We start from the raw sequence: 60,948 nt of genomic DNA, 5'->3' as shown, positions 1-60,948 counted from the left end.
GGGTTTAAAGTAACCGGCGGCTGTGGATTATGCCTGCCATGAACCCCAGTTTTCCGTTTGGGCAGTTTCCTCGGTTACACTTCTGATATCAGTCTAACAAGCCATTTCAAGCCACCCCAGAGGCTCTATCCGAGGACGCCCACTTTCCCACCGCTCCTTCTTCCCGCCTCCGCTTTGGCCGAGATCCTCCGGCAGCCCCTCCCACACACCGCCCTGCCCGGTCGTCTGTCCGTGGTCTGTCTGTCCCGCGGCCATAACCCGGCTGAGATCCGCGCGCACCGGGCGGAGGGCGCAGGCGGCGCTGGGTGGGGATCCCGGACCCCCCATTCGGCTCTCCCCATAACAAGAACGGCGCCAGCAGCCCAGGCCCCTCCGCCCCTGACCCTGAACGCCCGCCCTCGGCCCCGCAGACCCCGCCTCAGGCGCCGCCGCTCTGATCCGGAAGACGCAGAGTCTGCACCTCCCGGTCCAGCCGGGCGCAGCGCAGAGAGTTCCCGAGGACTTAAAAACGGAAAGAGAAAAAAGTCTCGAGCGAGAAAATCCGTCAGCGCCGGCCCGCCCATCCTGGCTTCGCGGTCCAGTCACGGCCGAGGCGGAGGGAGGGACGGCGGGCGGCCGCGGCGGCCAGCCCAGGGACGCGGACTCCAAGCAGGCGCACGCCCGGCGGCCCGCTACTCACCGAGAGGCGGGAGGTGGGGACTCGGACCCGATCTGGCCTCGACGTCGACGCCGACGCCGCCCCGCGGTGGGAAGTTCCTTATAAAGCGGCGACGCGGCGCCGCCGGGATAGAGGGCCCGCTCGCCCGGCGCGCGGACTGAGGGTAGCGTACGCGGCCAGAACAAGCCTGTGCCCGGGCCCCGACCCCGGCCCCGCGCCGCGCGCTCGCCCACCGGGCGCGGCTCTGGGGCGCCCCCGCGCGGCCGGGCATGTGCGCGCCCCGCGGGCATGGCCTCGGCGGTGTTTGAGGGCACGTCGCTGGTGAACATGTTTGTGCGCGGCTGCTGGGTGAACGGCATCCGCAGGCTCATCATCAACCGGCGCGGCGACGAGGAGGAGTTCTTCGAGATCCGCACGGAGTGGTCGGACCGCAACGTGCTCTACCTGCACCGCAGCTACGCCGACCTGGGCCGCCTGCTGCGGCGCCTCGGCGACTCCTTCCCCGAGGACCGGCCGGCGCTGGCGCGCTCCCCGCTGCTGCCAGGTGCGCGGAGGGCGGGCGGCCGGCGGGCAGGAGGGCGGTTGTGAGGGAGTTCTAGAATAGAGTCAGGGGCAGGGGCGAGCTACTGAAGCCTGAAACTGCGTCGGTCACCTCTTCCCTGGTCCCCGGCACAAGGCAGGGGCGCTCAGGCTCTCCGCCCCCAGCGAATGCGCCCACTAGGCACGGTCGGGAGGATCCCAGTGTTCTGTGGCCCGGCGGGTGAGCGAGGAGGGGTGGGGTGGGAGAGGGACTTGGCAGGCGCGGCCCGCCCGGGCGGAGTGGCCAGGGCTGTCCGTGAGGGCTAGCCTGTTTCTTCGGAGGGAGACCGGGGTTGGTGAGGCGCTGCCGGTGCAAGTGACGTGGCCGGTGTGGGTCAGCCCCGCGGTCGCTTTCCCCAACCCGCTCGGGGTCGCGGCAGCAGCCCCCTCCTCCGGAAGAGGGGCTGCGCGCGCGGCCCGGCGCGCCCGGGCGGCTCCAGGGAGCGGCTTCCTCTGAGTTTGAGAACAGTTAACCACAGTGCGTGTCCAAGTTGTAGAGTCGAGTCTCTCCGGAGCGCTCTCCCGGGAGTGGAGCTCCTCCTCTCCTATCCGGTGACAAATGCTCCCTGAGCAATGAAGGGTGCCACGCAGCGCTTCCGTCATTGCTGGGCGGAGGGGCCAGGGTCCCACCCCGGGATGGGGCAGAGCATTTGGATTTGATTAACCCGGCCACCTCCTCCCAGCCTTGTGACTGAGCCTGGCTGCAGGCGCTTGGTGTTGGAGCGCCGCTGTGCCTTCTCTTCCTACCGTGTGGCTGGTCCCTTGCCCCAGGAGGGCCTGGAAGAGGGAAGGAAGCAGAGAGGGAGACTCAGTTGAGACGGAAAGAATGGGGGGGGGGAGCGTCGGGGGGTGGGGGGAGAAGGGACAGGGAAGCCTCGAGGCGGCGAGGACTTCGGAGCACGGTCCTGAGTGCTGAGTGTGTGGCTCCCCGCGGCTCAGAGGGTCAGAGGCATGTCGTCTAGAAGCCTGCCTTTTTGCAGACCTCCTCTAAGCAGACCTGGTGGAGTCTCGGGCGAGTTCACTGAAGCCCAGGGTGGCTTAAAGGACACCAGGATTCTGGAAAAGACATCGTGCCCCCTGCCTGTATGTGGAGGTCTGGAGATAGTCCGCCGCCAATGTGAGAATTATGTCGATAATGAGCGAGTTCTGGGAGACATGAACCTCATGACACCTCCTTTGGCGTCGAAGCAAGCCAGCAAATGAGAAGGCCGTGAGCCAGCAGACTGCAGGTATTCTCATATTCACAGCAGGCTGGAGATAGTTCAGGACTATTTCAAGTTTTCCCTAGATTTGGTATTTGGCTGTTTGTGTCATATTTTTAATTTAGCGGTGAATGCCCAAGTTAGGAAAGCATAGATGAAGGAACAGCTGGTTGTTCAATGACTTCGCGCCTTTCTGGAGCCCTGGCGGCACAATGGTTAAGAGCTTGGCTGCTAACCAAAAGGTTGGCAGTTCCAATCCGCCAGCCACTCCTTGGTAACCCTGTGGTGCAGTTCTACTCTGTCCGGTAGGGGCGCTATGAGTTGGAATCTACTGTCCTTTGTGGAATAAGGCATAATGTGCACTTTTGAGCCCCTGAGGGCAGGCGGAGAGCCCTCCGCTGCGATCCTGAGCTAAGTGGTTGTAAATCGTAACTTCCCGTTTGGTTCCTCGCTTGTAGCATTATACCTGTCGCCTGCGTTTTGTCGTGAGGATTAAAGTGGGTGGTAGAGTGCCTAGAATACAGTAAGCCCCTCATTTTAAACGCAAGTCGTTGCAGTCTTCCTCTAAGTAGAGGAAGTCCTGGCAGGTGACCAAGGAGGGCAGGAGGAGAGGGAGGGGGTGGGAGTGGGCCTGGGAAATGACCTAGCCTTAGCTGCTAGGTTGTGTGTAGAGATGGGAGGAGGGGTGTGGGATGTAGTCCTGGAAACGCCTCACCTGGAGCAGAAGGGCAGTGCAGGTAAGGAACTCCAGCTTGCCCTGTGAACGCGCTGCGTACTCTCCCTGTGCACACACAGACTGTCGGGGTCAGGCTAGTTCGAGAGGTGGATAGACACATGGCTAAAAAAGTGCCCCTGAAGGGTGGAGACCATCAGTGAAGGAAGGTTTCGGAAGTGGGTGATTGCCTTGGAGAAGATGATAGTCAAAAAAGAGCGTGATAGCTTCTTTCAAGTATCTAAAGGGGGAAAAAAAATCAGAAATAGGGATTAGGCATGGCGTGTGGGGGAGGGGCAGTGGGGAAGAAGACCAGTGGTTAGTGTAAAGGACTTCCTGACAGCCCAAGACAGGATTGATGCCTGGCTGGTAACCAGTACCTGTCCTGTGGGGGCTCCCTGCCGGGGCTAGCCCATCATCCTGGATGGAGCTGTAGACGGTGGCCTGGGCCCTGAGGAGGGTGGCCTGTAAGCCCTTTTCTCCTTTCTAGTCTATGATTCTCTGCACAGAGGCAAGCATGTCCCTCCCCAGCAACACCTGAGCTTTGTTGTACAATCCCAGGGGAAGTCCTTTTCCTGTTTTTTGATCCTTTTAAATCCAGGTAAATTGTTTGCTAAGTAAAATACAACACCATAACATAAGGTTCCACCTATTTCCACGCAGATTTACTATTTGCATAAAACGTTTGGTTATACAGACTATAAACACAAAAGATAGCCAGATGTGTGCATGGTATTGGAAATGCCGGCTCTTCTCAGTGTAATTCCCCCTCAGATTCCCCTGGTTTAAATTTATTGAAATGTTTCTGGGCTGGGTTAGATTTGCACTCTCTGGTTTCATTAAAAAGCTTTGTGAGAAAATAGGGTTTTGGGATCCTATGCTGACAGCAGGCCACTGCTTCTTGTAAATGTAGGCAGGAATAGCCTCAGAGGGTGTGAAATTCTGGCCCCTACTGGCATTGTGGAAACCCTGGTGGCGTAGTGGTTAAGTGCTACAGCTGCTAACCAAGAGGTCAGCAGTTCAAATCTGCCAGGTGCTCCTTGGAAACTCTATGGGGCAGTTCTACTCTGTTCTATGGGGTCGCTGTGAGTCGGACCCGACTCCACAGCAGTGGGTTTGGTTTTTGGTTTAGTACTGGCATTGTTGAATCTGCCTGCAGTTATAGGACGCTGAGACCTTTTTCTTGGTCCCTCCAGTATTGCAGTTGGGAGAATGTTTGCATGGGAGAATGTGCTCTTCTGTACAAACACTGTGGTGTTATGTTTGGCTGTCATCCACGGGCCTCGTGTGTATCTCGGTGACATCTACAGGAATTTTTTGTTATCGTGGAAAAACGTTTATAACAAGGAATTTGCCATTTTAGCCATTTTTAGGTGTAATTCAGTAGCATTAATTACTGTAAAAATGGTGTGGGAGCAGAGTCTGACCTCTTCTCTCTTCACAAGGGGGAAGGAGAATCAAGATCAACAACCCAAGGCTGATTCCAATGAGGCAGAGTTCAGACATGGCCTCCTCTCTCTACCACCTTTACCAATTCTGACGTCAACTGTCTCTCCCATGGCATTCTCCACTTCTCTGCTGGGTTCCATAGTTTGTTACAGTGGCCACACAGAACTCACAGATAATACTTATGATTATGGGGTTTGTTAGGGAAGTAACAGGTTATAGCTTAGGCTCAGGAACACTCAGGATACAGTTCTCTTCCATCAGAACAGCCTCTTTTCAGCTGTGCTCGAAGGCACACCATCCCCACCTCTGGCCCTAAGCCTCTGCCCTGCTCGGGCAAGCATTACAAAGCCCTTTTAGCCGCTGCCATTAAGTCCCCAGAGGCACCCCAGGCACTCCGTTTGCTTGCTCAGTGGGACAGGAAGCCCACAGCTCGGTCTCCTGCTGGTCTCTCCTGCTACCACTTCTCACTGTCATCAGGGTTACAGTATCTCTCTCTCTTTCCCTCTTGGTGTCCTGGTTCCAGGAGCTTCTCAGCACAGGGATCCTGGGTCCAAACGACGAACTCTCTGCTCCGGGCTGTTCTTCCTTGGTGGTGGTGGGATCCTCTCCTTCTCACCTCTGGGGTGGCTCATTTCAAGCCCAGCGGCATGGCAAAGCTGACCAATCCCCTTGGTGGGCCGCAATCACAACTACCTATCACACAGTCCCACCCAGTCACTTGGGTGGGAGTTAAAAGACTGGCTGGAAAGGCCACATAAAAGTGATCTACCGCACCGCAGTTACATTCATCATGTTGTGCAACCACCACCACTGACCATTTCCAAAGGTATTTCATCACCCCAAACAGAACTCAGTGGCCTCCCCAAGGATGTCTGAGCAGGGGCATGGGGTGTAAGCATGGTGCTGTCTACCTCCCTTCACCTGGGTTAGTTCCGGGTCCTCCCTGAGCCTTCTGTTTGGGGAGGTGGGACGGCATTGACCTCAGGACTTGTCTTGCTTCCATCCTCTACCTCTTTTCTTTGGAGTCTTGATTTCTCACTTTACCCTCCTCTTGATTTGGGTCTGATACACCCTGCCTCTTCCTTTCTTGCCCCCCCAGCCCAAGAGGAGGGAGGTAGCTGCTTCTTGCTGATATTATCTCTGGGCTACCAAGGTGTTCCCTTTTTGCCTTTTCCATACCCTAATACTAGTGTGGCCAAGTCTCTGATTTAAATCCCCTCTATGCAATACCAAGGAGCCCTGGTGGTGCAGTGGTTAAAGTGTTTGGCTGCTACCTGAAAGGACTGTGGTTTGAACTCACCAGGCATTCCACAGGAGAAAGATGTGACAGTCTGCTTCCATAAAGTTTACAGCCTTGGAAACCCTATGGGGCAGTTCTGCTCTGTCCTATAGGGTCCCTATGGGTCAGAATCAACTCAGAGGCAGTGGGTTTGGTTTGGGTTTACACAATACCTAATGTGGTTCAGATTTTCCTGCTCAGGCCCTGACCAAGGGCGTTTGCCTTATTTATGCCTCACACATCCAGGAAGGTTTACACTTTATGACGCACATGCAAAATTTCTCCGTGGACTGTTTTGGGCTTTTGCACTATTTGATCCTTTTTTTATGGCCTTGTGAAGCCTGAGCTCTCCTCTTCACCACTGCAGCGACAGGTTGTGTTTCCAGAGTAGCTACGTGATCTTTGGTTCTCCATCAGGGAATATCAGCATTTGGGTTTTGCATTCATTTGCTCAACAAATGTTTGCCGAATGCCTGCCAGGTGCCAGGCAGTGTTCTAGGTGCTTGGGGACACAACACTGAACAAAACTCACGCAAAAATCCCTGCCCTTATGATTCTTGTATTCTAGTTAGGAGAAATCTATAATAAACAAGATAAACAAGTGAAAAGTACATGTCATTAGAAAGGGGTATATGTTCAAGATTAAAAAAAGGAATCAAGGAAAGGGGCTATGACATGTAAGGGCACGTTGTTGTTAGGCCCTGTCAAGTTGGTTCTAACTCATAGGGACCCTACGCACACACAATAGAACGAAACACTGCCTGGTCCTGCACTATCCTCACAGTCGTTGCTATGTTTGAGCCCATTGTTGGAGCCACTGTCAGTCTACCTCATTGAGGGTCTTGCCTTTTTTTGCTGACCCTTCACTTTTTTTTTTTTTTTTTTCACTTTACCAAGCATGATGTCCTTCTTCAGGGACTGGTCCCTTTTGATAATACGTCCACAGTACGTAAGATGCAGTTTCGCCGTCCTTGCTTCTAAGAATCATTCTGGCTGTACTTCCTCCAAGACAGATTTGTTCGTCCTTTTGGCAGTCCATGGTATATTCAGTATTCTTCCCCAACACCACAACTCAAAGGCATCAATTCTTTGGTCTTCCTTATTCATTGTCCAGTTTTCACATGCATGTAAGGCAATTGAAAATACCATGGCTTGGTTCAGGTGCACCTTAGTCCTCAGAGCAAACATGTTTGCTTTTTAACATTTTAAAGAGGACTTTTGCAGCAGATTGGCCCAATGCAATACGTTGTTTGATTTCTTGATGGTCTTTTCCACAGTCGGCCCTTAGCTTTGTTCTGATGGTATGGAGCGTCTCTGTCATCTCTTCCCACAGGTGTAGTTGATTTGATTCCTGTGTATTCTATCTGGTGAAATCTGCGTGTATGGCTGCTGTTTATATTGTTGAAAAAAGTATTTGCAATGAATAAGTTGTTGGTTTTGCAAGATTCTATCATGATCAAGGCCATATTTTCCAAGTACCGATTCTTCTTTGTTTCCAACTTTGGCATTCTGGTCACCAGTAATTATCAATGCATCCTGATTGCATGTTTGATCAATTTCAGACTGCAGAAGTTGGTGAAAATCTTCAATTTCTTCATCTTTGGCATTAGTGGTTGGTGCATAATAGTCATATTAATTTGTCTTCCTTGCAGGCATATGGATATTATCCTATCACTGTCAGCGTTGTACTTCAGGATAGATACTGAAATGTTCTTTTTGACAATGAATACAACACCATTCCTCTTCAGTTTGTCATTCCCAGCATAGTGGACCATGATTGTCCAATTCAGAATGGCCAACACTAGTCCATTTCAGCTCACTGCCTAGGATATTGATTTTTATGTGTTCCATATCATTTTTGACAACTTCCAATTTTCCTAGCTTCATACTTCGTACATCTCATGTTCAGATTATTATTGATGTTTGCAGCTGTTTCTTCTCATTTTGAGTTGTGCCGCATCAGCAAATGAAAGTACTGAAAACTTGACTCCTTCCACGTCATTAAGATCGACTCTACTTTGAGGAGGCAGCTTTTCCCCAGTCGTATTCTGAGTGCCTTCCAACCTGAGGGGCTGATCTTCTGGCACTATATCAGACAACGCTCCGCTGCTCTTCATAAGGTTTTCACTGGCCAGTTTTTTTTTTTTTTAAGAAGTAGATTGCCACATCTTTCTTCCTAGTGTGTCTTAGGCTGAAAGTTCAGCTGCAACCTGTCCACCATGGGTGGCCCTGCTGGTATTTGAAATACCAGTGGCATAGCTCCTAGCCTCAAAGCAACATGAAAGCTCCCACAGTACAGCAAACAGATGAGTGGTGGAAGTGGGGGCATAGGAGGGTTTAAATATAGGTAGGGTGGCCAGGGACAGTCTTACTAAGAAATGATGATTGAGCAGAGACCTGAAGCAGGGGCGGGGAGGGGGGGGAGCCAGCCATGTGGTTCCCTGGGAAGGCGCATTCCAGGCAGAGGGAAGGGCAAGTGCAGAGGCCCTGAGGCCAGCATGTGCCTGGAGGGTTGAGTAAGGAGGAGGCCACTGTGGCTGGAGTCCAGAGGAGGAGGTGGGGAGTAGTAGGAAAAAACGATCCCATCAGGCCTTGTGGGAGTAGGACAAATCCCATCAGGCCTTGTGATCACGGTTCAGTTCTGGAGAGGTTTGAGCAGGGAGATGACGTGTTCTGACATGCACTCTGCTCCTGTGCTGAGAGAGACTGGAAGGGGCAGGGGGGAGCAGGGAGACCAGGGGAGAGGGGCTGGATGCTTGGTTTAGGTATGGCAGAGCAGGTGTAAGAGGTGATCGGAAACTGATGTGTCTTAAGGATTTGTTGAGAGACAGGATTTACAGCAAAACCAGATGTGGTCGTAAGGGACTCAGGAACGACACCAGTGTTTTTGGGCTGAGAAGCAGAATTGTTGTTGCTGTGATGGGGAAGCTTGCAGGAGGTGGTTAGGAGCCACCTAGGGGAGGAGGTGGTTAGGAGCCCAGCTGTGAACGTGGTGTTCTAGAGGTTTCTTCATTAGAGCCCATCATTTAGAGCCAGCGTGCGATTCCAGAGTCCACCTGTGAGTTCTCCTTTATCCATGAGGGCACAACTCTACCTGCGTGCTCGTAGGCTGTTCTTAGCCTGGAGGAGAATGAAGGCTCCAGGGTATTATCAGGAAGCGCTGGACACAGGAACCACCTGACTCCCACACCCACACTCTGGCGAGAAGTGTGCTTAGCCCCCGAGGCCTGCGCCTGCCTGCACTCACTCTTAATTGGACAAATGGGAGAAGCTCAGTGCTACCCCAAAACAGGAGGGGAGCAGGCCACTTGATGAGAGGTCTGACTGCGGACCCACTGAGTTTACCCTTATAGCGAGAGTGCCTGGGAAAGAGCCGGGCTGTTGTGATCTCAGCACAGGCGGGCTCTGGAGGTCTGGTTCAGCAGTGGGGGCGGGCATGCCCTTTGCCTCTGACCCCTCCCCTCCCCACCCCAGGGCCATTTGGGCAGTCTTTCTGATTCACAGAAATACTCTTCCAAATACACCTGCCCCTTAGTTATTGACATGGTTAGGTTGCAAAGATCAGGTCTTTATGTGAAAATTGACATTACACAAAATACTTGTGATTCCCTATCCCCGCCTCCTGGGCCCCAGCCCTTCCAATGGGACAGCAATGGCCACTCTATACCTGCGGTGGTCACAGCAGCACCAGACATGGGGTCCCCCTTGCTCTGCTTGCCAGAATGCGAATTCATGCTGGCTGGGCATTTTCAGCCACCTGGCATCACAGCTTGGGCTCTTCAGTGCAGGAAGCAGGCGGCGTGGGCTGGATGGTACACAGAGGTGAGTGCTGCCCGTGCCCCCTCCTGGCACCTGCTGGCTGGTACCTACACACAAGCCAAGCATAGGGTGGAGGGTGGGGTGCACCAGGAGAGGTGGGGGGAGCGTAAGCTGGAACGTCAGTGCCCCTGCAGGCTCCAGACTGGGATTAAGTACCCTGGGGCGGTGCCGTTCCTCCCTCTGGGCACCCTGGACAAGTTGTGCACACAGACCTGTGTGGATGAGGGTGTGCAGGTCGTCAGGTCGTTAATGTGCAAAACAGTTGGGTAGTGGGTTCTTTACTATTGTCGTACATGGGAAATGTCAGGTAACAAGGGTGAGTGAGGAGTAGGTGTGTAGGGCTCCTGGCCTGGGCCACGGGATTTTCCAGGCCCCAGGGCAGCATGTTCTGCTGTCCCAGCCCTGTGCTGGGGACACCTGCTGGCCGGATAGGTCAGCCTCCCATCGTGGGCAGTTTCTGAGGGACCCGTGCACCTCCAGGTAGCCTGCTTGTCCCCTCTCTTCCTTCTGCTCTGTTTTTCTTTCCCAGTCCTACACCTGCCACCCACCCCGGGCTTTGCTCTGATTTTCTTATTCCCCTTTTCCTGGCGTCTTTTTTCTCTGTAAATGGTCAGTTTGCTGAGTTGGGTTTGTGAGCCCAAATTTCATCCCATTAGATCTCAAACTTGTGCTCATGGGCCCCACATGACCTGAATTAACTTTGAGCCAGAGACAAGCCAGTGAGAAGCTCACAGACATGGTTTTGGAGCTTGTTTCTAGGGTGTGGTTACTTTCCACCGAGTGTCCAAAGAGAAAGCTTGTGCTCTGCTCCTTGGATCAGGCATCCTGCTGCCTTCCAGGCTGTCCCCCAGGGACGCAGGCATCCCTTCCCTCTTTAAAACAACTCTGGGCCTGATATTTCCCTGCTATCTATTTTCACGAACACTTTTCCCAAAGGAGAAAGATGTTTCTGCTTTGTGAAAAGTAAAAAAGAAAGCAGATTTGAAGGGCCAGTGGAAGCTATAACCAAGGCTTTGAACCAGTTCAAATGGTTCAGTAATTGCCATCTTAAACAAGGGCCGTATACACGTTGCATAGCAACCAAATCTGTTGCCCCTGTGATTTTGACCCAAGTAGGAAACAAACAGCTTCCCCGCGCTCAAAGATGGCAGCTGACCGCACCGTTTTGAATGTGTCACTCTCCACGCCCCTGCCAATAATGTCACTCTCTGAAAGTCCTGCCACAGCCCTTCTTCCTGAAAGTTTCAGGAGCCTGATGCGGGAGATTGGATTAGGGCTTTGAACCGGTTCAGAATTGTTCAGAGCCCTGCAACAGAGCCCGCACCCTGTGGTTGTGCAGGGCTGGCCCAGAGGCCTCTGGTTAATGCTGCACAGGTGAGCTGCATGCCGAGTCTGGCAGCACCCCATCGGCCTCTCCTCAGGCCTCTCCAAGCCCACCCTATAAGCATTATTTGTCAGCAAGAGATGATTAATCAAGGAGTGACAAACTGATTCAATCTCTAATGTCGTATTAATTTGACATGTGTTATAGCTGGGGCTTTAAGCCAGTTCACAACAGTTCAGTAATTGCCGTCCTAAGTAGAAAGGGAAGAGGGAAGGCAGGAACATGTAATTAAACTGACGGCATGCTACTCGCTTCTGTATGTCCCTTAATCCCACCAGCAACTGTCCCTTTGTCCCATGTGGGAGGGTCAAGGCCCTGAGAGGTTAGGTGACCTCCCCTCCATGCCAGGGTACAGAGCACGTTCCTGGTAGGAGGCAGGCTCAGTGGTTCAAAGCACTTCTTTGGGATCGGACAGGTAAGGCCTCATATTCTGGCTGTGCCGCCCAACTGCAGGCAAGTTGGCTGGTTCCTCAGGTCTCGGGTATATTATTAATAAAACAGCAGTCGTAATATCTGCATTACAGGGTAGTTGTGAGTGCTGAGAACAGGACTGTCACAAGGCACCAGGCACAGTGCTGGCCATGTAAGGTGCTAGCTTTGCACCAGCCTGTCTGACTCCACAGCTCCTGCCCTTGGCACTGGCCAGGCCACACCCTAGCTGAGTCATCAAGGTCAGGGGATGGGGTGCTGGCTTGCTATGAGTAACAGCACCCTGCTCTCCAGAATGGATGGCACAGGTGAGCTGCTGGATGCCAATCCTGACAGCACCCTCTGCAGGTGTGGCCCACTCGGCCGCTGGTGAGGCTCCCGGTGAGGCAGGGACCGTGATAGCTCCAGCTCCGGCTGTACAGAGATAAGGTATGGGGGTCACCTCAGTGGAACCCCTACAGACCAAGGCCTGTGGCTCTGCTGGCCCAGAAACCTAATTTGGTACTTGGGGCTTGGTGTGGATCTGGCTCAGGGGGACTGTGCTCCATGAGCAGATTCTTGGGGATTGGACAACTGTGGAATTGTCAGGGCTGGAGTATTTATTTACTATAAAAAAGAATGCTAGATGGGCCCAAGTTCCCATGGCTAGAACCCACATGGTTAGCCCCAGGTCCCCTTCGCACTTCATGATCCAATCCTCGCTGTTCTGGTTACCCTTTGGGCCATCCCACTTCCTGATCCCACTGTCCCTTCCTCCTCCCTCCCTGCTCGCCTGTATACACTCACTGTGCAGGTCTCAGCAAAGTGCCACTTCACTGCACATCGACCTGGTTGGAATGAAAGCTCTGTGAAGGCAGGGCCCTGTCTGCCTTGTTTGCCACTGTGTCCGCAGCACCTGAGACAGTGCCTAGCTCCTGGTAGAAGCTCCATCAGCATTTGGAATAAGTGAGTGAACAAGTGACTAGAAACCTCAGGTGGTGCTTCCTGCCTCAAGAGCCCCAATGGTACAGTATGCCTGGATCCCTTTGATGTTTTAAGGCAGGCTGGCTCTTTACAAATGTTGTCAGCTTAGTAAGGGGACTTGGCTTTTAGTGGGAGAGTCAAGAAGAGGCCCAGAGAGGGCAGGGTTACAGGAAAACACTGTAAAGATCAGTAAGTTTAAACCTTTTCTTGGCCAGTGCGATATACAGTTGCCCACCCATCTTTTCTACCTCTCGAGTTTACCGGGAAGCCCTTTTCCCACTGACAGTGCATGCTGCTGCAAACCAGGGGCCTTTATGACTGTTTGAAACTGAAAAAAACAGCGTCGGCCACAAATTACTGTTTCTACAGGGTCCACTGCTCTCTAAGGGTAGGCTTGTGGGAGGGGGGCAAGAAATCCCTACTACCTACCAAAAATTCAGACACACTCAATAGTTCAGCATGCTTCTGTTAATAAAAACACATGGTATCAACAAAAAATCCAAAGCAGAAAATAATTGGTTCTTAAAGAGGTTAAACCCAAACCAAAACAAACCTACTGCCCTCGCCTCGATTCCGACTCATAGCGACCCTACAGAACAGAGTAGAGCTGCCCCATAGGATTTCCAAGGCTGTAAATCATTATGGAGGCAGACTGCCACGTCTTTCTTCTGTGGAGTGGCCGGTGGCTTCAGACAGCTGACTTTTTGGTTGACACCTGAGCACTTTAACCGCTGTGCCACCAGAGCTCCCTAGTTTAAGCCAAACTCAGTTTTTCACTCTGATAAAAATTTCAGTCACTTAAGGCGCACCTCACAGGTGGGAAGCACCTTCCTGTGATTTCATCACCACTACCGCTGTCTCTTCCTCTACATCCTGTGCCCTGCTTTCTTGGAAGGATGTAAGGTTACTGTTGACCACCATTCCGCAGCTCTGATAGCTGGGGTGAGCATCGCTGTCTGACTAGATACTGCTGCCTGCAGCAGGGTGCAGAGAGGGCAGTGACGCACTGCAGTTCCTCTTGCTGTGCGGGTACACTGTTTGACACCCACAGGGGAGAGAGTAGCTGAGGTTTTCCAGGTAGTAAGAACGTCCATTGGGATGCTTAATTACGCAAAGAATAGCAAATTCAGTTAGGCTCTCAAGCTAACCGTTTTTTACTCCCTCCTTAAAACTCAGCATATATGAAGCATATTTAGCAAACAGGTACTTAAGAAGTAAACACTGAAAATTTTCTTAGAAAACTTAAGATGTTTTCTTTCCAAAATTTGTGTTACACTCAACATTTAAAGAATATCTCTTATGCAAACAAGTTGACCCTTGCATAACCCAAGCGACATGCTTTTTAGTTATTTGTGTACATGGTGGTGATGGACACACTTGTTAAGTGGAAAAGAAACTAAATGTGATTTATTATTTGACTCAATTTGAAAGTTCACTTTACAGAGAATGTCTCTAGGCTGCCTATTGTGTGTGAGTCAGAAAGCTTTCTTTCCAGAAGCCTGTTCTGTGGGTAATAAGTGTTCCTTAATGCATTTCGAAAAGAATTGTCTTCTTTCAGGATTGAACACAGAGCATCTTGCCTTTATTTCCAGGGTAGCAGCAGAAAGTACTCAAGTTAGATTCTGAGCTCCAAAGTCCACAGAGGTGGAGGCCAGGGATGGTGAGCAGCAATGTTTAGCCCAGAGCCTCTCTTACTGCCTGTGGGACTTTGGACCTGCTCTTGTGAGATTAGGACTCTAGGCTTGTTTCTGTCTGTTCACTCTGATAACATGTTCAGTTTGGGTTCCAAGAATAAATCAGATGTTTGTGTTTGCATAAGGAAGCGAATTCTGAAACTAACAGACACATTTTGTGTTCTCAGTTTTCCAGGCTGAGCTGGCTTAGGAAGGAAGGGTGTCTTCTCTGCTCAAGGCTGATTTTTCACCCACAATTGTGTGTAAAATTGGCTCACTGAAATTTATACTTAATGGTGTTGCCAATTTTTTGCTTTCGAATTCTGAAGTGTTTGGGCCAAATCTGGGGAAAATCATCACATCACAAATTGTGTACAGTGAAATTTAAAAAGTTGAAGTCATACTCGTGATTATAAATACTTTATCAGAAATAAGAAAAATTTCTGGGGGCTGTGAAGTGTCTGGAGTCAGCTTCCTGAGAGAAGAACTTCATGTGGTTGGCAGACCATTGTCACAAGTAGTTCAGACTTACCCAGTGGCTCTATGGGGAAAGACTTGGAGATTTGCTTCCATAATGATTACAGCCAAGAAAACCCTATGGGGCAATTCTACTTCGTCACATGGGGTCACTACAAGTTGAAATCAACTCCACATTTCTCTCTGGTGCCATCCTCAGTGAACTAAGTCTTGCGGCTTTCACGGAGTGCTCGCTCCCCCTGCTGGCCAGTGTGTGGAATCACAGCCTCAAAGGAGGTCTTTGATCTGGTTTACTGTTCCTGTAACTATGCAAATTCACAACCATTTTACCCACCTGCAATTTTTATCACTACGCTTATGGGTAGTTAAACTAAGTGAAACAAAAACCTTGTGCATGTAACAATATTTGGAATATAAAAGCCAAAAGATTTAATATCCGAAAGACTTGAAAGCAGAGACTCAACAGAGACTTGTACACCAATCTTCACTGCAGCACTATTCACAACAGCCAAAGGTGGAAACAACGTAAGTGCTCATCAACAGATAGTTGAATAACATGTGACATATACAATGGAATACTATTCAGCCAGTAGGAGAAATGCAGCCTTGGTACACACTACAGTATGGATGGAGCTGTAAGACATTGTGCTAAGTGAAATAAGTCAGTCACAAAAGAGCAAATATTGTATGACCCCACTTATATACAAAAACAAGAAAAGGCAAATGTATAGAGACCAAAGTTTATTGGTGGTTACCAGGGGTGTGAGGGAGGGGGAGGGGGGCTTTACAGTGATGAAAATATTGCATTGATTAAGGGTAGGGTTGCACAGCCAATAATGGTAATTGCTGTCAATAAGTTGTACACTTGTAAAAAGTTGAACTGGCAAAAGTTGTGTGATAGATACATTTATCACAATGACAAAAAAAAATGATTTACCCGGAGGCAGAGCCAAGGCGGTGGAATAGACAGACACTTCCAGCAAGCCCTCTTACAACAAATACCCAAAAAAACAAGTGAAACAAGTATATTTATGATAAGGTAGGAGCCCTGAACATCAAAGGCAAGCTTAGAAAACAAACAGGGGTGGGGGGAGGAAGAGACAGATCAGAAGCGGAGAGGAGTTACTGGACCTGAATCATGGGGAGACCTCGGGCACCGTTCCCAGGAGCAGTGGCGGTGGGCTGGTACTAGCATTCGGCTGCAGTTTCCTCAGGGAGAAGCAGCCAGCCACACAGCCTACTGACACCTCCAGAACCAGAGAAGAACGGTGCTCTCAGCAAAAGCTAAGTACTTGTGTATATTTTTTCCGCCCTCTCCCTCAAGCTGGCTTCAGTGGTTGATTTCCCTGGGCCTCAGATAGGCCCTGTTGAGCATCTAGAGCCATCCTCCCAGCCTTGGAGAAGAAATAAATTTGCAATTGGGGGAAAAGATAATTTGCCAACTCCACTAACCAGGGGAACTCTGGACAGAAGCAGCTCCTGTCCAGGTGTAAACAGTCCATGGACTTTAAGTGCCTTTCCCCTCCGCATGGACCTGTGTGGGCCTATTTCAGGAGAATAGGCCCTTGTTGGCAGACTCCAACCGTTTCAGCTGTGTGGGGGAGAAGTGGGTGTTTGATGTTTGACATTGCTTTGCCTACTAAACAGGGTCCTCACCTACCCACATCAGGGGCCTAAGGACTGGTGGCTCCACTCAGGTCACCCAGCCACCCACAACAGGGGTCCAGGGATAACTAACTGGTACCTCCCAGTCCTTACAACCAAAAACACTGGGTGCCCACGGTCTGCCTGCAGAACCCACTCACCTGTATGCTGTAGGGAACAGGGACACACTTTCCTCAGAGACATGTGGGGGATGATTCTCAGCCCCCTGCCTTGTTCACAATGTGACCCCCTGCTGCAACCAGATAACCAGTACCTACACCAATCACCCCTGCCCCTCTAAGACTGTAGGACAGAGCCTGTACCACACACTTGATGATCAACTATCTGGACACCTGAGCTGAATTCATACAAGAAAAGTGAATGGACTCCTAGAGTTATGTACCTGATATCAGCTCTAGCCATCTGGGGACAGGACACCAGAGCTCCAAAGGCAAAAATAATCAAGCTAGCTCACTCAAACAACCCATTTGGGCATATCAAAACAAAACAAAGCAAGAAGCTACAACACAGTAAGCAAACATAAAATAAACTAATACAATAACTTACAGATGGCTCGGAGACAACAGTCAATATCAAGTCACATAATCAGACCATGATTGCCTCAACAAGCTCTCAGAACAGAGAATCAAGGGATCTTCTAAATGAAAGTGCCTTCTTGGAATTACCAGAGGCAGAATACAAAAGATTAATATACAGAACCCTTCAGGACATCAGGAAGGAAATGAGGCAATATGCAGAACAAGCCAAGGAACCCACAGATAAAACAATTGAAGAAATTAAAAAGATTATTCAGGAACATAATGAAAAATTTAATGACCTGGAAAAATCCATAGACAAACAGCAATCAGAAATTCAGAAGATTAAAAATAAAATTACAGAAGTAGACAACTCAGTAGAAAGTCAGAGGAGCTGAATTGAGGAAGTGGAAGGCAGAATTTCTGAACTCGAACATAAATCACTCGGCACTAATATATTTGAAAAAAAATCAGATAAAAGACAACAAAAAATGAAGAAACCTTAAGAATTATGTGGGACTCTATCAAGACTCTATCTGTGAGTGATTGGAGTACCAGAACAGAGAGGGATAACAGAAAATACAGAGAGAACTGTTGAAGATTGATTGGCAGAAAACTTCCCTGATATCTTGAAAGATGAGAAGATATCCACCCAAGATGCTCATCAAACTCCACAAAAAGTAGATTTTAAAAGAAAGTAACCAAGACATATTATAATCAAACTTGCCAAAACTAAAGACAATTTTAAGAGCAGCTAGGGATAAATGAAAAGTCACCTACAAAGGAGAGTCAATAAGAATAAGCTCGGACTACTTGGCAGAAACCATGCAGGCAAGAAGGCAATGGGATGACTTATATAAAAAATTGAAGGAAAAAAATTGCCAGCCAAGAATCTTATATCCAGCAAAACTTTCTCTCAAATATGAAGGTGAAATTAGGACATTTCCAGATAAACAGAAGTTTAGGGAATTCATAAAAACCAAACCAAAACTATAAGAAATACTAAAGGAAGTTCTTTGGTTAGAAAATCAATAATATCAGGTAGCAACCCAAGACTAGAACACTGGGCAAACAATCAGAAGTCAACCCAGACAGGGAAATCACAAGAACTAATCAAGATGAAAAAACGTTCAAAACAGGGAAACAGCGATGTTACCATGTAAAAGAAGACAACATTAAAACAATAAAGAGGGACTGAGAAATGTAGTCATAGATCTTCCATATGGAGATGAAGACAAGGTGATACAAAGAAAGAAAGGTTAGTTTTAAATTTGGAAAAATAGGGGTAAATAATAAGGTAAACCACTGAGGAGACAAACTATCCTACACATCAAAATAAAATACAAGAAAAAAAAAGAAACTCAGCAGAAACAAAATCAACAATGAATATGAGGAAGGACAATATATAAAGGTAATCTACTCAGCACATAAAATTAAGTGGGAAAAAGAAACTGTCAACAACGCACAAAAAAAGACATCAAAATGATAGCACTAAATTCATACCTATCCATACTTACCCTGAATGTAAATGGACTAAATGCACTAAAAAAGAGACAGAGAGTGGCAAAATGGATTGAAAAAACACTATCTGTCTATATGCTGCCTACAAGCTACACACCTTAGAGACAAAAACAAGCTAAAACTCAAAGGATGGAAAAAAATATATGAAGCAAACAGCAATCAAAAAGGAGCAGGAATGGCAACATTAAATTCTGACAAAATAGACTTTAAAGTTAAATCCATCATAAAGGATAAGGATGGACACTATATAAGGATTAAAGGAACAATATACCAAGAAGATATAACCATATTAAATATTTATGCACCCAATGACAGAGCTGCAAGATACATAAAACAAACTCTTTCAGCACTGAAAAGTGAGATAGACAGCTCCATAATAATAACTGGAGACTTCAACACACCACTTTCGGTGCAGGACAGGACATCCAGAAAGAAGCTCAGTAAAGACACAGAAGATCTAAATGCCACAATCAACCACCCAACAGCAGCCAAGTATACTCTTTTCTAGTGCACATGGAACATTCTCTAGAATAGACCACATATTAGGTCATAAAGCAACCCTTAGCAGAATCCAAAACACCAGAAGAAAACAAATAATAAAAATTAAAGCAGAACTAAATGAAATAGAAAACAGAAAAACAATGAAAGAATTAATAAGACCAAAAGCCGGTTCTTTGAAAAAAATCAACAAAATTGATAAACCACTGGCCAAATTGACAAAAGAAAAACAGGAGAGGAAGAAAATAACCCAAATAAGAAATGAGGTGGGTGATATTACAACAGACCCAAATGAAATTAAAAGAATCATATCAGATTACTATGAAAAATTGTACTCTAACAAATTTGAAAGCCTAGAAGAAATAGATGAACTCTTAGAAACACACTACCTTCCTAAACTAACACAAACAGAGGTAGAACAACTAAATAGACCCATAACAAAAGAAGAGATTGAAAAGGTAATCAAAAAACTCCCAACAAAAAAAAAAACCTGGCCTGGAAGGCTTCACTGCAGAGTTCTACCAAACTTTCAGAGAAGAGTTAACACCACTACTACTAAAGGTATTTCAGAGCATAGAAAAGGGTGGAATACTCTCAAACTCATTCTATGAAGCCAGCATATCCCTGATACCAAAACCAGGTAAAGACATCACAAAAAAAGAAAATTACAGACCTATATCCCTCATGAACTTAGGTGCAAAAGTCCTCAACAAAATTCTAGCCAATAGAATTCAGCAACATATCAAAAAAATAATTCACCATGACGAAGTGGGATTCATACCAGGTATGCAAGGATGGTTCAACATTAGAAAAAAGATTAATGTCATCTATCGTATGACTAAAACAAAGACAAGAATCACATGATTTTATCAATTGATGCAGAAAAGGCACTTGACAAAGTTCAACACCCGTTTATGATAAAAACTCTCAGCAAAATAGGAATAGAAGGAAAATTTCTCAACATAATAAAGGGCATTTATGCAAAGCCAACAGCCAATATCATCGTAAATGATGAGAGTCTGAAAGCATTCCCCTTGAGCTCGGGAACCAGAAAAGGATGCCCTTTATCACCGCTCTTCTTCAGCATTATGCTGGAGGTCCTAGCCAGAGCAATTAGGCTAGATAAAGAAATAAAGGGCATCCAGATTGGCAAGGAAGAAGTAAAGTATCTCTACTTGTAGATGACATGATCTTATACACAAAAAACCCTAAGGGATCCTCCAGAGAACTACTAAAACTGATAGAAGAGTTCAGCAGAGTATTGTGATACAAGATAAACAAGCAAAAATCAGTTGGATTCCTCTACACCAACAAAACGAACATTGAAGAGGAAATCACCAAATCAATACCATTTACAGTAGCCCCCAAGAAGATAAAATACTTAGGAATAAATCCTACCAGAGATGTAAAAGACCTATACAAAGAAAACTATAAGACACTACTGCAAGAGACCAAAAGAGACCTACATAAGTGGAAAAACATACCTTGCTCATGGATAGGAAGACCTTAACGTTATAAAAATGTCAATTCTACCAAAAGCGATCTATAGATTCAATGTAATTCTGATCCAAATCCCAATGACATTTTTTAATGAGGTGGAGAAACAAATCACCGATTTCGTATGGAAGGGAAAGAGGCCCCAGATGAGTAAAGCATTACTGAAAAAGAAGAACAAAGTGGGAGGCCCCACTCTACCTGATTTTAGAACCTGTTAGTTTTTTTTTTTTTTATACCGCTATGAGTCGGAATTGCCACAGTAGTCAAAACAGCCTGGCACTGATACACTAATAGATGCATAGACCAATGGAACAGAATTGAGAATCCAGACATAAATGCATCCATATATGAGCAGTTGATATTTGACAAAGGCCCCAACGCAGTTAAATAGGGAAAAGACAGTCTTTTTAACAAATGGTGTTGGCATCACTGGTTATCCACCTGCAAAAAAATGAAACAAGATGCATACCTCACACCATGCACAAAAATGAGCTCAAAATGGATCAAAGACCTAAATATAAAATCTAGAACAATAAAGATGATGGAAGAAAAAATAGGGACAACGTTAGGAGCCCTAATACACGGTATAAACAGTATACAAAAGATTACTGACAACGCAGAATAAAAAGTAGATAACTGGGAGCTCCTGAAAATCAAACACCTATGCTCATCCAAAGACTTCACCAAAAGAGTAAAAAGATTACCTACAGACTGGGAAAAAGTTTTTAGCTATAATGTTTCTGATCATCGCCTGATCTCTAAAATGTACGTGATACTGTAAAAACTCAACTACAAAAAGACAAATAACCCAATTAAAAAATGGGCAAAAGATATGAATAGACACTTCACTAAAGAAGACATTCAGGTAGCTGGCAGATACATGAGGAAATGCTCTAGATAATTAGCCATTAAAACCAGAAATGCAAATCAAAACCACAATGAGACTCCATCTCACTCCAACAAGGCTGGCATTAATCCAAAAAACACAAAATAATAAACGTTTGAGAGGTTGTAGAGGGATTGGAACACTTGTACAACTGCTGGTGGGAATGTAAAATGGTACAGCCACTTTGGAAATCGATTTGGCACCTCCCTAAAAAGCTAGAAATAGAACTGCCATATGATCCAGCAATCCCACTCCTTGGAATATATCCTAGAGAAATAAGGCCTTTACAAGAACAGATATATGCACACCCATGTTTATTGCAGCACTGTTTACAATAGCAAAAAGTTGGAAGCAACCAAGGTGCCCATCAACGCATGAATGGATTAATAAATTATGATATATTCACACAATGGAATACTATGCATCAATAAAGAACAGTGATGAATCTGTGAAACATTTCATAACATGGAGGAATCTGGAAGGCATTATGCTGAGTGAAATTAGTTGCAAAAGGACAAATATTATATAAGACCACTATTACAAGAACTTGAGAAATAGTTTAAACAGAGAAGAAAATATTCTTTGATGTTTACGAGACGGGGGTGGAAGGGGTTGGGAAAGGGGTAGTCACTAATTAGACAGTAGATAAGAACTGCTTTAGGTAAAGGGAAAGACAACACACAGTACAGGAGAGGTCAGCACAACTGGACTAAACCAAAAGCAAAGAAGTTTCCTGAATAAACTGAATGCTTCAAAGGCCAGCATAGCAGGGACGGGGGGTTGGGGACCGTGGTTTCAGGGGACATCTAAGTCAGTTGGCATAATAAAATCTATTAAGAAAACATTCTGCATCCTACTTTGGAGAGTGGCATCTGGGGTCTTAAATGCTAGCAAGCCACCATCTAAGATGCATCAATTGGTCTCAACCCACCTGGAGCAAAGGAGAATGATGAATACCAAGGACACAATGTAATTACAAGTTCAAGAGACAGAAAGGGCCACATGAACCAGAGACTACTTCAGCCTGAGACTAGAGGAACTAGATGGTGCCCGGCTACAACAGATGACTGCCTGGGAGGGAATACAAGAGAGAACACCTGAAGGAGCTGGAGAGCAGTGGGAGGCAGACCCCAAATTCTCGTAAAAAGACCAGACTTAATGTTCTGACTGAGACTAGAAGGACTCCGGTGGTCATGGCCCTCGGACCTTCTGTTAGCACAGGACAGGAACCATTCCCGAAGCCAACTCTTCAGACATGGACTGGACTGGACAATGGGTTGGAGTGGGGTGCTGGTGAGGAGTGAGCTGCTTGGATCAGGTGGACACTTGAGACTATGTTGGCATCTCCTGCCTGGAGGGGAGATGAGAGGGTAGAGAGGGTTAGAAGCTGACGAAATGGACACGAAAAGAGAGTGGAGGTAGGGAGTGGGCTGTCTCATTAGGGGGAGACAAAATTGGGATATCTAGCAAGGTGTATGTAAGTTTTTTTGTGAGAGACGGACTTGATTTGTAAACTTTCACTTAAATCACAATAAAAATTTAAAAAGAAAAAAATGATTTACCCAGAGGCACCTTGGAAGAAAGGCCTGGCAGTGTACATGAGGAAAATCAGCCTTTGAAAACCCTATGGAGCACAGTTCTGCATGGGGTCGCTGTCAGTCACAGTTGACGCTGCAGCATCTGGTACTGTTCAGCTTCAATTCAGAAAACAGAAACAGGTGAGGGGGTGCTCAGTGATGGTGGCACTGCCCCACCCTAGGGCCACTCTCTCCAGTGGCCCCTAGGCCCAGAAGCTCACTGGCAGGAAGGTTCTGCCCAGGATGAACCTGAGGGGCACCCAGGGACTCATGGACTGTGAGGAAGGTAACAGTGCTGATTTTGGTTCTCTCTCATGCAATTTTATTCTGTCATAAACAGCCAGCAGACGCTGAATCCCTTACACATGCCGGCACCTGCTGGTTGCTGAGAACAGAAAGATGAACCACCATGCTCCTGCCCTCAGGGTCTCAGAGGTTACTGGGGGAGACCTGCAGGTCAGCTGGGCCTGCAAATGCCTCTCAGTGGGAGGTAGGGTGGGGTTTTTCAGGGCCCAGAGGCAGAGCCCCATTCAAAGTCTGTAGTATGGAGTTCAAGTGTGAGAGGGCTTCACGGAGCAGATGACGTTTGTCTGGTTCCTAAAGGCTGGCGGGGTCTTGAGATGGGGGAGGCCTGTGGAAACAGTTTTTCTCGAGACACAGTGCAGTGCGAGGCAAGTGGAGGGCTGTGTCCGGGAGTGTGAGTCTGTTCTGGGTGGTTGGCATGAAAGGTGTGGGGAGTTCCACAGACACACAGCTGGCAGGGTGGGCTGGGTCAGATTGGGAAGGGTCTGTAGGCCAAGCTGAATTCTGATCTTGTTCCCAGAGGTCTGATTGGGTACTTCTGCCTTTCTCTACTTTATTCTGGAAATGGGTCACAAAGGTAGAATAAACACCTAGGTAAATTTGAATTTCAGGTAAGCAATGAGTAGCTTTTCAGTATAAGTCTGTCCCAAATATTGCATGAGACAGAGTTATACTAAAATTAGTCATTGTTTATCTCATTTAGATTTAACTAGGCATCCTGTATTTTTATTTGCTAAATCTGGCAGCCCTAAAAGATTGCCACAGAACAGAGTATATTGACCTCACAAATTGTTACCCTTGGATTGTCTTCTCTTAAAAAAAAAAAAAAAAAAAACCAGAGAATTTTGAATTTATCTCTTTTTTCTCTGTAGACTTCCTTGTAGCAAGCAGAGGATCCGATGATTTTGATGCCGAATGCAGCATGCATTAAAAAAAAAAAAAAATTTTTTTTTTTTTTTTTTAAATGTTAGGAATTCTGATCAGGGAATTCAGGGCTTGGGGAAGAGGCATCTTGAGAACCTGGCACTTGGGAATTTTCTTTCTTCTTTTCCCTGCCACCCCCTCCCCCCACCCCCACATAGAACAGGGTGGTGGGAGCAGGACAGTCTGGGGAGGAAGGGGGAGAAGTGGTCCCCTCCTTTCCTTTGGGGTGTGGTAGAGCAGTGGGGTTGTACATAAGCATTACAGCTACCACATCTGCAGCCTCTCAGGACTTTTGGGAACCACAGCAGCAAAGAGGCTCAGATTCCTGGGAAGCTCCATGACTCATGACCACTTTGGTTTTCCTTGGGCAAAGATCTGATCACTTTTCCTCCCAAACACGGCACTTATATGACTGGGCTCAGTGGGCCTCCACTGCATGGACCTTGCGGGTGGTCAGTCATGGCTAGCAGGGCCCCTTGTGTGCACAGGTGCATCCTGGGCCAGCCCCTCCCTGGCCCTCGCTCCACTGCTTCCAGCCGGGCAGGTGACTCCTTTTCGGATCGACGACACTGACCCTAGCACAGATGTAAACCACGCGTTGGGTGGTTGGAACTTAGCATGAGGTTACAGCAGGAGTTTTGAGATAGGGCTCTGAGCACCTATTCCTCCACCCCTCACCGTGGAGGGTGACACGGGAATGGCACCCTGTCGTGGGCTGACTGCTGTTTTGTACTTAATTTGCGAGTACATTTGCTGGTTTCCTCTTCTGACTGTGGCCTTCCTGTCCCCAATCTAGGGCTGGTTGCCATTAAGGATGCCCATGACATTGAGACAAGGCTTAATGAGGTGGAGAAGCTTCTCAAGGCGATCATCAGCATGCCGTGTAAAGTGAGTATGACCGGGGCTGGGGCAGGAGGTGGTAGGTGTCCTGCCATCTTGCAGAGTTAGAACCCATCCATCCTCCCAGCCGGCCTGCCTTCTGCTTCTCGCATGTCCACTCTGCTCCCTCCCTGGGATTAACAGGGAGTGGGGAAGGGGTACAGGATCAGAGGAAAGGAAGATTCTGTGGGCTCCCATGCCTCTTTTTTTTTTTTTCCTCTAGGGAGCAGCCCAAGGAGGCATTGAGAATGAAGGGACCTGGGTCCTCTCTGGCCTCAGTGATCTTTGGTTTTTTAGATCTGCTCAGGCTGCCCTTGCTGAGGGGATTCTATAACAGGTACCCAGAGCCACAGTGTTTGCACCAACCTGGTGGGCAAGGCTGCTGTGGACTTGTCCACCAGCTCCTTTTCAGAGGAGGTTTGTGAGCTTGTATTGAGTCGTATCAGGAACCTGGGCTGGGTGTCAGGCAGACCTACCTAGCTCCTTTGGGCTTCCATTTCCTCATGTATAAATGGGGAGAGTAGACCCAGCTTATATTCACAGTGAAGACAAAGGGAGACTGTGTGTATCAAACGCCTGGCACATGCAAAGCACCCAGGAAACAGTGGATGCTATTTCTGTTAACCACATCCTGCCTCAAGGCCTTGCACGTTGGCCACATGAGGCAGCAGGATCATCAGTAAATTGAGAGTGCCGTGATGGCAGCCTGGCCGAGGTCAGCCCTGCAGAGCGGCTCAGTGCCAGGCACCTTGATGCCAGGCTGCTTACACTCTGCCTCTCTGGCAGCATCCTCCTCTGTGCGTACAGACGGTGCCAACTCGTGGGAGGTATTAATTTCTGGAAATGAATGTTTTTCTTCCCAGTACTCCAGGTCAGAAGTTGTGCTCACCTTCTTTGAAAGATCTCCTCTGGATCAAGTGTTAAAAAATGATAATGTCCACAAAATTCAGCCCAGCTTTCAGAGTCCAGTGAAGATATCAGGTAAGAGCTGCAGTGATGGCCTGGGAAGGTAATGCCGTTGGAGGCTGGTTTCCCAGAACTCCTCTGGTTTGTTGTCTTCTGTGGCTGGGCACTCCTACCCTTGGGAACCAGAAAAGCAGTTCAGCAGAATAGGGAAAGTTTTTATTGAGCGGTGTATTCTGTGCCTACTGACCTGCAGTTTATACTCCTCCTACTTCCTGAGGAGTTTATGTGATGCATGAAGTGGAACTTAAATAGTATAATGATAAAAACATAAATGAGACATTTTCAAGCAAACTGCTGCAGTCAATAAGCGTAGCCTGCAAAAATGAAGCTGTTAGTGTAATCTGGCTTTGGATTTGGTTCTTGGTTTGGAGGCAGCCAGGATGACAAGGGAAGCACGGTTTGGATGTTGCCGTCATTAACACAGGCCTGTGCCTTCTAGCACTGAAGGACCCATTCTGTGACGCCCAGGAGCAGGTTGACTGGGGTACACGTTGCAGCAGGCCAGTTTGGGCTCAGCGTAGAACATTGTCCTACAGCGGAGCTTCTGGCAGTGGCTAACAAATGGTGGCAGGCTGTGGCCTCTTGCCTCCTTTCTAGGGCTTCAGTTCCCTGACTCATCGGGGTGTCTCCTCCTGGTCTTGGGGACTCTCCGTGTGAAGAGTCCCAGTCCTTCCATCTTTGCTCCCACTTTAGCCAGTCCCTCACTCTGTCTAAACAGGTGCTTCCTGACATAAAATAATAGTGTGCGTGTCAGGGAGAGAGTCCCCGTGATCTAAGTTGTACTTTTGTTATTCATCGAATGAAGGAAAACTTGGAGACAAGGAACTGTGGTAAATCCGGGAATGCTTTTTAATGAGAATAATACCCATGGTAGCACCTAAGTACCTCTGAAAAAATAGTTCCCATGTGAGCAAGTTGTATCATTCAGTTCCCCTCCCGTATTTGGTGTGTGTGGATTGTGGGTCCCCAAGGTCTGAGCTGCAGACTCTGGAGCCGCCGGGCATCACCACAGGTCTTTATCAGCCTCTGCTTTCCCCAGAATAAAATCTACACACTGACGCCAAACTCTGACTGTATACATGCAGTCATTTTCTTAAGACCTGCAAACTTCCAACCTTACCCTCAGTAAAGTCCAAGCACCTGACTTGTCCTGGGTGGGTCAGAGTCTGGCTCTTTGCCTTTGTTGCCCATAGCACCCTCCACTCCAGACCCTCAGTCTCCCCAGCCCTGGCTCTGGCAGCGCCCCACTGGCCACTCGCCTATACTCCTGGTGAATTCCATCCATTACTGGGAGCTCCCTGGGCCACTGCTGCAACTCACAGCGGCCCCTTCAAGTACCTTTGTGCCCTCTTGTGCCCTGAAGTGACATTTAGGGAAGGCCATTAAAAAAAAAAAATTTTTTTTTTTTTTTATGGCACTGACATGGCAGCTGATGGGGCCCTGTGCTCAGGATGGATTGAGGCTCTGAAGGCTTTTTCTTCTCTTTCATGGATTACAGTCTGAGGCTTCATTAGATGGCGCTAGGTGCCAGATGGAAACCCTGGTGGCATAGTGGTTAAAAGCTACCGCTGCTAACCAAGAAGTTGGCAGCTCTAATCCCCCAGGTGCTCCTTGGAAACCCTATGTAGCAGTTCTACTCTGTCCTACAGGGTTGCTGTGAGGTGCCAGATGGCAGACTGGTGCCAAGAGAACCATTTCAACACCATGGAGCCATGTCAAGGACAATTGGGAGCCCTGTGGCCTCTGGTTTATGCTTTGGACTGATGCAACCTTTAATGTGATTGCTCCATGTTAACCAAAATGCTCATCAAATCTAATAAGACAAAAGTTTAAAGTTTCCTCCATTGTGGCCTGTGTCTGTGTGGTGTAAAAGGAAGTGTAAACCGCACCCTTTGGCTGGCTACTTGGACTGGTCAAGCTTGGACACACAGCCTGATCATTCTGGTTTGAGGGACCCAGAAATGAATTACAGTTTTATTTTTCATCCATGGAGCAACTGTCCAGTCTCAACCTTAATTTTTCCTCTACAGGGACAGCCCAGTTAGCCAGTCAATGACAAGGCATTGTTTTGGATTTTGTCCTATTCCTGGGGTGGCCTGACAGTACAGTGGGGGAGAGGGTTGGTAAGGGAGGGAAGCTGTCCTATGAGTGCTTTGAGTCCTGAGAGTAAATGTTTGCTGAAAAACATGAGCCTGTGTATTAGTGAAGTGAAGAGACAGTGGCTACGGTTAGAACACAGGGAATCGCCATTAGGCAGACGCTGCAGTGACAGCAGTAGCAGCAAAGACCCACTGGTGGATGCTAAGATGAGTGGACGAAAGTTTGAGAAGAAACAGGATCTCCCCCAGATGTTTATTAACTATAGGGAAAGATACTGAGCTTACAGTGCCGAAACCGCCTGAGCCAAGTGATCAAGGCCCACATCCTAGTAGTAAGACGTGTTGACACAGTATTGACATGATCCTTAGTGTGTCATGAAAAAGCTGTATAAATTAGCAGCTGTCCAAAGTTTAAAAAGAGAAAAAAGCACTTAGCTCTAACAGATGCCGAGGTATGATGCGCTGAGGAGGACATGACATCATTTCTGTGATATTCTTGCCAAAAATGCGTGATCTTACGCTAATCATGAGAAAACATCAGACAAACCCAACCCAAAGGCATTCAGTAAAGTAACTGGCCAGTCCTCTTCAAAATGAGTCGCTGGGTGGTACAAACAGTTAACCTGTTTGGCTGCTAACTGAAAGGTTGGAGGCTCAAGTTCACCCAGAGGGCCTTGGAAGAAAGGCCTGGTGATCTACTTCTGAAAAATCAAGCACTGAAAACCCTATAGATCCTTGATACCAAAACCGGGTAAGGACACCACAAAAAAAGAAAATTACAGACCTATATCCCTCATGAACATAGATCCAAAAATCCTCAACAAAATTCTAGCCAATAGAATTCAACAACATATCAAAAAAATAATCCACCACGACCAAGTGGGATTTATACCAAATATGCAAGGCTGGTTTAATATTAGAAAAACCGTTAATGTAATCCACCATATAAATAAAACAAAAGATAAAAACCACATGATCTCATCAATTCATGCAGAAAAGGCATTTGACAAAGTCCAACACCCATTCATGATAAAAACTCTCACTAAAATAGGAATTGAAGGAAAATTCCTCAACATAATAAAGGGCATCTATACAAAGCCAACAGCCAACATCACCCTAAATGGAGAGAGCCTGAAAGCATTTCCCTTGAGAACAGGAACCAGACGAGGATGCCCTTTATCACCGCTCTTATTCAACATAGTGCTAGCGGTCCTAGCCAGAGTGGTTAGGCTAGACAAAGAAATAAGGGTATCCGGATTGGCAAGGAGGATGTAAAATTATCCCTATTTGCAGATGACATGATCTTATACACAGAAAACCCTAAGGAATCCTTCAGAAAACTACTGAAACTAATAGAAGAGTTTGGCAGAGTCTCAGGTTATAAGATAAACATACAAAAATCACTTGGATTCCTCTACATCAACAAAAAGAACATCGAAGAGGAAATCACCAAATCAATACCATTCACAGTAGCCCCCAAGAAGATAAAATATTTAGGAATAAATCTTACCAAAGGTGTAAAAGACCAATACAAAGAAAACTACAAAGTACTACTGGAAGAAACTAAAAAGGACCTACATAAGTCGAAAAACATACCTTGCTCAGGGATAGGAAGACTTAACATAGTAAAAATGTCTATTCTACCAAAAGCCATCTATACATACAATGCACTTCGATCCAAATTCCAATGACATTTTTTAATGTGATGGAGAAACAAATCACCAACTTCATATGGAAGGGAAAGAAGCCCCGGATAAGTAAAGCATTACTGAAAAAGAAGAAGAAAGTGGGAGGCCTCACTCTACCTGATTTTAGAACCTATTATACAGCCACAGTAGTCAAAACAGCCTGGTACTGGTACAACAACAGGCACATAGACCAATGGAACAGAATTGAAAACCCAGATACAAATCCATCCACATATGAGCAGCTGATATTTGACAAAGGCCCAGTGTCAGTTAACTGGGGAAAAGATAGTCTTTTTAACAAATGGTGCTGGCATAACTGGATATCCATTTGCAAAAAAATGAAACAGGACCCATACCTCACACCATGCACAAAAACTAACTCCAAGTGGATCAAAGACCTAAACATAAAGACTAAAACGATAAAGATCATGGAAGAAAAAATAGGGACAACCCTAGGAGCCCTAATACAAGGCATAAACAGAATACAAAACATTACCAAAAATGACAAAGAGAAACCAGATAACTGGGAGCTCCTAAAAATCAAACACCTATGCTCATCTAAAGACCTCACCAAAAGAGTAAAAAGACCACCTACAGATTGGGAAAGAATTTTCAGCTATGACATCTCCGACCAGCGCCTGATCTCTAAAATCTATATGATTCTGTTAAAACTCAACCACAAAAAACAAACGACCCAATCAAGAAGTGGGCAAAGGATATGAACACGCACTTCACTAAAGATATTCAGGCAGCTCACAGATACATGAGAAAATGCCCTCGATCATTAGCCATTAGAGAAATGCAAATTAAAACTACGATGAGATTCCATCTCACTCCAACAAGGCTGGCATTAATCCAAAAAACACAAAATAATAAATGTTGGGGAGGCTGCGAAGAGATTGGAACTCTTATACACTGCTGGTGGGAATATAAAATGGTACAACCACTTTGGAAATCTATCTGGCGTTTTCTTAAAAAGTTAGAAATAGAACTACCATACAACCCAGAAATCCCACTCCTTGGAATATACCCTGGAGAAATAAGAGCCTTTACACGAATAGATATATGCACACCCATGTTTATTGCAGCTCTGTTTACAATAGCAAAAAGCTGGAAGCAACCAAGGTGTCCATCAACGGATGAATGGTTAAATAAATTATGGTATGTTCACACAATGGAATACTACGCATCGATAAAGAACAGTGAGGAATCTGTGAAACATTTCATAACATGGAGGAACCTGGAAGGCATTATGCTGAGTGAAATTAGTCAGAGGCAAAAGGACAAATATTGTATAAGACCACTATTATAAGATCTTGAGAAATGGTATAAACTGAGAAGAACACATACTTTTGTGGGTACGAGGGGGGGAGGGAGGGAGGGTGAAAGAGGGTTATTTACTGATTAGTTAGTAGATAAGAACTACTTTAGGTGAAGGGATGGACAATACTCAATACACGGAAGGTCAGCTCAACTGGACTGGACCAAAAGCAAAGAAGTTCCCGGGATAAAATGAATGCTTCAAAGGTCAGCGGAGCAAGGGCAGGGGTTTGGGGACTATGGCTTAAGGGGACTTCTAAGTCAATTGGCAAAATAATTCTATTATGAAAACATTCTGCATCCCACTTTGAAATGTGGCATCTGGGGTCTTAAATGCTAACAAACAGCCATCTAAGATGCATCAATTGGTCTCAACCCACCTGGATCAAAGGAGAATGAAGAACACCAAGGTCACACGATAACTATGAGCCCAAGAGACAGAAAGGGCCACATGAACTAGAGACTTATATCATCCTGAGACCAGAAGAACTGGATGGTGCCCGGCCACAACCGATGACTGCCCTGACAGGGAGCACAACAGAGAACCCCTGAGGGAGCAGGAGAACAGTGGGATGCAGACCCCAAATTCTCATAAAAATACCAGACTTAATGGTCTGACTGAGACTAGAGGAATCCAGGCGGTCATGGTCCCCAAACCTTCTGTTGGCCCAGGGCAGGAACCATTCCTGAAGACAACTCATCAGACATGGAATGGACTGGACAATGGGTTGGAGAGAGATGCTGACGAAGAGTGAGCTACTTGTATCATGTGGACACTTGAGGTTGTGTTGGCATCTCCTGTCTGGAGGGGAGATAGGAGGGTAGAGAGGGTTAGAAACTGGCAAAATCATCATGAAAGGAGAGACTGGAAGGAGGGAGCGGGCTGACTCATTAGGGGGAGAGTAAGTGGGAGTATGGAGTAAGCTTATATGTGACAGACTGACTTGATTTGTAAACTTTCACTTAAAGCACAATAAAAATTATATATATATTAAAAAAAAAAAACCCTATATAGCACATTTCTACTCTGACACACATGGGGTTGCCATGAATCAGAATCCACTCAAAGGCAACCGGTGGTGGTGGTGGTGATACTGTGTGTCCATGGGTGGAAGGGGGCACAGACTGCCAGGTTTAGCAAGATTATTTGCCTAAAACTGGTGGTGCATATCATTAGAGGCTTGCTAGAGCGGAAAGCTTTTCTCTTTTTCAGGTTTTGACAACGTTAGTTTGTTTAGGACTTTTTCTTTTAAGTGACCAAATAAAAATATAAACTATTTCAGAATGTGTGCTCCATTTTCAGCTGGAACAGATGTATCAAAGCCATATGCCTGTTACTAGATTTTGCGTAAGCCTTGGCCTGTACCTGGTCATGTATTAAAAGACAGTCTGGTTTCCGATAGATGATCCGTTTCCAAACTCAAGTTACGAAGGGATCTGAACGTTCTGAAGGTTGTTGCCAACCCCCAGCTACAAAGCCTGGCTTGCCCCAAGGCTATGTGGTGTCAGGTGCTGCCTTTGAGAGCTGAGCTGGTCTGCAGGAGGGAGCAGACGGGTCTTTGGGGTCATCTTTAGTGTAACTCACCACTCGACACAGGTCTTCAGGGGCCACCTGGCCTTGCAGACGCTCCGGCCACACTCACACGCACCGTGGCTTCGTTCTCATAGGCAGCTAAGGAACACTTTGTTACACAGCTTGCATCTGGGGCTAGTAAAGATACCATCATCCAGCGCTTCACATTTCACCTTTAAGAAAGCTTAGCTGGTTCTGATTGAAGGTAATTCCTCAGAACTTCATTCAGAAACATTTTGCAGCAGCGGTATTTTTTTTAACTTTTAGGGTTTTTTTCCCCCAAATTCCCCTGGTTAAGGGTGGGAGAAAAGGGTCAGGGTGTCAGTAGGCTGTGCTGAGGTTGCTCAGTAGCTGTAGGTGCTTCCTGAGGCAGATAGATCTGGGTCAGAGCTCACAGAACAATACAGACAGTGGTTGACCCAGAAGGTTTGAAGCACCCACTCTCACTGGTTTTCAGTTCTCCTCCTCAAGACTTGCAGAGCATCACCAGCAATGTCATACCTGCTGTTTCTAATGGCAGGAGGGCCGGGCAGGTCTGAGCACAGAGAGGCAGACAGGGTGAGTGAGCGCTGATGTCATGCGTGGGTGTGGCTGCCCCGGGTGGGTAGCATGAAGCATAAGCTGTCCCTTCTCACAACGTCAAGTGGAATTTCAGCAACTACTTGGCAAATCTTGATTGATGAAGAGTCATTTTAATCCTGTGGGGGAGAAGAGAAATCCTCTATTTTTCTATTTTCATTTTTGTGTCGTTTCCCTAGCTCTTTTCATATGGAGAGAAGTTCAAAGAACGGAGAACCAGACACCTAGAAAAATCAAAACTGTAGCATAAGCAGGAAGTAACAATTATACCTGTAAAAATGCAGATCCACACGTGGGAATAAAATAATCCAAATTATGACGAAGTATAAGAGAAATCTAAAATAAAACAGTCCACAAGCAACAAAGCCATCAGCTGCCAGTAAGCTGGGCGGTAAACTAGGTTCTTGCTGCTCTGTGCTATGCCAGGTGAGAAGGAGGCTATTTCGAGCTCTGTGTTTCCGTGTGTGGGGCCCTGAAGGAGAAGGTGATAATCCCTTGGGTTTGAGAACGCACCAGGAGTTTGGATTGTATTTTAAGCTTCCCTTTAAAGATGAGGCAAGTCGAGAGCCCGATTTGAGAGGACAGATGAAGGTAACTGAGTGTGGAACTCAGCTGACTGAGAACTGAGTTGAAGAGGATAGATCACTAGGAGCCTCGCGCCAAGGAGAGAGCTCTTCATGGCTGCCAGGTCTCTGTGTGGAGTATCTGTGACCTGCTGAGGAATGACAGACACAGTCCCTTGGGAAATGTAAATAAAGGCTGCACCAGGTGTAGAAAGAACACAGAAACATTCCCTTGTCACTGTAGGCAAGTCAAGCCACACTCGCTTCTTAAATGGACCAGATGACGCGATGAAACCCAGAGTTTTAGAGTTGGGGGTCCTTAGAGATGACCCAATACAATTTTGAACATTTCATTTGAGGAAGCTGAGTCCCAAAGCCCTGGAGCTTACTGTTGGACTGGGCCTGGAGTGTCCAAGCTGCCACCCCATGGGCCCAGCTGCCCACGCTCACGTATCTTCCACCCCCAGCCTCTGCTATCAGGTGCTAACACTGGACGGCCAGTGGAGGCACTGCAAGTTGCTACTCTTTGTTGGATTTTCGAAATTGTCAGAATGTGTGCCTGTTGGAAAGTCAGTTTGTATATGGAATTACGTAAAGCAAAAAAGCGAAAGCTATCCATCTGGTTTCAAATACACACTTACTTCATTTGATCTGCAGCCCAGGGAGGTTGGTGTTGTTACCCCATTTAGACATGGCTCAGATCTCAGAAAGGCTGGGTAACTGTCCAGAGTCACATGGTTAGTATGTGAGGTCCTGGGGTACAGGCCCAGACTCACAGACCTAAGCCCAGCACTCTTTGATCCTGGCTGGAAATCCCTTCTCTGTGGGGAAGAGCCAGCTATCGTGACAGGCCCTGGGGCAACCAAAGCATCTTTCCGAGGGAGGTGTGTCTCTCAGCAGGCAGCCCTTGTAGGCCTGGCAGAGCTCCCGGATGGCTCTCCAGGGTACAGAGCGTACTCTGGAAGTGTGGGCCGGGGTAGGGCAGTAGGTGGAGGAGAAGCTGGAGAGATAGGTGGAATGCTGTCGATAATTCTAGAGTCCCAAAGTTCAGTCTAACCCCTCCTGCTTTGATTTTCAGAAATCATGAGGTCCAACGGCTTTTGTTTAGCAAATACAGAGACGATCGTCATTGACCACAGTATACCAAATGGGAAGGACCAGCACCTGGAAGTGGACTCAGCGGAGCACCTGTGAGTACCTGATTTGAATACCTGCCTGTATAAGAGGCCCTCGGTGCTGGTATGGCGGGAGCTGGGTTTGCTGCCTACGGGAGCTCGGAGCTCAAGGTCTGGAGGAAGAAAGTAGAAGTGGCCATAGCTCTGAGCATCTCTGCTCACATTCGGATATTCATTTGAAGTGTTCACCTTTCCTAGAGTACAGTGAGGTCTTGGTTCATAAACCTCGTGTAGCAGAGTCCTTCCTTTGAGGAGGCCTGTGGGAGGAGTTCCAAGGCCCCAGGGTCTGCCTCATGCTGGGTCCGGGGCCACATTGTTGCTGTGGCCAGCACTGTGTCCTGGGCCGGCCAAGGGGAGGCTAGGCCTCTAAGCTCCAGGCCTGGCCTGGCTGGAGAGAAGTGGCACATGGAGACCCCCACGTGGCTGATAGGGGCAGAGGAGTCTGGCCGGCCAGGCCCTGCCCTGTGAGGGAGAACGGGCCTGACGAGGGCAGCGGGGCAGGCAGAGCCACCATTGTCGGCTCTGCTCCTACCTCCAGTCACAGGCGTGTGGTCCTAACACACACATGCTCCGAGAAGATACCAGCATGGGGGGCACAGGGGTCAGCTCAGGGTGGCCAGGTCCTCAGGCTGATGGGGGCTCACAGCCCAGCTCCTGTGCTGTCAGGGCTAGGTCGTGTGGCCAGAGGAGGGAGCCAGGCTTCTCCCGAAGCCACAGACAGGCTGGGACTCCAGGTAGTGTGAACTCCAGTCAGCTACTTCCCCTCCCCTCACTGCATTTACGTCAGGAGGGGCTTGCGTGCCTCCTCCCAGGGTGGGGTGCCGATTGCACATGCCAGGAGTAGCCAGGACTCTGCCGTGTGTCCTGGGACCCCAGGCCCCCACTGCAGAGTAAACAGTTCAAGGACAGACGTGCCCAGCCCCACCCTGACCCTGTGTGTGCTGGGCTTCGGCTGTGATGGGCTGTGAGGACCAGGGACCTCAGCATACATCATTTACCAGAGCGCCCTAGCTTCTCCTTCCCTCCCCACCATCCTGTTGTCTGCGATTTGGGGCCTCAGAGCAGGACTGTGCCTCCCCCATGCATCCATGGTTCCTCCTCTTGTTTCTTCCTGACACTGGTTTGGGGAAGAGATTTAATATCTATAAAGAAAAAAGCAGTTGGAGTATTGGTTGGGTCCCCAAGAGAGGGGATGCCTGGAAGGATGACCGTGGTTTTCTGTCCACAGTAACACACTTCCCGCAGCAGCCTGGGTCCCCTGGCCTGGTCCTCACTGTGGAGTCCGCTCTGCGGCCCTTTGTATTCAAACATTTTAAAGCTATAATCACCTCCTTTTGTACTTTTAATTTCCTACTGCATCTCTAGAGGAAGCACTGTTTGAAATCAGCTGGATTCCAGCAGAGTGTACTTGGTATGCAGGGGTGGGGCCCACTCCCCTTATTCCCGTCAGTTCATGTGGTCACTCCAAGCTGTCCAGGTGGGATGGAGTGTCCACAGCTGTCTGCTAGTCCGTGGCATATTCAGGTGCTGGGGAAAGACACAAGAAGAGGGACAGTGTAGGTGGTGGGTTCAAAGGACCGTGCCCACTCCCTGACAGCTGGGGTGGGGGAAGCCTGCCTCCACCCCGTCTCCACACCCTGCTTGGTTTGGACTGAGTCTCAGGTTGAGGAAAATAAGAAGTAACAAACCCCATCTCAGCTCTGTTCCTGGGAGAATGTCCTTCATGGGTCTCATTCTCTGGAATGGGTTTTTTAAATTCAGAGTCTTTTTCTGGTGTAGGAAACTGATCTGGGTTGGACAGGGAATGAGAACAGTTTTAGTTCATGGTGGAATCAATACTAGGAGGGTATGTATGTCACCTTGTATTTTGGGCACACATTCTTCTATCATTTCTCTCATTCTCCCCTCCCTGAGTTCGAGTACTGCTCATCCTTCAGAGCCTGAATCAAACACCAGCCCGAGTGGAGGCTTCCCTACTGGATGGCCCTCCCTTGAGCATTCGGTGCCCTGGCTAGCTCCTCTGCGACCCTCCTGCTTCCAGGGGCACAGGTCTCAAGTACATGGTTAGGGCCGTGAGTGCTGTGATCATAATGGCTATTCATCCTTGTTCCTGTCTGCAGGGCCTGGCACACGGGAAGCTCAAGGTTCAGGCTGTGTTCCCAGAGCCCTGGACAGTGCTTGGCACTGAGTAGTCCCTAGAGAGAAAAATGAGCATCAGTGGATGAGTAAATGGACAACGGCCTCAGTGATAATGGTTAGAGAACAGGGATTATCAGTGAATGAGTGAGTGGACGGAGGCCTCAGTAATATTGGTCAAATGAATGAATATAAATAGCAGTTTCTAAAGCAGAAAAACCAGATGCTGTAACAGTCTTTACAGTAGGATTTATTTCAACTGATTAGTTTATGACCATGGTTATTTTCCACACTTTCTGAACATGCATTGAAAAGACCATTGTCCGTTGGTCCAGTGAAAGCTGTGCCCTCTGAAGGGCGTCGTGGAAAGCCTCTCCACAGAGTGTTGCAGTGGGTCCCTGAGTGTCATCCTACAGTTGAACTCCTACCCTCTCTTTCCCTTCGCCAGGGGTCCATGAACCCGCCATCACTCCACCCTTTCTCGTTTCAGGTTTGAGAATGGCAGTGAGTTTACCTCAGAGCTGGAGGATGGCGACGACCCGGCAGCCTATGTCACCAACCTATCCTATTACCACCTGGTACCCTTCGAGACAGATATTCTAGATTGAGCGCTCATTAGAGTCTTCACCCCACCTCAGGCCTTTATTGCTGATCTGCTGCTGTCCCTCCACGCTGGATGTCAAGGGCCAAAAGCGGCCCCCTGGCCTCAGGTCAGGGACAATGCCTGTGACGTCCCAGGTGGTGGCTCTACTACTCAGAGCTGACTGGCATCACCCAAACACAAGCCTGGCAGGGACTGGGGATGACAGCACGGTGTCCTGTGGGAAAATGCACGGGATTCCTGGTTGTTGACAGCTGATGGCATATACTCCAACCACAAGGAGCCCTAGTCACAGCATGCCCATGCCACCAGCTGCTTCGGGGGGTCTTTTCTCTCCTCAGCACCACCAGTCTGCTGTTCCTCTCCAGGGACCTGCACATACTCATCTGCATCACCACAGCCAACACCCACAAGAGCATGCCCTTGCAGGCCCGCCTCCACCGGCCGTGCCAGCTTTCTGCTTTCGTTGTTGTTCCTTCTTGAGGAGGAGCAGGGCTGGCCTGGCCACCCCTTACTCCCCACTGTTCACTCACATGTCAAGTGCACAAAACATTTAAAGGGAGGTTTTGATGCCTTGCCAAGCTCTGGACAGCACAGCCAGGGAGTGTTAAGTAATCCAGGATTTCCCTGGGAACTGGGGTTTGTGGCTTTCATTTTTGTTTTTCCTCTTTTGTCTGGAAACCGGGCTTTGTGTCAGCCTTAAGGTGTGTTTACAGAAGGCCAGTCACTACTGGAAGTACATTCTATAAGGAGGGGGATCCTGGCGATGGGGGTGCCCACATCGACTTGGACTGAGAGTTAATGACACTCTTTACAAGAATGGGTCCAAAGAAAAGGAGTTCCTTCCAGCCTCATAGCATCTCCTCGTCCTTCGGTGCAGAGGAGTGGTCTGATGTCCACCTCAGCGCTGTTCACCAGGCGTTCAGTGGAGCCATTTTGTAATCAGAATGGAAGCATAGGAATTGAGTCCCTCTTGCCCGTGGCGAGGGGCTGGTTCTGGGCTACTCTTCTCACGGTATCTACTAACAACCAATGCTGGCTAATGTAAATAATCATAAATTATTGAGAGTCCTAATTCTTTAACACAGTCTGTTTTTTAATCTATTTTAATTAAATAAAATATATTACTCTACTTACATGTATTTAAGGTGTGTGCCTATAAAGGTACAGTTCTTTTTGTTCCCACCCAGGGAGGGGCTGGAAACCTCACGTGGCCTCCTGGCGTCGGCCCTGAGCATTCTGGTCAAGTTGTATTTTTTAGGAAATGTGTTAAATTCTCACCCTAGGGAATGGTATTTGGGTTTTCCCCCTTTCCATGTTCCTCTTTGGCAGCCACAGGAACCCGCTTCTTTGACTAGCAGCAGAGCGTATGGAACGTCTGCTGGTTTTGTGTTTCCTTCCTTCCAGCTGTTTTGGAGCCTTGGTGGCCATGTGGTTAAGAGCTCAGCTGCTAACCGAAAAGTTGACAGTTTGAATCCACCAGCTGCTCCTTGGAAACTCTATGGGGCAGTTCTACTCTGTCCTATAGGGGTCACTATGAGTCGGAATCAACTTGATGGCAATGGGTTTTCCAGGTATTTAATGGATCCTGCTTTCAAATAGACTGTTAGGTGGCTGACTAGAGTTGACCAGTTGTCTTTCTTTTCTTGGAGAATAAAATTTGCTTTTGTACCAGGATGGAGCTTCTGGCCTAACATTAGTATCAATCAACCTGTTTCATTAATGACCATCCAGGTCACTTACTGCCTGGTGGCTTACCCTTCTGACCTATGGACCACAGAGGTGCCTCTCCCCAGCGGTTCAGCCGCTGTGATGGTGTGATGGCCGCTTCTGCAGCTCATTCACCTACTTGAACTGTATTTCCCTGCCCTGGTGAAACCTATGGTTGGCTCCTCAACGTCCCCCTCAGCTTTCACTCAAGAAGCCTCGCTGTTTCCTATCAGTGCACAGTAAGGTCTGTAAAGTATGTTTGGGTATTTCTTTTCCTATTAAACACATCAGCACATCCCTGGCTTCCATTTTTTATCCTGGAAAAATATGACTTCGGCATTTGAAAGAGAGAGATACAGCTCTGTTTACTGTAAGAAGAAGAGTGTAAATGTTCAAGTGCAGTGATAACATAATGAGCACCAGCCTCAGCACGGTCAGGGCAGTGTGGAGTGGTGGGGACTGGCAAACAAGTGCATGTACTGCGTACGGAGCCAGCTCCTACTCAGGAAGTGTGGCCCATGGTGGACAGATCCCCCGGTTTTCAACTGAAGCCAGAAATCTGACTTTCTATGTGAAATATCCCAATTTTTAGGTGTTAGTAAAAAGAAAAAAAAAAAGGCAGTAATAAGAAACTTAAGTAATCATGAGTTTTCAGCCCCAACTCTAAACATCGGTTCAGAGAATCAGCACCAGAGGCTTCAGGCTCATGTGTGGATGTTGCACACTTGCCCACACATTGCTCCAGAGAGGCATGAGAACAGCCTGCTTCTCACCTTCAAAGGGTGGGGATGAGGATGAGGCAGTGGAGGAGGGACGCCAAAGGATAGTAAATTTGCCATGAGCTAGGGCCTGCTTCTGGTCTGACAGATAGTAAACCCTGAGCACAGATGTCTCTCCATAGGACACACTCATATTAAACCACTTCAAGGCAGGTGTCTGAACACCATAATGCCTGCCTGTTCATTTATTTGCAATAGAAACAACTGACCCAGAAACTAGAACACTTCAAAATTGCAAGGCCAGTGTATCCACTCCCTGCAAGTGAAGAAAGTCGAATAATGGAGTAAAGCTGCTCCGTGAATATAGAAATTGGAATAGAGGTAATTAACTAAATCAAACACCTCGAGAAATATCATTTGGTGTTTCATGGAAGGCATTTTTACACCACGAAGTTCATTAAGTTAGCAGTATGAAGAAATGACTATACTGCGTTTTCCTCATTTCTCTGTGGACGAGTGAAAATTCATCATAGGCAGTGAGTTGATTGGAAAGCCCTGAGCAGAGTGAACATATGGCATGGATGACCCCACTCAAGGACATCCAAGCTGTCCCCACTTGTAGCATCAGGAGGGTCCTGCCTAGAGGCGTGCTATGACTAAAGTGTTCAGATGGGGATGGGGGGACGGACTGGCTCCTTATCCTGAACCATCCTTGCACACCAGGGAAAAGCCTCTCCAGGAGGAATGTGTGGGAAGGATGAAGACATAGTTTTCAACCTGTAACCAATGCCCTCTTGGATGAAACAATTATGACTTGGTACTGGACTAGACACTCAAATTGGCTGGATTTATCAAGGTTTCTTCTCACTGGATGGTGCTTGATGGGCACTGGACAAGTTTGCCTCTGCAGTGTTACTATGGCTGGGTCCCTTACCCCAGACACAGTCTTTGGACACAGTTCAGACAAGTCTGACAGTCAATTCTTAGGATCTATTGAAAAAAAAAATTTTTTTTAATTTTTATTCTTCCTGTTCAAGGAGAATTTACACATCCAAGTTCTAATCAATACTATTATTATATAGTATTGATTACAAAGGTGTACTCATCCTCTGTCACCAAGCCACCCAGTTCCCCTACTTACCTCATTCATTATTACCAGTTCATTGAGTAACCCTCCAGAGGTAGCCTACTTACATAAGAGCATATATAAATACACATATTTTTAATAGTCAACACCCATGGAAGCAGCAGTCAAGAAATCAAAAGATGCATTACATTGGGCAAATCTGTTGCAAAAGACCTCTTTAAAGTGTTAAAAAGCAAAGATGTTACTTTGGGAACTAAAGTATGCCTGACCCAAGCCATAGTATTTTCAGTCACCTCATATGTATGCGAAACCTGGACAATGAATAAGGAAGACCAAAGAAGAACTGACACCTTTGAATTATGGTGTTGGCGAAGAATATTGAATATACCACGGACTGCCAGAAGAATGAACAAATCGGTCTTGGAAGATGTACAGTCAGAATGCTCCTCGGAAGCAAGGATGGCAAAACTTTGTCTTACGTACTTTGGACACGTTACCAGGAGGGACAAGTCCCTGGAGAAGGACATCAGGCTTGGTAAAGTAGAGGGTCAGCAAAAAAGAGGAAGACCTTCAATGAGATGGATTGACACAGTGGCTGCAGCAGTGGGCTCAAACATAACAATAATTATGAAGATAGTACAGGACGGGGCAGAGTTTTGTTCTATTGTACATAGGGCTGCTATAGGTCAGAACTGACTCAACAGCACCTAACAACATATGCACCTGGAGCTACCTACATGCATTTATTTAGTCAGGATACTTTTTTATTTTTCTTTTATTTCCCCTTAAAACCTCTTTTTCTTTTTAAATTTAATTTTTCAAATAGGTAAGCCATTCACATGTCTCAAAACATTATTTATCCATCTATTCATTCACTCACTTGAGCATCCCAGAAATGCTTACTGAGAACCTACACCTGCCAAACACTTCTGGTGCTAGGAGTATGGTAGTGAATAGTGAAGCTTATATTTTAGTGGAGGAAGACAGAAATACACAAAATAAGCAAATTAAATAGAAACTTACTGCCAGGTCCTTAGTCTATCTTAGTCTGGAAGCTCAGCTGAAACCTGACCTCCATGGGTGACCCTGCTGGTATCTGAATACCAATGGCATAGCTTGCAGCATCACAGCAACACGCAAGCCCCCATAGTACGACAAACTGACAGACTGAAAGTGAAGCGCATTTGCAGCACTTAATGATGAAGATCAAAGACTACAACCTTCAGTACAGATTATACCTCAGCATAAAGACAGCAGAAATCCTCACAACTGGACCAATAAGCCACATCATAATAAAAAGAGAAAAGATTGAAGTCAAGGATTTCATTTTACTTGGATCCACAATCAACACCCATGGAAGCAGCAGTCAAGAAGTCAAAAGACGCATTGCATTGGGCAAATCTGCTGCAAAGGACCTCTTTAAAGTGTTGAAAAGCAAAGATGTCTCCTTGAAGACTAAGGTGTGCCTGACCCAAGCCATGGTATTTTCAATCGCATCATATGCATGTGATAGCTGGACAGTGAATAAGGAAGACCAAAGAAAAATTGACACCTTTGAATCGTGGTGTTGGTGAAGAATATTGAATATACCATGGAATGCCAAAAGAATGAACAAATCTGCCTTGGAAGAAATACAACCAGAATGCTCCTTAGAAGCAAGGATGGTGAGACTGCACCTTATGTACTTTAGACATGTTGTCAGGAGGGATCAGTTCCTGGAGAAGGACATGATGCTTAGTAAAGCACAGAGTCAGCGGAAAAGAGAAGACCCTCAATGAGATGGAATAACACAGTGGCTGCAACAATGGGCTCAAGCATAACAATGATTAAGGATGGCACAGGTCTGGGCAGTGTTTCATTCTGTGGTACATAGTGTCGCTACAAGTCGGAACCGTCTGGACGGCACCTAACAACAACAACAACATAGAAACTTACAAGGTGAAGTGAAGAATCTGGAGAAAAATAAGCAGAGATGGGGATGGGGGTTTGAAGGTTGTGGCTGCAATTTTATATATAGTGGTCATCAGGCCCACCTTAGAAGGAGGCATTTGACCAAAGACTTAAGGGAGATTGAGGAGTGAGCCACATGAATATCTGGAGGAATGTTGTAGAGGATGTAGTAGGTCATTGTAAGGCTTCAGCTTTCACTTGGAATGAGATGGAGGATTTTGAGCAGAGGAGGAACATGATCTGACAAGTGATAAAAGGGTTATTCTGGTTGCTGGTGGAGAATAGACTTTAGGGGGAAGAGTAGAAGCAGGGAGACTAGTTAGGAGGCTGTCGTGGTACTCCAGGGAGGAGATGATGGTGACATTGGAAAACAGTGGTTGGAATGACCATAGCATGTGAGAGAAGGAGAGGGTGACTCCAAGATTTTTGGCCTGAGACCCAGGCCATGTGTTTTCCTCAACTGAGGTACAGAAGGAAGAGCAGGAGTCCCATTTTGAACAGTTTCACATGACTATTACAGTAAAGGAGCCCTAGTGGTGCAGTGGTTAAGAGCTCAGCTGCTAACCGAATGTCAGCAGTTCAAGTCCACCAGTTGCTCCTTAGAGCATCTATGGGGCAGTTCTACTCTGTCCTATAGGGTCTCTATGAGTTGGAATTGACTGCAACACATTTGCTTTTTGTTTTGGGGTGTTTTTTCTTTTTACAGTAAAAAGGAGCTCTGGTGACACAATGGTTAAACGCTTGGCTGCTAACCAAAAGATCGATGGTTTGAGCCCATTCTGCAGGAGAAAGATGTGGCAGTCTGCTTCCATAAAGATTACAGCCTTGGAAGCTCTATGGGGCAGTTGTACTCTGTCCTATAAGGTCACTATGAGTTGGAATCAACTCGACGGCAATGGGTTTATTACATCAAAACCTGCGAAAACCAGAACCTGTTTAAGGCAGAAACCTGTCAGAGAGGGAAAATTCTAAAACAAGCAATAGAAAAGTGGTAAGACTGGACCCTGTCAAAGGCAGAAGACTTGCGAGACCAGAAAAAACAAGGCAGTCCCGTTGGGTTCTGGCTCTCACAGGCTTCACTGTATTTATTCATTATTTCATGGATTTAGAGTTAAGGAGATAGATCTGGAGATTGACTTGGGAATTGTCTGAGTAGAAAAATATTTAAGGCCACAAGACTGGGTTTGATCACCAAGAGAATGGTTTAGACAGAAAAGAGTTCTGAGGATTGAGCCCTGGGCTTGCCAACATTAAGAGAGAGAGAGAAGAAAAAGAATCAGCAACAGAGAATGAGACAGGGCAGTGAGGCTGGAGGAATACCAAGAGAATGTGGAGTCCCAGAAGCCAAACGAAGAGAATGTTTCAAGGAAAAGGAAAGGACCAGTGTGACAGATATTCCTGATAATCAAGTATGATGAAGACGCAGAAAAGAACGTTGCTCTCAACATAGTGGAAGTCATTGTTGACCTTGGCAAGAGCGACATCTGCGGAATGATGAGGGCAAAAACCTGGTTGGATTAAAAGGATATACAGTGAAGACTTTTCTTCTCACCCCTGTCAACCATCTGCTCATTTTCCAGAACCCACCTCCCCACCCAGCTAACTACTTTTATTAATTTCTTATCCGTAGATGTGTAGTTTTTATGCAAATATACGCGCATATATGCATATATACATATTCTTTTTTTACATGAAAGTTAACATGCTACACACACTTCTCAACGCCTTGCTTTTTTACTTACAGGATATCCTCAGAATCTGTATCTATCACTTCTGAAAGAGTGTCCTCATTCTTTGTTGGCATCTCCACAATGTTTCATTGTGGATGTACCCTAACCAGTTCCCTATTGAGAGGTATTTGGGTTGTTTCCAATATTTTGTTATTACAAACAATACTGCAGTGAATTACCTTGCATAAAAGGTTATTTCACACATGTGTAGGATCATCTCCCCAAAATGGGATTGCTGGGTCAAAGGGTAAATTAATTTATAATTTGGTAAATATCATTGAATTGCCCTCTGTAAGAGTTGTTACATTCCCATCAGCAAAGTATGAAATTTAGCTAGGCCTCTATTGATGGACAGTGAGATTGTTTCAAATATTTTACCATTACAAATAAAAAGCAAAGGATATATCTAAATATACATGGTTTCTCACAAATAAGAGTATATTTATAGGATAAATAATTGATTTATAAGAGTTCTTTGTAAGATGTATGGGAATTTTTTAAATAACATTTTATTGTGTTTTCAGTGAATGTTTACACCGAAGTTTAGGTTTCCATTCGACAGTTTCTATACAAATTGTTCAGTGACATTGGTTACATTTTTCACAATGCGTGAGCATTCTCATTATTTATGTTCTGGTTGTTCCATTTCAATTAGTCTAGTTTCCCTGTCCCCTTACATTCTTATTTTTGTTTTAAAGTAATTGTAGACTGTTTGGTCTCATATAGGTGATTTTTTTTTAAAGGAGCACAGAACTTACGGGTGATATTCACTATTCTGTGAGCCTATCTGTTACTTAGCTACAAGGTGAGCTCAGCAGTTAGTTTTGGTTCAAGGTTTGAAGAGTATCTCAAGGCAATAGTCTCGAGGAGTCTTCCAGTCTCAACCAATCCAGTAAGTCTGTTTTCTTGTTTTGTTTTTGTTTTTTTCTTTTTAGGAATTGGAGGTTCTGTTTCACATTTTTCTCCTATGGGAATTATTTTTATATGGAGGAAATTACCCCTTGTATCAGCATTTGCTACATAACACAAGCTCCAAACTTGGTGGCCAAACAGCTATTTATTTAGCTCACAGTTCAATGAGTCAACCATGTGGATTGGGCTCAGCTAGGCATTTATGCTCTTTGGGGTCAGGCTTGGCTCATCTTGGCTGGGCTTGCAGGAAGGATAGCTTTTAAAGGAGAGCTCAGCTGATGGCTCATCTTCTCCGCTCCATGTGGTCTCTCTTCCTCCAGCTGGCATATGGCAACTCAAGGTTCCAAGAGTGGAAAGAGGGCAAGACTCAATGTGTAAGTACTTTTCAAGACTGTTTGCGTCACATTTGTTACTGCCCCATTGGCTTAAATACATCACATGGCCAAGTTCAAAGTCAGTGTAGGAAGACACTACCAAAGGGAGTTGTGAACAAATTGGGGCCATTCCTGCAATCGTTCCACCACAGCCATTAAAGGTCCAGTCTCCATTGTCTGTTATAAAGGGTTATCACTCTAGTCTCTTTATTGATAAAACAAGGCACTGTGCTAGGATTAGAGATAAATAAGTTAATGGCCTCCAGGCTGTTCACTGGACTTGAAGCAGTTGGTCACAACAGTTTCAGTTCTACAATGTGAATGCCTTTCCATTGAAGCTAATCTCTTCTGAAAAGAGGTAGAATGGGTGGTAGTGATAAAGCTTGTGAGCCTAGTTGCAACTGGCATAGAATGTGGGATTACCTTATTTTTATGGTTTTGAACATACATTTTTATTTTCTGAAGCAGTTTGTTTTCCTTCACTCAGAGGGAGCTTAATGGCCAGGTATCCCTCTGGCATTCTACACAGCCCAGCAGGATGGGTTTGACTTTTGCAGATTTCAGCTGCTAACACATTTATTAAATGGATGCATCATCAAAAGTAGGATTTTCAGAAATGCCCTGGACGAGTAAAATGATGGGGTTAAAAATGTTTTCCAGTGACTCATTGAAAACAGTCTTCTTGACCCTTATCCCCAGCCCAATTTACATTTTTTTTTTTTTTTCTAACTTCATGAGTGGCATTGACTTGTTTGAGCCAGCCCAGAAGCCTGCTGCCTTGGGGGAGAGAATCCTGTAGTAAAATCCATGAAATCAGTCCTCTGAGAGATTAGGAAGGCAGGTGATGATGGCTTCCCAGTCCCCGAGGCATGTGTGTAGCGTGGCTGTGACATGACTGTTGTCATTCATGCCCCATCCTGAGAACCCATGGAGGGGCCTTGGCAGGGAGTAGGAAGAGGAAGAGAGGGCAGTAACGTTTATTGAGCACCTACTGGGTCCCAGGCACTGCCCATGGCACTGAGTATACAGAAATGTGTAAGATGTGGCCTCAGTCCTGCAGAGACACCAGTTTGCACGTAAAAACACAGCCCAGAGAAAGATGAGGAAAAACTGAAGGAGGAGAAAGGGGAGAGGAAAAGAAGGAGATGACAAGTGAGGACTAAACATGGTTTTCTTTAACTATTGTAGAAACAACCCCTGACAATTAACTGTGGCACAAATAGTTAAAGACTGGTCTACTAACCGAAAGGTTGGCAGTTCAAACCCACCAGAGCACCTGGAAAGTAAGGCCTGACAATCTGCTTCTGAAAGGTCAGCCTTGAAAACCTTCTGGATCAGTTCTGTTCTGCACACTTGGGAATTGGAATCAACTGGACAGCTACTAACAACAAGAAGCCCTCAGTTCACCTTAAAATAGCAGTCATCTCGCAGAACAGTTTGAACTTTTAATCCACTACTGATTGCAGGGAGCAATACTCAAGGCTGTGGATGTAGCCTTTCATCTGGTCCACACCCCACTCAGATTTGAGAGTTAGATTTATTTGCTTCTGTCTCTAGAGCTGAACTTCTCTGGTATGGCTGGCATCCATAAAGATGTGTACAGTTTGAAAGTCCCATGAACTCTTTCAGGGCCCTGGCATCTGATGACATGAGCTCAGAGATCTAGTGTCTTTCTCACCCCACTACCCAGCACGGTGCTCACCAGAAATTTGCTAACTGAGCATGTCCTGTGACCTGCACGGGTTAATATTTTCCCCAGAGCACCTCCCATGCCCCCCGAGAGTATTTATTCTCTCTGGGAATCTAGTTCAACTTAATTTTCAGCAGTCCTGGGGGTATTTGCACCTCTCACTCAACCAGAAACAAAATAAGAAAAAAGAATGAGGAAGCATACATGATACTTTCTCTGTGTCTGGCTTATCTGTTAAAGCAAAATAGTTGGGACTTGCTCTCAAGGATGACAAAGGACCTGGGTATTTCTCAGGTCATCAGAAGCAAGGTGGACGTTGAGATATGGAAGGTCCCCCACTCATCCAGTGGGTAGCAAGTGACTCTGAGGTAGAGCCAGGCTTTCTCAGATCATTTATTCCACCCCCACCCATACCTACTTGGCATTCTAAAGACAAGACAAAGCCACAGCCTGCCTCCAAAAATACCTCACTAGAAATCATGGGATTATTGGAGCTACTTTGGATAAGATGCTAAAACAAAGGCAACACATTAAAAAATTAATACTCTGCTACTCATATATATACATTTTTAACCAACTGCCTTATCTTTTTCCCTCCAAGCAACTTTAGCCCCCTACTTCTGCTCTATTTACATTATCATGGAAACATTTCTGCCAAATGAAATGAGATTATTAATCTATTTAAGCAGATATATTGACATTAGGGGGGCTGGCAAACTATGGCCTGTAGGCCAAAGGTAGCCCACCACCTGGTTTTGTAACTAAAGTTGTATCGGTACACAGCCATGCTCATTCATTTATGTATTGTCTTTTGGGCTGTAACAGCAGAGTTGAGTCATAGCAACAGAGACCAGATGACCCAAAACCTGGGAATATTTACTATTTGACCCTCTGCAGAAAAAGTGTGCCATACTTTGTCTGCATCATTGCTGAAAGAAAAATGTGCCAGTATTCTACAAAAAAAAAAAAAATTATGAAAAATGACCCCAAAACATAGCCCATAGCATGTGATACACTGCCAAAGGTCCAAAGACTTTGTGATGGCCAGCAGGATTTTTGTAGAAGCCATGTGTTGAACAGCTCTTTAAAATATATATATATATATATATCGAGGGAAGAGAATGTGCCAGACTTTGAGAAGCAGCACAGTAAAGTGGAAAAGAAAGGGTGCTTTTGTTCCTCTTGCCCCAGCTACTTCAGTTAAATAGGACTGGGTGACAGAGCCTGGTCCAAGGGGGGTTATGTCTCAAGGAAGCTATGAAGATGAAGAAAACAGCCCCAGGAACCCTGAAGCAGACACATCTGCCCCAAGCCTCAGCCCACAGACAGGAGTCCAAGAGGAAGAGTAGGAAAGTCTGAGAGAAAGGTGGAAAAGGGGTGGAGGCAAAGAGGCTGGCCTGATTCGCATGGACACACCTGAGGAACCAAGGCTTGCCTGTGAGTTTGTTTGAGGTGGGTTGTCCTGTGCTTTAGTTAGTTAATATTTGCTGCTCTAACAAACAAGCCTCCAAATATGCAATGGTTCAGACATGATAGACATTTATTTTTCACTCACATTAAGTCCCCAGAATAGATAGGCATGTGGCTTTCCTCCAAGCAGTGATTCAGAGACCCATCTGTGGCTCTGCTGTCCTCGACACAGGACTTCTGAAGCTGCCAGCCTCATATGCATCAAGCCAGTGGAGGGAGATGAGTGGGAGGTTTTCATGGCTGCCCTAGAAGTGGCTCACATCACTTCCACTTGCCTTCTATTGGCTGCAGCACAGTCCCATAGACTCATCTAGCTGCAAGGGAGGCTGGAAAATGTGGTTTAGATATGCAGGCAAGCAGAAGAGGAGATGGGTGTGGTATAAATCTAGCCAGGCTTGGGTACAAAGCTAGCTTAGGGTTGAGGTAGACAGGCAAGTAACTAAATATGAGCATGGTAGCGCCTGCCCTACAGCACTGCTGTGAGGATGGAACAGAATCCCATGTATACCAATGCCAGCATGGGGCCAGCTACAAAGCAGGTTCCCAGCATGTACCCCCTTCCCTTCCTTTTGCCCTTTACTTCCAAAAGAAAGACCACACGAAGGCTAGGTTTACATGGAGAAATCGAGGTGTAACTGGCTTCTGAGTGAGCAGGAAAGGGCAAAGGCTGACCCTCCTGTCAGCTCCTGCCCTGCTCGCCCCCACAGCCCTCTATTAGGAGCTCCTCTTCATCAGCAGGTGGGCTGTGACCTGGGGGCCCGGGTCTGGGGAGCTGCTGGCTTTGCTCCAGCCCCTGCCGCTTTGCTCCCCGGTGAGGCTAGGCTTCCGTCTGGAGCTGGTAGAGCATCCAGGCACCTCACAGTGTGGGGCCTTCTGAACCCAGCTTGTTCCCATGCCTGGCACCCTGCTCCCACAAGGCATGCTGTGGCTCACAGGACCAGAGCCCTGTCAGCAGCAAGAACACATGTCACCTTGAGGTAGGGCTTCAAATTCCCAATAGATTCGTCATTACATATGTTCTGTTAACAAACCTACCTCTCCCCCCACCCCACACACACACTCACCCCTCAGAGTTTGCACAACCCATTCTGCATGATGAGGTCTATCAGCTGGCTCAGAGAGGTTGAAACCAGTTTGGGCAATGAATTGAATGAAGCACCCCTCAGAAGTTCTAATACACAAACCTTTTATAAAAACCTAAGAGGATTGATTACACATCATCATCATTTATTTTATTCCCTTCCGGATAATCAGTTTTAAAAATTGACATGGAGTGGGGCCAAGATGAATTTGGAATGGGAGTCGAAATTCAGGGGGATCCTTTCTTGTCTTTTTCAGCTTCTAGTAGCTGTGGCAATCCTTGTCTCCATCATCTGTTTTCCTTTCCCCTGCCCTGCCGCCCCCCCGACCCCCTCCATGTGTCTGTGTCTATTTTTTTTTTTTTTTTAAGTAACTCAGAAGTGATCAGGTTTAGGACCCACCCTATACTGGTATGACTTCATTAACATACCACCACCAAGCCAAACCCAGTGCTGTTGAGTCGATTCTGACTCATAGCAACCCTATAGGATAGAGTAGAACTGCCCCATAGAGTTTCCCAGGAGCGCTGGATGGATTTGAACTGTCAGCCCTTTGGTTAGCAGCTGTAGCACTTAACCACTATGCCACCAGGGTTTCCTCATTAACATAACAAAAGAAAATTAGATTTCCAAACAGAATCGCATCCACAGGTATCAAACCAAACCAAAGCCAGTGACATTGAGTTAATTCTAACACATGGTGACCCTATGTGTTACAAAGTAGAACTGCTCCATAGGGTTTTCTTGGCTTTAATCTTTACGGAAGCCAATCACCAGGATTTTCTTCTGCTATCATTTAGATGTCTTTTTTTGTGTGTTGTTGACAGTTTCTTTTTCCCACTTAATTTTATGTGCTGAGTAGATTATCTTTATATATTGCCCTTCCCTCATATTCGTTGTTGTTGATTTTGTTTCTGCTGAGTCTCTAGTTTTTTCTTGTATTTTATTTTGATGAGTAGGATAGTTTCTCTCCTTTGCGGTTACCTTATTATTTACCCCTATTTTTCTAAATTTAAAACTAACTTTTATTTCTTTATATCGCTGTATCTTCCTCTCCATATGGAAGATCTATGATTACATTTCTTAGTCCCTCTTTATTGTTCTAATGTTGTCTTCTTTTATATAATAACATCACTGTTACCCTGTTTTCAGCTTTTTGTTTTTTTATAATCTTGCTTTTTTTTTTATTTCCATGTCTGGGCTGACTTCTGATTGCTGTGCCCAGTGTTCTAGTCTTGGGTTGATACCTGGTATTATTGATTTTCTAACCAAAGAACTTCCTTTAGTATTTCTTGTAGTTTTGGTTTGGTTTTTAAGAATTTCCTAAACTTCTCTTTATCTGGAAATGTCTTAATTTCTCCTTCATATTTAAGAGACAGTTTTGCTGGATATGATTCTTGGCAGGCAATTTTTTTCCTTCAATTTTTTAAATGTGTCGTCCCATTGCCTTCTTGCCTGCATGGTTTCTGCCAAATAGTCCGAGCTTCTTCTAATTGGCTCTCCTTTGTAGGTGGCTTTTCGTTTATCCCTCGCTGCTCTTAAAATTCTTTATCTTTGGCTTTGGCAAATTTGATTATGTCTTGGTGATTTTCTTTTAACATCTACCTTATGTGGAGTTTGATGAGAATCTTGGATAGATATCTTCTCATTTTTCACAATATCAGGGAAGTTTTCTGCCAACAAATCTTCAACAATTGTCTCTGTATTTTCTGTTATCCCTCCCTGTTCAGGTACTCTAGTCATTTGTAGGTTATTTCTGTTGATAAAGTCCAACATGATTCTTAAGGTTTCTTCATTTTTTGTTAAGTCTTTTATCTGATTTTTCTTCAAATATATTAGTGCCAAGTGATTTATCTTCGAGTTCAGAAATTCTGGCTACTACTTGCTCAATTCTGCCCCTCTGACTTTCTGTTGAGTTGTCTAATTCTGTACTTTTATTGTTAACTTTCTGAATTTCTGATTGCTATCTGTCTATGGATTTTTCCAGCTCATGAAATTTTTCATTATGTTCCTGAATAATCTTTCTAATTTCCTCAATTGCTTTAACTGTGTGTTCCTTGGCTTTTTGTGCATATTGCCTCATTTCCTTCCTGATGTCTTGAAGGGTTCTGTATATTAATCTTTTGTATTCTGCCTCTGGTAATTCCAGGAATGCACTTTCATCTAGAAGATCCCTGGATTCCTTGTTTTGAGAGCTTGTTGAGGTGATCATGGTCTGTTTCTTTATGTGACTTGATATCGACTATTGTCTCCAAGCCATCTATAAGTTATTGTATTAGTTTATGCTTGCTTACTGTGTTGTAGCTTCTTGCTTTGTTTTGTTTTGGTATACCCAAATGGGTTGTTTGAGTGAGCTAGCTTGATTATTTTTGCCTTTGGAGCTCTGGTGTCCTGTCCCCAGCTGGCTAAAGCTGTTATCAGGTATATCAGTCTAGGAGTCCATTCACTTTTCTTGTATGAATTCAGCTCAGGTGTCCAGGTAGGTGATCATCAAGTGTGTGGTACAGGCTCTGTCCTACAGTCTTAAGAAGGGCAGGGGAGATTGGTGTATGTACTGGTATCTGATTGTAGCAGGGGGTCACACTCTGAACAAGGCAGGGAGCTGAGAACTGACCCCCAAGTGTCTCTGAGGAAAGTGCATCCCTGTTCCCTAGAGCGTGCAGGTGGGTGGGTTCTGCAGACAGACCATGGGCACCCAAAGTTTTTGGTTGTAAGGACTGAGAGGTACCAGTTATCCTTGGACCCCTGTCACAGGTGGTTGGGTGACCTGAGTGGAGCTACCAGTCCTTAGGTCCTTGATGTGGGTAGGTGAGGACCTTGTTTAATAGGCAAAGCAATGTCACACATCAAACACCCACCTCTCCACCACACAGTTGAAATGGTTGGAGTCTGCCAACAAGGGCCTGTTCTCCTGAAATAGGCCCACACAGGTCCATGCAGAAGGGAAAGGTGCTCAAAGTCCATGGACCATTTATGCATGAACAGGTACTGCTTCTGTCCTGAGCTCCCCCAGTTAGTGGAGCTAGCAAATTATCTTTTCCCCCAATTGCAAATTTTTTCCTTCCCCAAGGCCGGGAGGATGGCTCTCAGTGCTCACCAGGGCCTATCTCAGACCCAGGGAATTCAGCCACTGAAGCTGGCTTGGCGGTGGGGGTGTGCAGTAAAATATACACAAGCACTTAGCTTTTGCTGAGAGGACCATTATTCTCTGGTTCCAGAGGTGTGAGTAGGCTGTGTGGCTGGCTGCTTCTCCCTGAGGAAACTGCAGCCAAACGCTGGTACCAGCCCGCCGCCACCGCCCCGGGAATGGCACCTGAGGGCTCCCTATGCTTCTAAACAGTCTCTTCCTCCCCCTGCCCCTCAGTTCACTTTCTAGGCTTGCCTTTGATGTTCAAGGCTCCTAGCTTGTCATAAATATACTTGTTTCACTTGGTTTTTTTTTGGACTTTGTTGTAAGAGGGCCTGCCGGAAGCATCTCTCTATTCTGCCATCTTGGCTCCGCCTCCAGGACTTTGTTCTGAATGGTGCCGCTGGGTGGGTTTGAACTGCCAATCTTTAGGTCAGAAATTCAACACATATTTTGTAGGGGCACAAGTCAATTCATAACAGCATATTATGGATTCAGAGGGCAGCTGAGAAAATGGGTACCAGAAACAAACTCTGCCCTCCCCTGGGCAGCCCCCAGCACCACGCTGGTGGCCATGAGCTCAGTGGAGCATTAGATGACTCAGTGGGGACTTTCTTGTGTTTTCTTGGATAGTTCAAATGAAAATACTGAGCACTTCTCTAAGAAATATGCTGAAGGCATAGGACAGTAAGAAAGTGGGTGAAGAAATGGGGTTTCTTGTGAACTGAGCCACTTTTTGTTCATCCCTGTCCACACCCGGAAGCAAGGCCCCCAGCATTGTGAGGAATGGGGACTCACTGGTGCATGCTGGCCACACTGTCCCTCTGCATCTGCGGGCACCTGAGCCTCAGGCCCACACCCACCCCCCCACACACAGGTGCACTCTCACTCAAAGTCACTCTCTCCTCAAAGCTTCCCTTTGCCTCAGTGAAATCTGCTGTCAGAGTGGTTATTTATCCAGAGGTACAAAAGCCTGACGACAGTATAAGGATTCATGCCTTCCCAGGCACTGGAAACTTTATCAGGGGCCAGATCTCAAACCAAAGGGACGGAAGGGCTGTGACAGGAGGATTTCTGCCCTCAGCCAGTGGGCCAGGCAGCCTTAGTGATTCAGTATTGCGATGAGGCGGACACCCTGTCCCACCCAGAGGGCAACCTGAAGTACGGTATTGAGTATGGACCAGGAAGTGTCTTAGAAAAGCTATGATGAAATGACAAGCTTTGCCTCAGAGGCTAAGTGGACTTATTCAGAGCCAATTTTCCCCAATGACTATATTTGACTCTGAAACACTCACTTCACCACTGTTTCCCACTTGTAGTTTTGGGAGGTTTTCAGAAGGAAACTAAGATATCAGTTTACGTAGGACCATTGTATGGCTGTGGTCATAACCCCAAAAGCCCTTCTTCCTCCTCCTCCTCCCTTTTTCTTCTGCTGCAATTTGGTGCATTTGAAAGCATCTGGGCTTTGGAGTTGGAGAGGTTTGGGTATCAATTCTCATTCTCACCTGCATTCTATCACTCGTTCTACAAGTATTTATGGGGCAACTACTCTGTGCCAGGCTCAGGTTACAAGCACCAAAAGACAGACAAGGACCCTGACCTGAGGGAGTTTACTTTCTAGCCGAAGGGACACATTATGGAGCTTTTAAAGACAACTGGCATAGGTGCCAGGGTAGGAAAGCATGTGCTGAAGGAACCCCACGTGGTCTAGAGGGCCTGGGAGCTTTCCTGGGAGGGTATGAAGGGAGAAGTATGAGAGGGCAGGTGGTAGGGAAGAGCTGGGGGAACAGTATGTGCAAAGCCCCTGAGGTACGGAGGGGCTGGACTCTGAGTGACTCTGGGCACACTTGCACTTTCCTGGCTTCTTTCCAAACTTGCCCAAGAGGAAAGGCTTAAAGGAAGCAAATGGTGAGTACGAAGTGCTGGCTCAGAGTAGACCCTCTTCTCTTTCCAAGGACTATGAATGTCCACCCTCGTTTTACTTAAGTCCAGCAAATTTTGCTTCTCTTGCAGAGGGTGAATGTTCTGGAATTTAGCAGCTTTTGCACCAGCTGTGACCCAGGAAGCCAGCAGCCCCATGCTATAGGAGGAACTACCAGCTTCTGAGGGTCTGGCCCGTGAAATGATAAGGAAGGGAACTGTTAATCAGCAAACTGGCAGATCGGGCTTCCTGTGGGACTGGCCATTCTTGCACCTTTGTCAGAATTCTTGGTTCCTTTACTGCCTGAAAAAGCCACATGGCTGTGGGATTTCTCAGCTATAGGTTTCAGCTGAGCCTTAATTATTCATATGGTCTGGAGAATTGTTCAGGGCAATGAATGAGCATGTGAAGAGTGTAGGTTTACCAGTACAGTGAGAACCTGTGTGAGCAGTGTTTGGCACAGAGACTGGGGTCTGCAGTCTCCTTAATGATTTAATGTGTTGGCAGAGAGGCTCCTTCAGTCACAATTCACACTTGACTTCCAGGCCCAGGCTTTCTGCCAGGTGATGAGTGTCGTTGCTGATACTTTCTGGACAGGGGGACAAGGGGTGCTGGACCTGCCACTGGCTGTGGCTCCTGAGGCCAGATTATGTTGCTTTCAAATGGGTTGTAGCAGTGCCAAGACTTCTTATGTGTTTGCATTCTTGTTTGTCGTGAACTGTGCTCCTTAGTAATTCTGAAACAGATCTTTGGCACAAATTCTTATCCTAGTGTGGATCATGTGGAATCGGAAACGGACAAAGCCAAGGAGAGGAAGCCCAAATTCAAGATGAGCAGGTGGGTGGGGCACGTGAGAGAGAGCCCACCAGCAAGGCCAGAGCAGCCTCCAGGAAAGTGGAAGTATATCCAGAGTCACTCAGGGCCCAGCCCCTCTGTATGTCAGGGGCTTTGCCCATTCCCCTGCACCTTCCCTGCCCAACCTCCCCTCCGGCTTCACAGAGCCCAGCTCTCCCCTGAGACACTGCTCTCCTCATAGCCCTTCAGGAGAAGGCTGCTCACTCTCCTGCATCTCACATGCTCCAGGTTTGCACATTGCCTCCTCCAGACCATACCTCTTTCCCTTGTGAACACCCAGCAGCTCTGAGGCCCATGTCCTACACCAACCCCTCCACAAGGTCACCTCCTGTCCTCCAGGGCCCTCCATATTCCTCGCCACCCCTATTCCTCTCATCACTCACAGGGATTTTAACAGCCTGACCTTAATTCCTTGATCTCTTTACCTCTGATAACGTTTCACTCTGCTCCCAGAATACGGAAGCAGTGCTTTGCTAAGATGAGCAGGTACAGTTTCAGGTCACTACAGAGCCACCCTCTCCCACACCGGACACTTGACTCCCTGATGATCTGAAACTGTACCACCTCCATAACTGTCAAACCAAACACACCACCCTCTGGCCACAACTTACTCTTCTTTCTAGATCAGTTGCTCGCTGGCACTCACCGGCCTTTTTTTTATTATTATGCTTTAAGTGAAAGTTTACAAATCAAGTCAGTCTCTCATGTAAAAACTTACATACACCTTGCTGTATACTCCTAGTTGCTCTCCCCCTAATGAGACAGCACACTCCTTCCCTCCACTCTCTATTTTCGCATCCATTTGGCCAGCTTCTGACCCCCTCTGCCCTCTCATGTCCCCTCCAGACAGGAGCCGTCCACATAGTCTCATGTGTCTACTTGATCCAAGAAGCTCACTCTTCACCAGTATCATTTTCTATCCCATAGTCCAGTCCAAACCCTGTCTGAAGAGTTGGCTTCACATGCAGAATGTTTTCTTAATAGATTTTATTATCACTGCAAAAATTTTTGACCTCTGGAATTCTCCCCCTCCATTGGCCTCACTCTTTTCTCTCTATCCATCAACCCTCTTGTTCAAGTTATCGTCTCTGAACCATCATTATTACCACTTCCCTGCGAAGATTCTCAACTGTCTTGGCCCTCTCTCCCTCATCACACTAGACTGGATACCCAACCTTCTGCCTTCTGCCTAACTGAACTAACACAGTGTTACTACTGCTACTGCTGCTACTGCAACTACCACTACTGCTGCTATTGCTGCTGCTGCTACTACTACCACTATTGCTACTACAACTACTGCTACTACTACTACAACTATTACCACAACTACTACTGCTACTACAACTACTACTACTGCTACTGTTGCTGCTGCTGCTACTACTACTACTATTGCTACTACAACTACTACTACAGCTACTACTGCCACTACAACTACTGCTACTACTACTGCTATTACAACTCTTACTACTATTGCTACTACAACTACTACTGCTGCTACTACAACTGTTACTACTATTGCTACTACAACTACTACTACTACTGCTACTGTTGCTGCTGCTACTATTATTGCTACTACAACTACTATTACTGCTACTACAGCTACTACTGCTACTACAACTACTGCTACTAAAACTGTTACTACTATTGCTACTACTACTACTGCTTCAACTACTACTACTGCTACTGTTGCTGCTGCTACTACTACTATTATTGCTACTACAACCACTACTATTACTGCTAATACAGGTACTACTACTACTACCACTACTACTACTACTGCTACTACAACCACAAGTACTACTGCTACAACTACAACTACTACTGGTACTACTACTACACTGCTACTACAACTACTATTATTACTGCCACTACTACTGCTACTACTACTACTACAACTACTGCTGCTACTTCTACTACTACTACAACTACTACTGCTACTGTTGCTGCTGCTGCTGCTGTTATGAGGGTAATGATAACTAATCCATGTTGAGTGCTTGCTATGAGCCAGACACAGTTCTTAGCACTTTATGTGAATTATCTCCTTTACCCTTTTAATTCAGTAGAGTGTTACTAGGGAAAACAGCAGAGTAGTGTCACTGTAAACTCATACTCATCAACCCAAACTCACACTCAGCACTTCCCTACAACTCTACCATTTTTTTCCTAGTAATCTCACTTTTCCACTCTCCTTGGTGTTTCCTAAACCTCCCACCTCTCCCACACATTCTCAGCTGATGACCTTGCTTTGCACTCTATCGAAAGCATAGAAACCATCAGATGGGGGTGCCTGCTACCAAATCCACAGGGCTAATTACATCTACCCTCATCTTCTTCATTCGTTTTGGGCTACGATCTCTCAAAGGCGACTGCACCACGTGGCGCTCCTGACCCCATTCCTTCATTCCCTTTGCTCTTTTCTCTCTTATTCTTCAGCCTCTCTCTCTTTACTGCAGACAAATATGGTGTAGTAGTGTTTAACAAAACAAACAAACAAACAAACAAAAAAACCCTCCCTTGAATCCACATCCTCCTCTGGTTCAACACATCCAAAACAATGCCTCTCCTATTTCCTTCTCCAAACCTGCTCCTCATCTACTGATTTCCATCTTGGTGAATGGCACTTTCATCATCCAGAAACTTGGGGACCATTCTTGGCACTTTCTATCCACCTACTCCATATTCACGCCATTATTAAATTCTGTAGGTTCTTCCTCCAAATTATATCTCAAATCCAGTGACTTCTCTACACCTCCACTGCCACCCTTCCACCCTGCGAGTCCAAATCACCAGTATCTCTGTTCTGGACAATTACAATGACCACCTAACCCATGACCTTCTCCACGCCATTCTCAAGTCAGTCACCAGAGTTATCTCCCCAAACCAGGCCTTTCTTCCTATTCTGACTTAGTCTGGAAGCTCTGCTGAAACCTGCCCACCATAGGTGACCCTGCTGATGTTTGAAATACCGGTGGCATAGCTTTCAACTAACCCCAAAGATTGCAGATGATATGGACAATGTAATCGATGCAAGATAGAAAAAATGTTACAAACTGCTGCCAAAATTTGTCCAGTAAAGTGAGAACCTCTATCAGGACACAGGGAGTATCCCACATAGAAAGAATATTTTCTAACAATTTTTGAGCAACAAAGTTTGCAATAGCATTCCAATGAGGAAATGCTTCTACTCAGTGAGGATATCTGCATATCATGACTAAAACATACTTATAGTTTTGAACTGGGGGAAATTGGATAAAATCCATTTTTCTTTATGTGCATTATGGGTTCTGTAAGGAAGGGATGTCAATCCTGAGGCGTCCAATAAATTTTCCCTGAGTTAAATTCTTGGCAATTAGTGCAATCTTTCATTATTCCATTCAAGGCTTTTCAGAAATGACCCCAATAATATATATATTTTTTATTTTTCATAGAGTTTTCTCTCTTCCTAAATGATCTTTTTTGGTGGAAAGTAAAGGAAAATGTATTTCTTTCAGCAGGACCGGAGTTTGATCGTGTCCGATCCAAAGATCTGTGTCAGAACTTAGACTACATCACTCTTTTTCCCATATTTGTTGTTATGAAGCCCTGGTGGCATAGTGATTAAGAACTCATCTGTTAACCAAAAGGTCGGCAGTTCAAATCCACCAGCTGCTCCTTGGAAACCCTAGGAGGCAGTTCTACTCTGTCCTATGCTGTGAGTCACAATTGACTCTGTCGCAGCAGGTTTTGGTTGTTCTGAAAAAGGTGTAGCTTTTTGGTGTAAAGGTAAACTTTGCCACCTAGTGTCTGTTGTTTTCTCTGGATCTTCTGTTAATGATGGCGGTGAACCTGATCTCCATCCCCAGCACACTCTGTTTTTCTCTATTTCCCAAACGGTTGTATCCAGGACAATAGTTGTCTAATCTTGTTCCTTCATACATTAATAGAAGTCTGTCTATTGTGTCAGGTCTGTCCTAAAAATAATAAGCTGGGTCTGCAAAATTTTCCCAGAAATGTTTAAGAATGCAGTGAAATCTACATCCCATTGTTCTTTAAATGCTAACGAGTAGGCTGTAACAAAGCTATGTGTATTCCCTTAGGAATAACAATTCTGTTTCCAGAACCTATCCACAATTCAGTCTCTTTATTAAGATGGCATTAACCTACTTTCCATTCTGTTATTTCACTTACAGGGACTAACTTTTTGTACCTTTTCAATACTTTAAGTTTGGATACTAAATTAAACATAGGAATTTTGTAGGTTTTGTTCTCCTAATTTTTGACTTTTACATAAGCTTAGGGAGTTTCACAGTCTCAACAGATTTTGTTTTCCCTGCCCTTAAAGAATTTCCAGGTAAAGCTGAGCTGAGATTTTGGGTCTTTCTACCAGCTGCTCTTTCCCAACTACCTCCTCCGTCCAAGGTTGTCATTTTGACTCATGTGCTGATAAGATACCCTCCCTGATATTTGCTTAAAGTCAGTTTTGGTTTTAAGTAAGAACCGTCTACAAATAAAACTAAAGAAGGGTTATCCAAAGGAGTTTCCTGTAGATCTCTTGGGGTCAGAAGCTGATTTGTCAAATCAAAGCAGTCACGCAGTACTCCTTCCTCAGGGAAGAAAGCTTTAATGACGTGTATGTGAATATTTGGGTCTGTCAGTAATAAGGCTTCATAAGAGACTAACCTGATGTTGAGTTAAAGTAGATCTGAGAATAGCAGTTACTGTACGCGAAACAAATCTAAGTCATTACCCAAAACTA

At 46.1% G+C, this 60,948-nt stretch overlaps 1 protein-coding gene across 1 annotated transcript; it reads left to right on the top strand.

Moving 5' to 3' along the window:
- The first annotated feature begins 254 nt into the window (after positions 1-254).
- PXDC1 (PX domain containing 1) lies at positions 255-39,610 on the top strand. The gene is made up of 5 exons (XM_049875388.1): positions 255-1,202; positions 24,807-24,898; positions 25,753-25,870; positions 34,756-34,867; positions 37,479-39,610. The coding sequence occupies exons 1-5, from the start codon at positions 947-949 to the stop codon at positions 37,594-37,596; spliced, it is 696 nt and encodes a 231-aa protein (XP_049731345.1). The 5' UTR covers positions 255-946; the 3' UTR covers positions 37,597-39,610.
- Positions 39,611-60,948: the final 21,338 nt, after the last annotated feature.

This window comes from Elephas maximus, chromosome 1 (assembly GCF_024166365.1).
Source record: "Elephas maximus indicus isolate mEleMax1 chromosome 1, mEleMax1 primary haplotype, whole genome shotgun sequence".
NCBI classification, from domain to species: domain Eukaryota; kingdom Metazoa; phylum Chordata; class Mammalia; order Proboscidea; family Elephantidae; genus Elephas; species Elephas maximus.
The sequence above is the reverse complement of the archived record's forward strand: the minus strand, read 5'-3'. Positions and strand labels throughout refer to the sequence as shown.

Coding starts and splice junctions, on each gene's coding strand:
- PXDC1 (XM_049875388.1), top strand. CDS start 947: ATGGCCTCGGCGGTGTTTGAGGGCACGTCGCTGGTGAACATGTTTGTG. Junction 1,203..24,806: donor GCGCTCCCCGCTGCTGCCAG/GTGCGCGGAGGG, acceptor TCCCCAATCTAG/GGCTGGTTGCCATTAAGGAT. Junction 24,899..25,752: donor TCATCAGCATGCCGTGTAAA/GTGAGTATGACC, acceptor TTTTCTTCCCAG/TACTCCAGGTCAGAAGTTGT.